Here is a 72,089-nt window from a genome sequence, read left to right on the forward strand (position 1 = left end):
CACTATTTTGCTTAAAGAATTCATGTGGTGCTCCCAGAATTGTCTCCTGTTTCTGGTGACTCAGAAGTCTTACCAGGACAAGTCATGATCGCTGATTGCCAGCTCTCTTGTGTCCAAGGGTCCAGTAAGCCCTTTCAATATGCAATTTTTCTCTGAATTTGTCTTCTCCCAGCACTTGCGGGATCCATGTTTCAAAGAAGTTCACTGGACATCTTCCCTTGATTCTTTCTTTCAGTCCAATAATTCAGACATTATGTTGTCTGCTAAAATTCTCCATGTGGTCGATCTTGTCCAGCAGACCTTGTCTGTCTGACTCTCATTGCTTTGCATCTTTCTCCAAGGCTTTTAGCTTAACTTGCATTTTTACCAAGTCAACTTCTGCTTGAGCCATTCTTTCCATTGTCTTCAACAATTTCTTTAATTCCAGCCATCCTTTCAATCATGTCTCTCATTACATTTTTGACACCAACAAATTGGTTGCTCAATTTTTATATTTTCTCCAGGATAATATATAGTTCTTGTCCCAACTCCCAGCCTCTGTCCTTTTGGACTTTCACTCGATGTTCCATAACTCGTCTAAGTCCTTTGCATGGCCATGCCCCCACTAATGTGCCTTCCTGACAAGTGAAGAAATGTTGTGTGTGTATGATAGGTACCTTGGTAAGTGGCTTCTGAGGAACTTGGTGTTCCCTATTATCTCCACAACCGAGTTATTGATGTGTAGTGGAGGGTGGTTCTTCCTTGTCCTCCTAAAGTCCACAATTATGTCCTTTGTCTCATCCACAGTGAGACTCAATTTGTTAATCTCACATCATTTCACAAGATTTTCCACCTCTTCTCTGTAGTGTGACTTATCGTTGTTCCTGGACTCCTATAGTATTGTTGCTCAGAAGGTAGCCATGCATCCCATTTTTGCCTTATCTCTTTCAAAGTCCATGCATCTACTCCCTGTTATTTCAACAATTCTCTGAAATATTTCTTTCTTCCTTTAAGTTTTTTCCCCAATTCCTTTTTGAAGATTGCAAGTGAATTTACTTTGACGAGCCTTTAAGGACATACTGTCCAAATCCTCATTACTTGTTCTCATTTATCTTAAACCTGTCATTCTAGTTATTGACCATTCAATCAGAGGAAACATCTTTTTAAAACTTTTTTTTGAGCAATGTGAACATCTCTGTTAAATGTCCTCTCCTGCGGAAGTGCTTGATGTGATTAGAATTGGTCCACTGCGGTAGAAGTCCTAAAATCCAGACTGCTCAGGGATTGTGTCTTTCCGGATTTTCTGAATTGTCGGGCAGTACCTTTAAAATTGAAATTTAAGGAGGAATGAAGAAGGGGTGAACAAGTTAATTTTGATAGTTAACTATTTAGCAAATACAGCATGCTTTATTTATCAAAAACAAACAGTTTAAAGAAAAAAATAAAATTTCCGCTGTGCATTTTTGGCCCTTACGCATGCACGTAAGCACACAAAAAATTTGGGTGTTTTTGAGAAGTCCGATTCTCAGGTGATCCAGTTTCTGGTATCTAGATACTTCTACTGTACTTTTTTCTTGGGCTGTCAGTACTGAAAGTGGAAATGCCAGGTCAGCAAGTGTTCTACCAACATGAACGAGGGTAACACATGCTGTGCCCATAGCCTGACTTCTAATTTAAAGAGGCTGGGGATCAACAATTCCATCCATTTGCAGGAAAGCATACTGATGGATATTTGTTGAGCCCTGAAATACTCTACCCATTCACCACAAGGTCTTGAAGCAGATTCTTGAGTCTCTATGGCTGACGTTCGTCTTTCTTCAAAGTTGAAACCATGTTTAATTGCTGATTCTACATGGGTTTAAATGTCTATATATCGAGCTCTGATTTTCAATATGAGTTGGTCACATGCCCAAAGGTAAACTGTAGAGGACTTCCAGAGTCTGGTATCAAATTCCTCCAAAACTTTGTCCATTGTTAATTTTTTTTTGGCTAAGTCAAATGCAATCTTTTATATGATAGAGTCTATTTTAATCGCTGGGCTTCTGATGTTCACACCTCCGCTCTGTTCACCAAGGCCAGGAGAAAAAAAAAGACTCGATGCATGTCTATCATGCTGTCAAACACTTCAAATAAGCAGCCTGAGCTGAAGAATGACAGTTACCCCTTTATACCCAGTAGCCAGCCAGCCTCCTGTTCCACTTTTTGAAATAGAACTGAGTCACAGGACTGACAAAGTAGAAGAGCATCATGACAGCTTCCAACATGTTGTGAATTTATGAACAAGAAGCAGTAGCTATCATTTTAAGTAATCAGCACATTGATGGAATGGAAATCATTCCAATCCATATATAGGGCATTGCATTTGGCTTGCAAAGCTCCATGTGTGTAATCAATGGTCTTGGACTGTTGAAAATTGTTCTGGCCCTCTAAATTATCTGTTAGCGTAAGCATTGCTGAGTTTCAAAAACTGAACTCTACTCAAGAATCACTGATCAATTACTTTTAGAATAGCGCACAGGAAACTGGCTAATTGAATAAATTTCCTCTTGCTTCATTAAAATGAATCTGGTAATTTTGTCTACAATATTGAGAGCCAGGCACTTCAGGAGATTAATACCTCATCCACAGACTAAATGACAATAATGATAATTACTTTATTGTTAGATACATTGTACAACATACATATGCAGCAAAATTTTTACTTGCTGCAGCGGAACAGGTACTTCATGGAATAAATAAGCTACAACAGAATACATTAAATTAAAAATAGACAGTAAATGCAAAGGACAGGTAGCTAATAAATATTTAGTTACCATAGAGCATGCTCATATTCATTGAGCAAAGGTGTGGAGCAACAGGGCAAACAGCTCTTCTGTGATTTCAGAATCTCCCTCATTAGATGAGCAAGGGGAGGTTCAGGAGCCTGATCGCAGTTGGAAGAAAACTGTTGAAGTGAGAGGTGATGTTTTCAGGTTTCTGTACTTTCTACCTGAAGGTACAGCGGTGAGAAAAGGAAGTGACCAGATGATGGGTGAAATACTCTCTTCCAAGTAAGATCCTGTTTTAATAGTTTCCTGGTGCTGGTGAAGAAAATCACAGGGAAAGCTTTTCAAAGCCCATTGTGCTGTCATTGAGTAGTAGCTCTTTAAAATTCATGACATACAATATTGCTGAAGGATAATGTATATTATATTGGAAGGCATCCTAAGCATAATAGTACAAAATATTATCAATACTTAGAATGAACCTTAAGTATTTTCTAAAAGCCTCCATTAAAAAAAAAATCCATTAAGTAGGGTACTGCTAAAGTCACCTCATACCAATGAATATATTTTGAAAACAGTTTTTCCAAAGGCCGGAAGGGAACAGTACTCCAATCTTAGATTAGTCTCATTTTATCATACCATTTTCATTACTTTCACCTGGTTTTTGCTTTGAAGATGGGTAACTGAGCAGAATTTATACATGGTTATTTTCACAGTAGAAATGCCATACAGTGATGCCATCAGAAATCTCTAACTCTGGAAAGATATAATTGTCAAGATGGACCCTTTTTCATCCTGAGACTTTAAGGAGTATAATATAACATGAAGCTGAACTGTAATATAGAAAGTCCCAAGTTAAATTTCTGACCTCACGTTAAATTAGTTGATCTTAGGCAAGTTAAAAATGTTGAAATCTGAAAGTAGTAAAAACATAATGCGGGAGCAACTCATCAGGTTGAACCATGTACTTTATATAGCAAATATACATAACCGACGTTTCGGGCTTGAGCCAGCCTGAAACATTGGTTATGTATCTTTACCTTTGCTATATAAAGTACAGTTTGGCCTATTGAGGTTCTCCAGCATAGTGTTTTTACTTCAACCACAGTGTCTTTCATGTTTTACTTTTGGAATCTGGAAGTAAGTAAGAGTCACTGGATTATGGAGCTGTAAAATTCCAAGAAAGGGTCTCAACCTTCTACCATGTCTTTTTTTAAATTTGATTTCGAATTATGAATGAAAATTTTTGAGTTACTATTTTAACATGGAAATTGAAATTTGGATTCTTTACAGTTAGATGCCAGTCTTTTCCATAAATAGACTAGGATCTAGAGATAAACAGCATTATGAATGGGTGAATCAGATGGAAAATTTAGGAAATGTAGAGATGCCCCTTGCATTTTGAATATCTGTAGTCTTCCATTTATTTCATATCACTTCATCGATTGCTGTGTAAAAACAGCAACTTGCCCTTAGCCTCCCCATTATTTTTAAAAGCATGCTAAATTGAACATTAAGTGCACATAAAAATGTAACTGATGCTTAAGTCTCTATTAATCACTTGATGATGTTTAATGTAATGTCAATTGATTTCTCCAGCAAATTAATGACCCAATTTAAACCACACTGGTCTTGGCATGTCAAAATATTTGCAATGTCAAGTGTGAAATCAAGTTTTCTTTACAGTTCTCATCTTTTTTATTTCCCTAAATATTAACCTAATTCTACATTTTCCTCTTTCCCTGGGCTGTGTATAATTCATCTCTATTCATTCACTCTCTTTCTCTGGCATTGCTCTGTTTCTTAATTTAAATTTTCATAATTCAGGGAGATACACTGTTGGTTTCATTGTTCACTGCATTCCAAGGTGCCGTATCATCTTGCACTTCTAGCAGAGCAAGGTACTTGCTTTTAGCATGTATATTGCTTGATATCCCATTCGACAAGATTCGAGTACATACAATTTGGCTCAAATAAGATAGAAGTTTTCAAAATATTCAAAAAATTTCTTTCTCTGTTCTCCATGTTGCTACAACTTCAATTTGAACAATCTTGAACAACAGTAGTCTAGTAGTTCAGCCACTGTGCATTAATTAATGAAACATCGTTAAATGTGTAAAAAACAAGGTGAAGTCACACTTCTCCATCCATGAGGAGAATGCATTAAAATGTTGTTTTCCCTAATATTGCAACTTAATACTATTTTAAAGTTATATTGATCCAAAGTAATTATGTAATTTTCTTAATCAGTTTAACGATGAACATGATTATTTCAAATAAATATATTTCTGAAGTGATTCGTCTTATGTATAAAACCCTTTCTTTTGCAGAAATAGCTCCCATGCATTGAAACTGAAATTCATTACGTTATTTACTTGCTATCCCAATATTGCAAAAAAAAGCCTTTTTTGTAAATAAAAAACAGAATCCTGTTACTTCAATTGATCATCTTATTTGTATAAATTCCTTGCAACAATGCTTAACATCAAACATGTTGAGATGCAACAATAAGGTGCAGTTTAGACAAAGTTTTATTGACTTTTGCAAAAGTATCAACTAATTGGGTTACTGAGGAGCCAAATGACAACGTTTCGTCCTACAGCTGGAAGCTATAGATAGTCACCTTTATGTATGTATGTGTGTGCATGTATACATAGATACACGAGTGTGTGTGTGTGTTTTCTTAGAACAGTACATTATGTAACTGCTGTGGCTAATTTTAAATCGTACCAAGATTTTAAATGAAACTGCAATATCCAATTCGTCCACTAAGGGAGGATATAAGGCTGTTATGTAGGAGGTGACTCACTGAGAAAGCATCGTTTTGCTCTTTACAGCACAACTGGAGTTGCGAGCAGGCACAGTAAGACTTATAGATAGTAGCAATAACTAATGTTTAACGCCGTGTATCAATAAATGGAGACGTGGCTCGGCTTAGAGCGGATAAAGCGAAATAGGAAATTCAATGTTGTGGAAAAAAAATCAGCATGAAATTGGTTTTCGTAAAAGCATCATCTGAATGATAACACTGCAGTTTTTCGCCGGGATTGGAGGGAATTGATCTAAACCTGTCATCGCTTTAGTGACATGTGAGGTTTACGACGCAGAGAGTATGTTCTATCATTTGTTTTCCAAGATTCTGTGTCCAGAAATACTACTCCCTGCTTCTCTTTACAAAATTCTTACCTTATGATATTTTACTCGGGGCAGAGTAAGAAAAAACTGTTGGGATGCACTTGCTCAAGTGATCTGTGCCGACTAGTCCTTCTCCTGTACGAGGTGGTACAGTAACCCTGGCACAAACCAAGCAGACTGGAGGGAGACTAACAAAATCTATAAGCGCCATGGGGTTCAGGCACAGCTTGAATCTTGATTCTATTTATCAAGGATAAATTGTAAGTATTGTTATACTGGCCGTTGTGATTAAATATATGTTCTATCGGCGTTCATCGAGGTGTTATTTTGCCATTAGAAAGCGCCTGCTATACAATAACTTGCAGCAGAAATATAATTGAGACAGGATATGAATGAGAGTGTTTCTTTTGTGCAAAGGCAACAAATCAATCCCTTTAGGGTATTCAGTTTCACTTTCACCCCCCCCCCCCCCCCCCATAATGTTTGCAACAAGCACTTAAAAATGTTTGATTGATCTGTGTTGCCTACCTGCTGAGTTGTCCGGGGTAAGTTTCTGTTTGCCTCTTCGTTGGCAGCGCTCCAGCGGCGTAAGCACCGGAGCCCCCCTCCCTCCCCTCCCTTTCCCGGCCCTTTAGTTCCCCCCCACCCCCCCCCCCCCCCATACCCACGGCATAAAATTGTCACTCGCTTCGATGCTACATGGAACTGCTTGGACCGAAACGCGAGCAGCATTGCACTTGCGGAGATTGCCGGAGGTGGTGGGCTGTGTGGGGCAATCTATCCCTTCGCACTAACGCTTGGCAGAAGCCCCACTCCTTGATGAGAGGCATTATTGCTCAGTTCGTTCTGTGCATTTTATTTTAATAAACCTGTTGGAATTCAAATGCAACCATCAGAAATACAAATGAACTCTGACGGATGTTATTTCCAAGGGTGCAGTCAATTCATAGATATGTTTCAAGTTGCAAAGAGTCTTTTTGCATATATAGCAGTGCAATGTTTGCAGGTGGCAAAATTGGGTGCTTTTACTTTAATCTGTGCTGATAAGAGGGATGTGTCCCAAATTAACGTTTCGTGGCATCTTTGTGTTTTGCAGAGCCTGCGCTCTTGACATTGCCGGAGCGCTTCCCCGTTTAGCCCAAGGCACAGTGAAGCCGTGCACAGTTTAGGGAGAGGCTGGATCCATTGGAAAAGGAAGATGGAGGCTGCAATGGTGAGCGCGGAAGGCAGTGTGTGCAGCAGCCACCGGCCTTACGGCTACGCCCAGCGCAAGGAGCGCCTGGCCCACTCGCGCGCTGCTGCCAACAGCAACCAGCACGCGGCAGTCGGCGGCGGCCATCAGCAGCAGCAGCAGCGCTCCGGAGATGGGAAGGGAAGGAGGAGGAGGAGCAGCGTCCATCGCCATGGCAACGCCGCCGCTGGCTCGTCCGGAGCTGCGGGGCTCGGCGGTGGGGACTCGTCGCGCGGCGCGCGGCAGCAGCTCGAGCGGGAGGGTCTCCAGGGCAACGGTGGCTCGCGCACTCCCGACGTCGACGACGAGGAGGAGGAGGAGGAAGGGGTGGGTCGGCAGCCGACACGCCGCCCGCACCTCAACATGAGCGGCGACGAAGCGTCATGCCCCGCCGAGCCGTCGCCCCGCCGCGGACCCAGCGAATACGAGCGCTGCGAGAGGGTGGTCATCAACGTGTCGGGCTTGCGCTTCGAGACGCAGACCAAGACCCTGGAGCAGTTCCCCGACACGCTGCTGGGCGACCCGGGCCGCAGGACGTGCTACTTCGACCCGCTGAGGAACGAGTACTTCTTCGACCGCAACCGCCCCAGCTTCGACGCCATCCTCTACTACTACCAGTCGGGCGGCCGCCTCAAGAGGCCGGCCAACGTGCCCCTCGACACCTTCTCGGAGGAGATCAAGTTCTACGAGCTGGGCCACGAGGCCATGCTCAAGTTCCGCGAGGACGAGGGCTTCCTCCTGGAGGAGGAGAAGCCGCTGCCCGAGGACGAGTTTAAGCGCCAGGTCTGGCTCCTCTTCGAGCACCCCGAGAGCTCCAGCCCGGCCAGGGTCATCGCCATCGTGTCGGTGCTGGTCATCCTCATCTCCATCGTGATCTTCTGCGTGGAGACCCTGCCCGAGTTCCACGACGAGCACGAATTCCTGCCGGGCCTTAACCACACGGTGCGGGCCACGCCGGTGGCCCTCACCTTCAGCGACCCGTTCTTCGTCGTGGAGACGGTGTGCATCCTGTGGTTCTCCTTCGAGCTGCTGGTGCGCTTCTTCGCCTGCCCCAGCAAGGCGAGTTTCTTCAAAGACATCATGAACATGATCGACATCGTCGCCATCCTGCCGTACTTCATCACCCTGGGCACCGAGCTGGCGCAGGCGCGGGGCGGCGGGCAGCAGGCCATGTCCTTCGCCATCTTCCGCACCATCCGCCTGGTGCGGGTCTTCCGCATCTTCAAGCTGTCCCGCCACTCGAAGGGCCTGCAGATCCTCGGCCACACGCTGCGGGCCAGCATGAGGGAGCTGGGCCTGCTCATCTTCTTCCTGTTCATCGGCGTGGTCCTCTTCTCCAGCGCCGTGTACTTCGCCGAGGCCGACGAGCCCTTGACTCACTTCACCAGCATCCCCGACGCTTTCTGGTGGGCCGTGGTCACCATGACCACGGTGGGCTACGGGGACATGAAGCCCATCACCGTGGGCGGCAAGATCGTCGGCTCCCTCTGCGCCATCGCTGGGGTATTGACCATCGCGCTGCCCGTGCCCGTCATCGTTTCAAACTTCAACTACTTCTACCACCGGGAGACGGTCAGTGAGGACCAATCCCAGCTGGCCCAGGCCAGCTCCCTCCCTTATCTCCATTCCACTTTCTCCAATAAGTACGACAGTTCTTCTTCTTTGGGCCACAAGTCTGAATACCTGGAAGCGGAGAAGGGCTTGAAAGAGTCTCTGTGCCTGAAGGAGACATCCAAAGGCAACGGCACAGACACTTTCAAACGTAATTCCGTCAATCTTGAACCAGTGGAGACCGATGTCTGAAGCAACAAACTCGTCGGCTTTTTCACCAGGGCCATTTGCATGCCGTGTTCGCTCGTTCGCGGCTTAACCGGCACTTGGAACAGTGATCTAAAAATAACGGCAAAGGTTCGCTCTTCAAAAATAAAGCAAAGCATCAAAGAAGCGAATGGCTGTATTATGCATACAGGAGAGATTATAAAACGGTGGCAGTACTCCTGGCTATAAACTCGTGCACTGTATACACTTTGGAGATAGAGAAAAAAAAACTTTAGGTGTTTCTGGTGAACCATGGATGCCTGCAGCAGCCAGATTCTTGAATTAAAAGACAGCATAGAACAAATCTTAACGTTTTTATGGGAATGCTGCTCATTTTGCACTGCACTTTCCTAGTGATATGTTGGAAAAATATCATTAGTTATTCCCTTTTTAGATACCCAAATCGTTATTACATCATTTTAATCCTGAAAGTATGTTCAATAGTTGATTTTTTTCCCATAATTAACCTATAGTTTACTCCAGTTTACTCCTTTTGGTGTTTCCCCTTAAAATGATCAGAATAGAATGTTCTTTTAAAAGGAGCCAAAGCTGAAATGTATTATGCCAGGTTTATTTCAATATTTTGAATTAACCTGAGCACAGCATTAACATAATGTACTGTAAACTTTACAAGTGAGGTAATAGTAAACACTGGCAGGGAAACCGAATTAACCAGAAATTCATACTTGCTTAGGCATGGGCATGATGGCCATCTTATGGTGCAAATTTCCTTAACTTTATAGCTACCAAAAAAGTGGCATGAACGAATGTGCACGCACTTGTGCGCATACACCGACACACATCCATGATGCTGCCTTTCTGTTTGGAGGACAAAACTGAGAATATATGAAGCTCAGCTTTTGGATAACAGTCAAGAAGATCAGCCAGATTTAGCTTTGTTAAATTTCTTCAAAGCATTCTTGTAGAATGTGCTGAGAAACCCTTACACATGCAACTTTCAAGTGAATCCCAATTTCTTGATAAATTAAAACCAATGTTAAGATTAACCAGCTGTGATTGATAAGAAGAGAACTGTTTAAACAAAGTATCCATATAAGTAAGCTATCTGATGTGGTTAGAGCTTTTAGTGGAAGAACCCTGCATCAAGATCTGACTTTTTTCCTCTGCTATCAAAAGTTGAACTTTTGGAAACTTTTAACTGCAGTTAGTCCACTTTTTAACTACTGTGTGATAATATCAGTGACAAAAATTGCTCGACAATCGTTGGAAATCACTTAATGCCACATTCACCAATGAAATGACAAATGAGTCATCTGAAGAATGGAGGTCGTATAACGAGGTTATAAAATCATCTGAACTGAACTTTCTGAAAACTTGTTTTGCAGCATCAAATATCAACTTAATTTCAGACAGAAGTACAGAGCTTGCTTCTATTAAGTATACACATTGATTCATTATGACATTTTTAAATTTCTTTGAACTAGATAATTTCATTTGCACTTTGAGGATAAATAGTAATTGATGAAGTGAACGTTTATGTTTGCACCCAAACTGAATGAAGGCTTTGAGGCTTTTCTGCTTGAAATGCAAGATATTTAAAACAACATGAGCACCCAAATACAGTCGCCTGAAAAGGTGTTGGTGGGATATGTACTATGAACCTCCTCTAAACTAGATATTCAAAATGATGGAAAGCGAACTAGCATTGAACTTCAAAGGTATGAAAGAGTTTTCTTCTTCACCTTCACAACAGCTTAGTGCGATGAATAGTGGGTTTAATGGGTGATGATCATGGTGTCTGTCAGTCGGTGACTGAATGATTCCTGTATCAGGCATGCGTGCTCAGTAGAAAATCCTGTATGAGTTTGCTTGCATAAAATGGTTTAAGATATTGCTTCCTCACAAACATTTCACATTAAATGTTCATTCTTGGGGGCTGAGAAACTGAAAATAATCCTCTGTGGCTATATTAACCAATCAGCTAATTAGACCAGGGTTGCAGAATGCGGGATCCATACTGAGCGTTTGATAATGGATTGGGGCATGGATAAAGTGAATGCTTACAGTCAATTTACCAGGGTAGATGATTTTAGAACTGCAGAGCATAGGTTTAAGGTGAGAGGGGAGAATATTACGAGGGCCCCAAGGGGTAAATGTTTAATTGAGGTCGTTCGTATTGAGAACAAGATCCCAGTGGAAGCTATAGAAGTGGGTACACTTACAACTTTATACAGCTAGGAAGAGCACAAAAGGATATAGAGCAAAGGAAGGTAAATGACACTAACTCAGAAAGACAGCTTGGTGAGCATGGATTAGTTATGGTGAAGAGCCTCTTTTGTATTTTATGACTCTATCTGAACATGGAACAAAGCTTTTACCCACAGTGGGGAATTAATTTCTGTACATATATCATTCTTGGATGTTTTTGTAACTGGAATATTGATGATAGGTAGTTCAGTATTGGTTGAATACAGTATCAAGAATCTGGAAAACGGCCTGAGTAATCCACTGCTGGGTCCATGAAAATATTAACTCAATCATTTTTTTGATGTTAGAAAACAATACTTTTAATTTATTTCAGACCTACTGAAGGAATATAATTGCCATGTGAAATTTAATTAAAAGAAGACTAGTTATTTTCAAGATTAAATTATTGATCAGCCCCTTTGCAAGCTTTTTGGACACTTGAACATTAACTGTTTCTAAACATTCTGGTAACTCATTTGTTATAGTCTTTGACAAAAAAATGGCACTGTACAGTTATGAAGCAAGTTACCATTTTATGGTCATGTTGCTAAGTGATTTACTAAAGCCCAGAGTGTTTTCCTCGTATTATTCTATTTTTGTTATTATCTCACTGCCAACTATTTGGTGAACTATTGTGGGACATGGATTTCTTCACATCATGCAGTTATCTTGGAAGAATAAAAGTTAGAGTTGTGCCTTTAGAGTTGCTCCCCCACTCAATATGATCACATGGTATCATCCAAATTTTGTATCCAGTTCTCCCTATGACCTTTAATTAGTAGTCCTTGAAAATATTTGGAAAAAAACTAGAAAAACATCTATTATTTGTTGGGCAACCTTCTTGAGTATTTTAGGAGGTACATTTATCAGGCCCTTAGGATTTATCAGTCATCAGTCCCATCCTAATGCAGTTTTCTTTCTAAAGCTGAATTAAATCCCACCTTAACATCATCCCCATGATTCTTAAGATCTCTGGAATGTTATTTGTATTCTCCTTTACAAAGACCACAAAGGCATTATTATTTGTCTGTTATTTTTTATATTACTATATGTGTGTGTGTATAACACACATGCACATACACACACACACAAGTATATATATATATATATATATATATAGTATTACTTTTCATTAATCTTAAGGAGGGCACAATTAGTTTAGTGATTAGCACACTATTACAGTGCCAGCCACCAGGATTCAAATCTGGCTCTGTCTGTAAGAAGTTTATACTTTCTCTGTGTCCTATGTGGGTGTTCCAGTTTCTTCCCACATTTGAAAAACATTTGGAGTTTGTAGGCTAATTAGTCAGATGGGTGTATTTGGGCTGTGTGGGTTTATGGGCCGGAAGGCTGTGTTGTATCTCTAAATTTTAAAAAAAAATGTATCTCTTCAGTTCCAATATCTCATGAATCTGAATCCCACCCTTCTACAACCAGCATTCACCTCCTCTATTTTTCTGTTCCTGTACCACAGGAATTAATCCTGAGATCATCTTTGATGGCCTACTTTTTAATTGAGCTCCTAACTCCTTAAGTTCATATTGCATGATATTAAAATCCACATCCACCAATGTTTTTGTACTGATAGGTGGCACAGATATTGGGTCTTCATTTCTCACTTTGGATTGTCCCATGGCCACTTACAATTGCTTTCCTGATGCAAGCCTCATAGATAAAGACCAGCCTAGAGTCTCAGTTATGACCACAGAATTGCCTGTCTTACCTTCCTTCCAAATGAATCTCCTATCACTACCTCTTCTCATTCCTTCCTTCCCAAAGTTCCAAAAACTTTTATGTTAATTTCCTCTGGGAGGCTAATCCCACAACAGTATTCAAATGATATATCTGTTTTCAAAGGGGATACTGCTACACCACTGTCTCTGGCTAATTCTATGTCTGAATCTGTAAATCTGTACCATCATTTATCTCTATTACGTCCTTGGCATTGAGAATCCTTCTGCAGAATGGATTGATTCAAGATTATTTTATTGTTATGTAATAAAACAGGTACCCCTTACAGCCAGAAAAAGAGAAGCAAAAGAGATTCCCACCAGGATTACTGAATGTCCATGCTTTTGCCTCCATTGCTTTCACAGCCTCTGCAGCCACACAGCCTTCAGTCCGAACTATCAGAAACTCAAGCTCCATATGCACACCTCTTACGTGATTGGGAAGCCTCCACCACCCTCTCGTATCTCGGTTCCTATGCCTGATTCCTCTTTAGTCATTCTTGAGCCAGGCTCCACCAGCCTGCAACCTTGTATGAGTCCTTTGATAGATGGCAGCAGCCCCCTTCCTACGTGGGAACCTCGCCTCGTCACCCACAGCCCGGCTACTGTGTTGCTAAACATTGCTGTCATCAAATACCTGTAGCAGGATATACTTCTTGCACACGTGTCTCAAAGGGACAATGGAAGAGGAACATGCAATGGGAACAAGCTCTTATGCCATGAAATACACATTAAACTTACAGTTTCTCTAATTTTGTCCATTAGTTTCACAGGAGACCTTTTTTCCACTTCCAACTCTAACACTAAAAGCAAGGTAGAATACGCAAACTGTTCCTAATTACCTGCTGATCTTGCAGTGCATTACATTTGAACTGTGATGTTGATCTTGATTTCCCTTGCTGTCTCTTCTAGTTTGAGTACTTGCCACTCCTCGCTTTTAAGCTGTACGCTGATGCATGACCCTCTCGCAGGTCTGCCATTCTGTAAAACCTTTACTGCTAATTGAATTCAACAATAAGCAATTTTGTTAGATCAGGCACCTTATATTCTCACTTCCAGTTTCTTACAAAACAATCATGATCACCAATAAAGATATCAGATGTTAAATTGTGGACAAGATATTTTGGGGAAAGTTAATGGAATTAACAATGCATTTAATTGATAAACAACTAAGCAGTTAGATTTTCAAATGAATCCAAAGGTTTAATATTGCCGATATTTATAATTTGTATATCAAATTAATTGTGGTGACACAGTGTTTGCAAACTTCCGGAGTCCTTTTTATTAAGTTTTGCTGGTGCAAAAAAAAAGTTTTTTTCTTCTTTGTATATTTGTGACACACTCATGAGCTGACCTTCAACGTCAGGCAGGATTTTTGTAAAATTGCGCCTGCATGAAATTCCTTCCAGCCCTCCTAAACCATATCAGATATTGTAGTTGTAAATTTTGTGCACATTAATTCTTTAGGAATTCAGAGATACTGTTTCTTTATATGGCTCACATGTTTAACTTTTATAGTTCATCTTCGTCTTTTTTTAATTTTGATCATAAAATTATCTTTACTTGATAGTAATGTTATCAAATGCTAAGTATTATTTTTTTACTTTGAATATCTCCCCTCAGGAAGATATACTTTCAATAAATCCTTAGTCTGACAAATTGCACTCATGTCAGGAGAGATTACTCGTGTGTGTTTCTTACACTGCCAGGCAAGAAGAAAAGTGTGTGTTATATTGAATTTGACTTGTACCTGGAAAGTCCTGTGCTGGACCTGTTCTTGGTCAAAGGACAAAAAGGAAACATTCCTAGGAAAAGTTCATAGCAACTCCCACCACCTAAATAATCAGCTATACTTTTGCAATGAACACAGATCACGAGAAAGGAGCAATGTGTGTCGAGTAAATCAAGAAATGTGGGGTGGGTCAATTTACTTTTCACATACAGATTGGATAAAATAAAAGTTGTTTGAAGAATGAGTTTTTAGAATGAATTAAAAAGAATTTCTTCAAATAATTCATCATGGAACCAACCAGAAAATTGATTATTTTGGATTTGGTCTTTCATAATGAGATTTGACTATTTATTAATACAATAAGGCATCTTGGCGCCTCACAGTTTGGCGGGCAGCAACCTCCTTTGAAGAAGACCGCAGAGCCCACCTCACTGACAAAAGGCAAAGGAGGAAAAACCCAACACCCAACCCCAACCAACCAATTTTCCCCTGCAGCCGCTGCAACCGTGTCTGCCTGTCCCGCATCGGACTTGTCAGCCACAAACGAGCCTGCAGCTGACGTGGACTTTTACCCCCTCCATAAATCTTCGTCCGTGAAGCCAAGCCAAAGAAAGAAGGAACACTGTAGGAAAGTGCAATTATCAGTGAGTCAGAGAGTGACATATTTAAATCAAAACTAAATTGTTAAACTTAACACAGATGCACAAGTATGAGATTTCAGATAGGAAATTAGATTGTGAAACACAAATGCTGAAAATGCTGGAATCTTGGATGAGCTCAGCAGGTCAGACAGCATCATGGGTAGAAATGGTTTGACCCAAACTACTGACTGCCATTCCACCTATGGATGAATGGTGAGGTGAGATAAAAACTAGAGGACATGGGTTAAGGGTGAAAGGAGAAAAGTTTAAAGGGAATATTTGGAGAAACTTCTTCACAATGTGATGGGAGTGTGGATCAAGCTGCCAGCTGAATTGGTAAATGCAGGCTCAATTTTACATTTATGGAAAAGGGGTCTGGAAGGACATGGTCCAGTTGCACATCAGTGGGATGAGGCAGAAAAATGTTTGATGCAGACTAGCAGGGCTGAATGGCCTATTTCTTTGTTGTAGTGTTCTATGATAGGCTGAGTTCCAGCAGCTCCTTATCAAATAAATTAGATTTATTGCAATGAAATTTAATAGATAAACTGGTAATTGGTCCAAGTAATTTAAAAAAACAACAATCTCATTAAGTATGTACTGTATCCTATTGAGAAATAAATGTTTAACTGTAAGGTGATCATCAAGAAACTATGAAAAGTATTGGATTAAATGAAGAACCACATCATTGGGAGGAATCTGAGGATCAGGTAGTTTTTGAAATCATGACATACCAGTACTTTATGTTCATTAGTTGATGTCACATATTTCAAAACTGAGCAATAAATGTCTAAAAAGTTAGTCAGAGGGAGATATGGAAAATCAGAGTACATGTGCATTGTTTTTCATTAATGATAGCACTGCTGTGTCGAAGCTAGTGCAAACCACTATGCTCCTTGCTGCTGTGCTTTCCTGTGGTGGGAACCTGGTTCAAAATGTACCCTTCTTGTAAACTAATGTGCATGCAACCCGCTGAGAATCCTTGTCTTCCCCATTGTAGTAAGCTGATAATGGTGGGAACCTGGAATGAACTGTTGTCTGCTAGCGCTACCATAGCCATAGATCAGCCACAGTTGATTGTACTGAGACTGAGGTTGAGGGCAGAAGCTTATAGTACTGGGCAAGTGGCCATTCAAGGCTGAGATATGGACTAAGATTTGCAACCTGGTTGGTGAATGTAGATCTTTCCTGTAGGTTGGGAGGGAGGAGTGGACAAGGGAGTCACAGAGGGAGTGGTCCCTGTGGAGGGAAGAGAAGGGAATATTTGTCTTGTGGTGGAGTCATGTAATAGGTGATGGTATGGTAGAGGAGGATGTGTTGGAGGCTGATGGGATGGTAGGTGAGGACAAGTTTTCGTTGCACATGAGGGTTAAGGTGGCCAGGACAGCTATGTGGGTAATGGAGGATATGCGGGCGAGTGCTGACTTGATGGTGGTAGAAGGAAAAGCACATTGTTGAAGAAGGAAGACATCTCTGATACTCTGGCATGGAAGTCCTCATCCTGGATGCAGATGAGAGGAGGAATTGAGAGAATAGAATGGAATCCTTACAAGGTACAGGATGGGAAGAAGTGTAGTTAAGGTGGCTGTGGGAGTTTGTGGGTTTATAGAAGATGTCTGTCGAGAGTTTGTCTCTTGAGATGGAGATAGATCAAGGAAAGAAGGAGTATTGCTAGAGATGGACCAAGTGAAGCACATCTTAGCTGTGCCTGTTGCAATAGCATGGATCTCCCAGTGGCCACCCATTTCAATTCTCCTTACCATTCCCTTATTGAATGTCCATCCATGGTCTCATGCACTGCCAGACTGTCCACAGGACCTTTTTCCAGAATTCTGTAGGCTCTTTTAAATACTTCATGACAAACTGTAATTTGGCCATCTTGTTTCTGTGGCTAACTAGTGGTTTGCATCTTGCAGCGTAGCCTTTGTATTTCTGTTCATGAAGTATTCTGCAGAGAGTAGTCATTGGCACATCCACATCCTGCCTCCTGTGGAATGTTTCTGATCTTTTGGATAGGCATTTGGGACTTTTTCTTTCTTTGAATTTCTGCATTCCATCGAGACATACTCAAATGCATACCTGATTTCCAAGTAACTGCAATATATTTTCTTTCCACTGTTAATGCAATTATATTGACAATTTTAATTTAGGCTTTGTTCCTTCAACATTTCCTAATAAAAATAAATCTGGAATTTGTGGAAATACGACACCTGTAACTTGTTCCAAAAAGTTTGTTGATTCCAACCAAAAAGGTTGGATAACGAAGTTGAATGTAAAAAAATGTTTACATTTCTTCACCACATCTGAAACATTGGTCTGATAAGTCTGATTTCAACTTTTTCAATTTTTTGTGGTGTAAAATATAACTGATTTAGGAAATTATACTGAACTAATTTATATCTTACATTAATAATCTTAGTCATGCAATCTCTACAAAGATCCGCCAATCTTCGCTCATCAAATGTGGCATTTAATTCCAGTTCCCACCTCTGTCTAGATTTATGGACTCCACATTTAGGAGTTCCTGATTGTAATAAAGAATATATTACAGGAGTAAATTTCTTAAAAATTTCTCTTCTGATAAGAATTTCTACTTCACTACAGGCAGGTAGAAACATGATTGGTCTTATCTCTCAGATACACTCTCAGCTAAAAGTAACAAAAGAGAAATTTGGGGTATTCGATATGTACATTTTAGTTGTTCAAATGTCATTAATTTACCTCTTTCATAACAATCTTCAACATTTATAATACGCTTTTGAAACTAAATGTCTAAAAATTGAATAAAATCTAGAATGTGCACTTTAATCTCGTGAATTGTTTGATTACAAATGAAAAACTGTGGACCACAGGGGCAAAGAAAAATACTGGGTGTCCACCCTATCTGAGCCCCTCATAATCTTGTATACCTCTATTAAGTCCTTTGTTGCTCCAAAGAGAAATAAACTCTAGCTCTGATATAGATCCTGTTACAATCTCAGATAATTCAACATTCAAGATTCCATTATTGTCATGTAATAACACAGAAAATGTAATGTTCCACACAATTTTCTTCTGCCTGCCATAAGTTAGACAAAGTCATTAGTCTTGCCTGGCGTCCCTTACAGCTGGAGAGAAAGAGTTGCAAAAGAGAGTACCTTCAGAGACACTCAATGTCTGTGGATTTGTCTCCAGCACTCCTGCAGCCTCACAGAGCCCTGTTTGATCAATTGGCAATGCAAGCTGCAGGTCCATAGCTCCGACACGATCAGGAAGTCTTCAATGTCCTCGGCCCTTGGGAGCTCTTGTTGCCCTTAGCACCCTCATGAATCCCGGTTCTGTGAGAACCTTGACTGCAAGCCTCTTGACAACCTGCAGTCTGTGTGGGTCCTTCAACTGCTGAGCCCGTCGGCGGTCTGCTGCCATGGTTAACATCTTGTTACGTCCTCCAGTCTCTGAGCCCTTGCTAGTCTGCTGCAGTGGACACCATCCTGTAGAGTCATTTCCTCTGCTTTTTCTTCTCAACAGGGTGGGGGAGGTGGTGTTCTCCCTGTTTCTGGTGCCCTGCACTGGTCCGCTGCTCCCTGGAGCCTGCAATCCATTGTGGCATCCACAAATTTATTAACTGTGCCAGTTGCACTCTCATTCAAATTGTTAATATAGAGGGTGAATAAAAGTGGTCCCACCATTGATCCTTGTGGCACACCACTTGTCACAGGCTGACCAATCTGGCAAACAACCCTCTGACTTCTACCACCAAGCCAATTTCATAACCAATTGGCTAGCTCAACCTAGATTCTTTTCAGACTGGGTCACCATATGGGGTCTGACCAAAGGCCTTGCTAAAATCTATCTATATCTACCGTATTTTCTTAATTAATTCTCTTGGTTGCCTATTCATACCAATTCATTTAAATTTATGACATGATTTTCTATGCACAAAATTATGCTAACTATCCTTAACTAGTTCTTGTCTTTCAAAATGCAAACAAACCCTGTCTTTCAGAATTAACTTGCGCTCCTCAGATTTTGGCTCACTGGGCTGTTGTTCCCTGGCCCGTTTTTGCAGCCTTTCTTAAATAAAGGCACAAAATTAGCTTTCCTCTAGTCCTGTCTACCTAACCATGGCTAATGATAACACATACATCTTTGTGACGAGCCCAGCAATTTATTCCCTAATATCCTAGGATAAATTTGGTCAAGCCCTTACCACCTTTATGCGCTTTAATACCCTTATATTACAAAAGAGGATGTGCTATGTAATAAGACATCACTTATTGCCTTCCCTCAATTTTCTCACTTCCATTACATTTTCCTCAGTAAATACAGATGAGAAATATTAATTTCAGTCCTCGCTGATCTCTTGTGACTGTGTGTATATTATCACGTTAATCTTTAGGGGGATCTATTCTCTTTTGCTTTTCATATACTGAACATAGAATCAATTTATGATTCTATATTTCATCTGTCTTTTTGCCCTCCTGGTTTCACTTGCAATCCTCAAGGTATTTGCTTGGTTGCAGCTGCCTATACCCAACATATGCCTCCTTGTTCCTTGTGAATACACTTATCATATTGGATGATGCAAGAAACATTCCTAATGTGCACAGTGGCCTTCTTCATATCTGGATGCCTCTAATGTGTGATTTTCACTTGTTATGAATGGTCCATTGTTTTGACCTGCTGAACTTATCTTGTAGGGTAGGCAGAAAGAGTTCTAAGGCTTAAGTATGTTGATGGTTAGGGCTTGGCATAATGCTGTTGATTGTTATATGTAGAATTTGGTAATTACCTGGGATTTCTCTGGCACAAAATTTATTTGCCATTTACCCAGCTTGCTCCATTCATGAATGGACTGCTTCATTTGCTGAGCCTAACCCTAACACTTTGAACATGGTGCAGTCATCATTATCCATCAACACTTCTAAATTCACAAACAAGGAAGGTCATTGATGATTCAGCTGAAGATTATTAGGCCTGATGCTCTAAGGAACTTGGGAAGTAACTGTTCCTCTTTCCACAAATGTTGCCTGGCAGATGAGTTTTTCTATTTTTCTTTCAGCAGTGATGTTTGGGATTAAAATGATTGATTTCTAACAATGATAAATATCTTTCATTCTGAAAGATGCAATTCCATTTGAGATGGGAAAAGGGATGTCAGAGACATTCATTTTTGTTGAGGGAGGCTGACCATAGGGCACAGAAAACATTGGATATTTGGGCGATGGTGGCATGGTCAAAGGGTGAAGATACAACTTCCATTTATCTGCCAAATTCCGTGCAATCCAGTTAAGATTTCATTGTTTTGGACATGCCCAACAACATGTGATCCCTGGACAAAGTGGTCCAAGTTCCTTTGCAATGCCAGCAGAGCAATCAATGCTTCTATTAGATATAGTTAATTAAAATAGCAACAGTAGTTCTGACTATTAAATCGAAGATCAAAACAAAATACAAAAACGCTCAGAAAGGAAATGTTCTTCATCCAGCAAAACCACTTTTGTACTACCATTTTTGGAATAACTAACTTTTTTTAGTCTGTGCTCATATATGCTAAAACTTGTACAGCTGGTTAAACCTGACAATTATTTTATGCATAATACAATGGAACTTTAACTAAAGCTGAATAGAATTTAAAGAAACAGGTAGCAATTAGAAAGATGATTTACTTTAGGTAGAGGCAAGGGGGTAATAATCTAACATTGAGCAAGTTGATTAAATAAGTTTTATTATGAGTTGATTTCTTTTCTGAAGTATTTCTGCATTAAAAATATTATTTAGATTTTTATTGCATAGAGTTTCCGTTTGATGAAATTATGTAAAGTCTCTTTCTAAATTTTATTTTTTTCTAAAAGCAAGCAAACGAAGTAGGATTACATTTAAGTGAATTTGCTATTCTGAATATAACTATGTGAAACCATTAGGAAATGATGTTTTCTTTATGTTTTTCACCGACTATAACAGGAAAACATTTCTTGGCAGTAATAGTTTTCAAATATTTATGGAAGTGCAAAGTTAGAACTACTTAGGTGTTTGCTATTGCTGTTTGACAACATCTATAAATTTCCTTCAGAAGTTGCATTAGGTTTGTAATTATATTTGACACAAATATAAATAAAAATAAGCTGGTAAATTATTATAAGAGTGGGAATGTATATATTACAAACTCCTTTGGGCAATTTTTATGAAATCAATCTTTGAAATATGTATATTATTTATGTGCTGGTACATCCTGGTCCTATTTAGTGGAAGTAATAACCACAAACATATTGACATCCATATAACCATAACCATATAACCATTTACGGAGCGGAAACAGGCCATGTCGGCCTTTCGAGTCCGCACCGGTTCACTAACATATCTAATGCACTGGCCTCATAATTCTAATCAAATGTATTAATATAGGGTTATCCATCTTTTTTTGTTATAAACTGAATTTCTGTCCACATGTGATTTAAGTAAACTATTGGATTGTTTCCCCCAAATGTGTCAGACCATCCCTTTCCAGTCTGCCTTTATGGCCTGCCTTAATCTTGAGAACAACAATGAAGGTTTCAGAAGGTTTGTTCATGACAATATATTCTAAATCACAAAATTTGATGGTTCGCAGCAGCATCATAGAGCAAACATTCATATTATAACCATCTTACAACAATAAATATAAAAAAAATAAAAATAATGGTGCATGAAAAGTAAGGCAATGTCTTTTGTTCACTGAAATAGTTGAGGCAGAGTCAATTCTTTCATTTAAGAGGAGGCTGGATATATACATGGATAGGAGGGGGTTTGAGGGTTTTGGGTGGAGAATAGGTCGGGGGAATCTAGTGGAGTTGTTTGAGTGAACCGGCATGGACTTGAAAGGCCGAAATGGCCTGTTTCCATGGCATAAAGTGTTATATGGAGATTTGGCGCCACCATACCAGGCAGTGATACAACCAGCCAGAATGCTCTCCATGGTATACCTGTAGAAGTTTACAAAAGTCTTTGGTGGTGTACCGAATCTTCTCAAACACCTCACAACATATAGACACTGGTGAGGCTTCTTTGTGATTGCATCAACGTGGAGGCTCCAGGACAGACCCTTGGAGATGTTGACACCCAGTAATCTGAAAATCTTGACCATCTCCATTACTGAGCTCTCGTTAAGGACAGGGTCACGTTCCTGTGACTTCTTCCTGAAGTCCACAATCATCTCCTTAGTTTTGCTAACATTGAACACAAGGTTGTTGGTGTAACACCACTCAAAGATCTGATCTCTCTCCCTCCTGGACACTTCCTCATGGTTGTTTGTGATTCTGCTGACAACTGTGGTGTCATCAGCAAATTTGTAGATAGCATTGGAATTGTACCTGACCACATAGTCACGGGGTGTATAATGAGTAGAGCAGTGGGCTAAACACGCATCCTTGGGGTACGCCTATGTTGATAATCAGTGAAGAGGAGACGTTTTCAATTCATACTGACTGTAGTCTTCCGATGAGAAAATCAAAGATCCAGTTGCAGAGGTGGGTACGGAGGCCCAGAGTTTATAGCTTCTTGACCAGCACTGAGGAAATAATGTTATTGAAGGCTGAGCTGTAGCCAATGAAGAGCAACCGTATGTATGAATTGCTGTTCTCGAGGTAATCCAAAGCTGATTGGAGAGCCTGCGACATTGGATTTGGTGTGGAGTGATTGTGACAATAGACGAATTGCAGTGGGTCCACATTTAACAAGCTACTAAATCAACATGCAGTTCATGCTTATTTCTGATTCTTTATAACTTGTAATTTACTGGCCACAGGACTTGCTGAGGGAAGGGTGAGAGAATCCAGGGATGGGGAGAGAGGAGAGGATAAAATATTATGAGAATTAGGAAGGAGGCAAGACCTTGCCTACTTGCTTTGCTGGGCAGCGTCTGAGGAAAAAAAGGGTGAATCTGAAGATAAATCTGGATGAAAGAAGAAAGAGGAGGATAATTGGATAGGGAGCAATATGTTTGAGGACTCAGTGAAGGGCTGCTTCCTGAACAGCTGAGCAGCAAGTCTCATTGAAGAATGAGTGAGGAGAAAAACACACACACACACACACACACACACACACACACACACACACACACACACACACACACACACAGGGAAAGTGAAGGGTGAAGGTGGGAACAAGGGGAGGATGGATGAACACATAGATGGAGAGGAGAAAAAAATGATGTGAAATTCTGATTATCTTCACCTCAACAGTTTTTGCTTCTACCTCTGCCTTGTTTATTGCTAAGAATTGTAATGCATGAGGCTTTTGAAAGTATCCATGCATGCTTTTCACAGAGTTAAATAAATTAAACGTGGTAGCATTTATGTAAAGTACAAAGTTCACAGTTTATGTCAGTGGTTTTCAAACTCCACCTCCTGCCCCTCCCCCCCCCCCCCCCACACACTCACATTCCACCTTAAGGAATGCCTATACTATAGATGCTCTGTAAGGGATTGCTAAAGATAGTATGTGAGTTTAGGGGGGCAGTTTGTAAAACCACTGGTTTATGTTTATTGTCAAATGCATACATGTCATCACATACAACTCTGAGATTCTTTTTCCTGCTGGTCAGGCAGAATTTCTTCTTATCAGTAACTAGACACTGTACTCAAGAAAAAGATCCGTATACAAAGGAGAAATATAAACAAAGAAAGACGTAAACAAACTGCAATACAGTTTAAAAAAATCAGTAATAAATAATGTGCAAAATAAAAATCCTTAAATTAGTGTCTGATTGGATTTGTTGTAGGAGCGTTGTGGTGGAGTGGTAGCAACTGTTCTTGAACCTGATGTTACAAGTCTTGTGACACCTATATCTCTTTCCTGATGGCAACAATGAGAACAGAGCATGTCCAGGGTGGTATGTTTTTCTTCACACTTTCCATTGCCTCTGAACCCTTTTAATAATTTAGCAAATAGTATTGTACAAATTTCACAAGTTTAGTCGAACTAAAAGTTGAGCCAAAGTTCTCTATTTTTATTAATTCTGTTACTTCATAAATAAATGAGTGATGGAATGTTGTGGTTGGTGTGTTTGTTCACAAAGATCCCTTTCTTCCTCTTTTCCACTGTAACAAGGTAAAATAAACAGGTTTACGAGGATTTGGATCAATGAGGGAGAAATAACGCATCAAAGGTGTAACAGCATTTTATTAAAGTGAAATAAGTAATATGAAAGATTTACAGAATGATAAGTCCAATATACACTATAACAATCAATAAACAGCCAGCCTCATACCCTTCTGCTCTTCGATTATTCATTAATGATGGGTGGCTTGGAGAGGCTCAGAGTTCCTTGGCACCGGTCGCAATTCTGGTCTGAGGAGAAAAACCAAGAGCTCACTCACTGCTCATACATATAATCAAAGAACCTGTTCTTCTTTCATATTCTACACATACTGGTTGGCTATAACTTGTAAAATTAGCAAATTATTAATTCTTACATTGTTAACCAAATCAATCTCACTTGTCCCCAAAAACAAATTAATCTTATCACGTCACATTCTTTGTCTTGTGGTCTGCAGGTTTCAAGGCATAATGGACCCCATAAATCCGGACGTTGTATTGCTCATCTTTTCATTTAACATGCCTGCTCACTTGAGGACTGTAAGCGGACAACTCAATTTTAAACAAAAAGGTCTGCTTTTAACTCTCATTAATAATAATAATGCACCCTCTGTTTCTCATAGAATGATCTTTATTACATTTATCAGCGTTGAACTTAATTTGCCATTTGAAAATGTCATACTTTTCACAGAGAGATGTAAGCTATTCTCAGAAAAAATTTAAAACAATACTATACCTGGAAGTTTTTTTTAGCATATTGGCTGTTATTTATCAACTTTTCTATAATAAATTATCAGGTCATGACTTGACATGCGTGGGGATATTATTTAATAACTGCAAAATGTTGGAGAGATCACACTTGGCATATTGTGTTGTTCTGGTTGCCCATCTGTAGAACGGATGTCTTATATTAACGATGTGGATGAGAATATTTTTGGTACTAAAATTGATGGTTTTATCTAAGATTACAACACAGAAGTAGGGGCAAGGAATGGCAGGAGGAATTTAACTTTTATAAATGTTGGGTGTACTTTTCGGAAGTTAAACCAAGGGAGAATGTGCACAATACACTGGTTAATATGAAAAAAATAATTATTTTCCATTGGATTTTAATAAAATTTTAAATACCTTGATCCACACTAACCTGCCATTGATACCATGATTAATAAGGCATTAATCGTAAATTTGATCCAAACCCTACGTAATTTAAATGTGTAGATAGTTTACCTCATAACAAGAACCTGAAATGTACAACATATTTTCATTAATGGACAAGTGACACTGCACGCATTTAATCAAGATTAGTGTTGAGCTTTTCGAATTGCATTACAAGGCTTCAGTTGTAGCTTACACTAATTGTCGTTGAACAACATTGTCATTGGATCTCTTCAAAGTTATGTCGATATTGAACTTTAAAAATTTGGATTCAAAATTTGATTAATTGCTGCTCTTTAACATAATAGTGCGGGATAGGAAAGAAAAATGGATAAGAATTTCATTATCGGGGGTTCTGACATAATCAGTAATATATTTGATGGAATAACATATTATTCTAATTTTATTAAGATTATCAGCATTTCCCTCTTATTTATCTGTTATATCACATTTGAAATCCTATTTTCCCACTCTGAACTTCCATCAATTTGCCTATCGCACCAGCAGGTTGAATGAGATGCCATCTCCACAGCACTTCACTCTGTCTGCCCTGACACACTTGGACAGCCCCAACTCTTATGTCAGAATGCTGTTCATTGACTTTAATTTGGCATTCAATACTGTGGTTTCCTCAATGCTGATCGCCAAACTTCACCAGCTTGGTATCAGCTCATCCCATTGTAATTGGACCTTAGAATTTCTGACAAACAGACCCCAATCTGTTAAGTTAGACCATCTCTCCTCATCTGTTCTCACCCTGAGCATTGACGTGCCGCAGGGCTGTGTGCTGAACCCTCTTCTGTACTCCCTTTTCACCTATGACTGTGTTCAAGTTCTAACTCCATGATCAAGTTTGCGGACAACATCACGGTGGTTGTCCTGATCAGAGGGGATGATGAGATGGCCTACAGGGATGAGGTCCAGCACCTGGCCATGTAGTGTGTTGAAAATAACCTGGCCCTTAACACCCAGAAGATCAAAATCATTGTGGACTTCAAGTGTGCTGGGATCCACACTCATGCCCCTATATACATCAGTGGAGCTGAATTGAAACATGTATCAAGCTTCAAATTCTTTGGTGTCCATATTTCCGATGATCTCACCTAGCCCTGACTTCCTCCACCCTGATCAAAAAGGCTCAATAGTACCTTTATTTTTTGCAGAGCATCAAGAAAGCTCACCTCGATCCCAGGATACTGATGGATTTTTACTGCTGTACCATTTAAAGCATACACAGCTACAGCATCACAGTGTAGTATGGCAACTGCCTCGAATCAGACCGTAAATCAATCCAGTAGATGGTGAAAACTGCCCAGTGGATTATTGGCACCCAATTGCTCCATTGAGAACATCTATCAGAAACACTGCCTGGGCAGGGCGAAAAGCATTATCAAGGATGCATTTCACCTTAACTATGGACTTATTACTTTCCTTCCATCTCGTAGATGCTACAGGATCCTCTGCTTCCGAACCAGCAGGCTCAGGAAGAGCTTCTTCCTGAGGCTGTGACCCTGCTGAACCTAACAGTACTGAGCAGTATTGCCCCCATATTGTACTGACAGTACTGTTATACTTGTTTGTTTGCTAGAGCGCTTGCTTTTATGCGCATTTACTTATAAATAGCACTATTCTTTGTACTTCTGGTTAGATCAGTGGTTCCTAAACTTTATCAGGCTACTGCCCTCTTGGCTCCCAGGCCACATCCCTAGTGCCCCTCCACACACATACAGTGTACACATACCTCTTTCTTTGTATTAGGTCTAGCACAAATTTCAAACAACTAATCTAACACTATAGACAAGTGAATGTATTTCACAAATAAAACTTTTTGTAAACCAATTTATTTAGCAATATGAAAGGGTAAATTTACATCTCAACTGTAACTACATTGTCTTCAGGCCCTCGGGAACTCAATGGGTGGGCATCCAGGGTGAGGATCGGCCATCGGGGGCTGGATGGGTGGGCATTCGGGGGAAAGATCACCCGTCAGGAGCTCGATGGGTGGGCGGTTGAGGGGAGGATCCATGATCGGGCCGTCAGGAGCTCAATGGGTGGATGGCTGGGGTGAGGATCTGTGATCAGGCCGATGGGAGCTCGTTGGGCAGGCGGCTGGGGTGAGAATCAACTGTAGGGAGCTCAAAGGGTGAGCGGCTGTGGTGAGGAACTACGATTAGGCCGTCTGGAGCTCGATGGGTGGGCAGATGGATTAAGGATCAACCGTCAGGAGCTTGATGGGCAGTCGCTCTGGACGAGGATCTGTCGTTGGGAGCTCAATGGGTAGGTGGTTGGGGCCAAAAATAAGGGGGTATGTCAGTGTATTTTTACATAATTTAAATGTACATTACAACCTGAAGATAATTTGAAATTCTTACAACCTGCAGCCTTGGCCCTTGCAGATGTGAATGTGGCACGTGTCCTGTCCAGAGCACGTCTTCAAGAAACAAACATCCACCACCCTCTGACTGCCCCCTTGGATCTTTCCACTGTCCCCAGGGGAGGTGGCAAGCCCACTTTGGGAATCATTAGGTTAGATGCTAATTTCATTTAATTGACTTTGTATCTGTATTTGGCACAATAACAAAATTGAATCTAAACCTAATGTTTGAAGAACTAGTGTACCATAATAAAATCTAAATTATGGTACATTAGTTCTTCAAACATTATTTGGGTAGAACATTTTTTTAAAATTCTGCAGAAAATAGAGGATGTAGTTACTTTTTAAATGTTTTTTGTGGAAATGTATGTCTCAGGTGACATCATTGGGCACAACTTCCTATTGGCTCCTTTTCAACCCAGGAGAGGACTCTCCTGTGCTGATGAGCTCTTCATGGAACTCAGATTCTCAGCCGAATCCTCTGCCCTTCACAATAACTGAAGCTATCTGCTCATGATCCAAGGCTCACTAGGACTGTTGGAATAATGTGAGTCCTCCAGCTAATTAAAGCCTGGGAACTGTAACAGGAGGAGCTTAACACCTTGAATTAACTTGGTCAGGGGATGTGGGTATTGTATTTCAGCAAATCAATGAAAGGATTACTAATTTGTCAGTGAAACCCTAGAAATGAGTGTAACCAAAAAGTATGAAAATCACTTAAAGTAGCAAAAGCTACTGATCTTCTATGTTAACTGTTATTCGTGACTAAAATGTGTAAATATGTTAATAATTCCCACTTAGGTGCATATTCAAATAATATAATGTATTTCCATTGGTGCTCAATCCATAATATGTGCCACAGCATGAAATTTTTCACATGCAATTCTTTATCTTAGTGGTAGAACTTTCCTATTTGAATCAGAACGCAATGAGTTTATTGTTTGTACTAGGATATTTTTAAAATTAAAATTGCAAAGGATTATATGAATATCCAGGGATCCAAAGGTGGGAAATGTGTAGGTAATTCCTGGGGTATGCTATTACCTTCAATTTTGTTCTGTACTGTGTTGATCTGTTGGGAGCTGGCTTTTCTCAGAATTATGCACCCAGAGGTTTAATGGTGGGTACAATCTGTTCCAAATGGCTTGTGACTAGTGAACACAAATTAGTCATTGTAAATTCAAAGATGTGTCCCGGTGTTTGACATCAAAAGCTGTAGAAGTGGATAACAACAGTTTTTCCAACATTCATATTTTTTTATTTAGTTGGAAATGATTAATCCTCTGCATTATTTCATTGGAAGAGCTCATGAAAGTTGTATCAGCTCTGATTATTCTGACATTTCTCTCGTTTGGATAATATGAAGGAGATAATTTACTGCATGCCCTATGCTGCTTGGAAGTAGAACTTTCCTCTTCTGTGCCTGACTAGTTTGCTTTATATTATTTTAGATACACGTGCAAATCATTTGAACCATGATGCTGTCTTAATTTTAGTACCTAAAACTTGTGCTGTTCTCAATGCTGACTTTCTGTTTCCCATAGCTACATCTGCTGACATAGTGATTGCTGAAATTAGCACTGCTGTCTTATAGCTCCAGGGTTGAAGTTCAGTTTGGAACTCCAATGCTGTCTGTGGGGAGTTTGCAACTCTTTCCTGTGATGTGTCAGTTTCACTTGGACGCTGATTTCCTCCCGTACACCAAAGATGTGCTTGTAGATTAATTATTCCTTTATGTGGATGAATTGTAAGAGAGTTGATACAGGAAAAAGGAAGAATTGAGTGGCATGTAAGAGAGAGTAGATAGCAGAGAAATAAGTGGGAAATTTGGACCTGATGGGATTTGTTTGAGAACAGGCAGATTTAATGGAGCAAAGGCTTCAAAAGTAAGAAGTGTTCAGTCCAGAAGCTAATGAAAAATGGAATAAATCCTGTAGGGTATAAGAATTGGAATAAGGTTGGATGTTTGAAAAAAAAAGAGCTTAAGAATGAATTGTAATGTTAACAACCCTTAAGAATAATTTATGCAATATCTTGGCACTCTAAAGTAGAAAGTGAAATGAATTAAATATCGTATGACTTTCTTGCTGTTTGCAGAAAAGCTATTGTCTTGTTTGGTGCATGTGATATAGTTGTAAGAAAAATAATGTTTGCAAATAACTTAGAAATATTAGGTTTAATGTTTATTGTTTGTGATTTATTTAATTTTAATCATATATAACGTACAGTTTTTGAGTTATGAGACCATTTATAAATGTTGGACAATGTAATGGTTCACAAAATGCTTAGATGTTTCTTTAAAGTAAGAACGTATAAATGCTATGGTTTCTCAGTATAAAAAGAGAGTAGGGTAGACAATTCAAGGAAAGTGCTATTTAATGTTCGAGTTGACTAGTTTAAGTCTATGCACAAATCACAGGCAGTTCATGTTTAGAATGCCAAGATGTGAACTTTACATAGCAAAGCATTCTTATTTGTGGCTATTATTTAACTCTGCAATTTAAAGCATGCTGTTTTATTTGATTTTTTTATATATTGTATTGAAAATTATTGAGTATAATATAAATTGAATACTATCAAAGCAAATTCAATACTTAAAATGATTAGAAATGTTTAGAAATCATACTAATTTCATATTTTTAGATCAGCATATTACAAATTTATTAAGAATATCCAAATTTATGATAAACCAATATTTAAAGGGTTGGAGGAATACAGAATATTTTCCTCATTTTTTGTAAATATAGTCCAAAGATTGCATGAAAATAGATGGTATGGGTCGGGATATTCCCAGGATTATAAATGTTCATGTTAATTACTAACTAAATTGGAAAATCCATCGTTTGATTCAAATTGTTATCATTTCTTCAGAAGAACCAAAGAAAATTCATAGGTTTTGTGAAATGCTAATATACCAGAGTTGATTTGTTTGAGATGCTTCCCATTATGTTGGCTGAACTGGAGTTTTATTTTGCTATATCATTTGGAAAGGGCTTTCACTTGTAAGAGAATGTGGGTTTTTAATTGGCATAAATATTAATGTTTAAGGATAAATTTGACTTAATAAAGGAAAACCAGCACAGATTTATTGAAAGGCAAATTGTATTTCATTAACTTAATAGAATGTTTTGAAGAAGCATGGATAGAAAATAGTCTTAAGAACAGAAAATCTTCTTCTTCTTCTTTGGCTTGGCTTCGCGGATGAAGATTTATGGAGGGGGTAAAAGTCCACGTCAGCTGCAGGCTCGTTTGTGGCTGACAAGTCCGATGCGGGACAGGCAGACACGGTTGCAGCGGCTGCAGGGGAAAATTGGTGGGTTGGGTGTTGGGTTTTTCCTCCTTTGCCTTTTGTCAGTGAGGTGGGCTCTGCAGTCTTCTTCAAAGGAGGTTGCTGCCCTCCAAACTGTGAGGCGCAAAGATGCACGGTTTGAGGCGATATCAACCCACTGGCGGTGGTCAATGTGGCAGGCACCAAGAGATTTCTTTAGGCAGTTCTTGTACCTTTTCTTTGGTGCACCTCTGTCACAGTGGCCAGTGGAGAGCACGCCATATAACACGATCTTGGGAAGGCGATGGTCCTCCATTCTGGAGACGTGACCCACCCAGCGCAGCTGGATCTTCAGCAGCGTGGACTCGATGCTGTCAACCTCTGCCATCTCGAGTACTTCGACGTTAGGGATGAAAGCGCTCCAATGGATGTTGAGGATGGAGCGGAGACAATGCTGGTGGAAGCGTTCTAGGAGCTGTAGGTGATGCCGGTAGAGGACCCATGATTTGGAGCCGAACAGAAAATAGAGTAGTAATTAATGGCTGTTTATCATTTTTGAGGATGGCAAATAGGGTTGATCACTCAGGGCCACCACATATTTCATAGATATGGACATGTGGGAGTAATTTCCAAATTTGCAAATGATACAAAAACTTTTGTAACTATGGAGGATCCCAAAGCTGCAAGAGATGTGTGGGCTGGCTGAACCAAGAAATGTAAATTGATGGTTTGGAACATTTCAAATGTTGAAAGGTTCTTTTTGCTGTCACATAATAATACATTAAAAATGTAACATTCATGATATACTTTTAATTTTGTCTGCCGGCGTGCCTAACAATAGGAGAAAGAGGCCTGCAGCCTGTGTGGGCCCATTAGCCATTGAGCCCCTCATTGGTCACAGTCCTGTAGGGTTATCTCCTATGCTCATTCTTCTCAGCGGCGTCTCTCTCCTTGTTTGTGGTGCCTGGCACCTGTCTGTTGCTCCCCAGGAGTCGACAACCCCATGTGGTACGCTACCCAGCTTGGGTGCGGCCATCTTGTGCATTGACCTCTGTGGTTGCAGGATTTAAACAAAACACCATTGGCTCCTTTAATAGGCCGATTAAAGCCTGTACAGAGCTGTCTGCATCAGGACCAGGTTGTGGGACTCTGTGGAGGAGCACTGTGTTTCCACTCCCTCCTCTCCTGGGTTCGCATCAGCTGCAGCTCTGGCGCGCCACAATTTTTTTTAATCCCAGGATAGTCACATTGAAAAAAATAATGACAACATTAAATAACTTGCACAATTATTAAGGTTAAACAGGAACTGAGACCTGTGTGTTAATGTGCATAAGTTGTTGAAACATTGAAAGGGTGATTAATAATGCAGATAAAACCTGAAATTTAGATAGTGACGGAGAGTTAAAAGATATGGAAGTTATGTTAGGCATACACAAGTTATTGGTTATGCCACAACTGCACAGTTTATAGTTGCTTCACGCTTTAGGAATGATGTAAAGGGCCTGGATAGGATGCAGAAAATATTTTCTGGGATGATTCCAGGAATGAGGGTTTTCAGCTGTAGGGTTAGAATGAAACAGTGTTGTCCTTGGTGCAAAGAAAAGAAGATTTGATAGAGGCAAGCAATTTAAATGGGTTAAATAGAGGGAAGTAATTAAGTTGCACATTCTATTCCAAAAATTTGATTTTGCAAAAATTGATGTTTTTGTTCCATGAAGACTGGATTAAGGGCTGAACTGGTAGTAGCATGGATTGAAATGAACCAATATCCATGCTTGATTTTTCACAGAATCAAAAGACCCAAAGTTGTTATGTATTTTGTAGCAACTTCTAAATGATTGTAAAGTAATGGATATCCTGAGATTATCTGAAGATTTAATATAGGACCATCAGTTTTAGTCAATGATTGCATTTAGATAATATTGAATGAAACTATGGCTTGGGTTAGATTTCCACTGGTTTATATCAAACCATTAAATTGGGTTGAAAACTAGCACTATTGATAAATCAGGAATAGAAGCTCAGCAGTTACCAGTTTGGTAGGAGAGTAGGATGGGTTGAACACATGGATGGAAGGGGAGGAATAGTAGAAAATGATATGAGTTTAGGATAGGACAGGGAGGAACCTGCCAGTTCTAGCAGGGTAATGGATGTGAACTGGAGAAAAGAATGATTTAACTTTGAATTCCAGAAAATTTTGGGATAGGGACCAGTTTAGTCTGAGAGTATAAAAATCAATAACTATATTGTTCAGTTAGATCAGGTGACAGTTAAGGTACAGTAAGTATTTACCAGAGATATTGAAATTGCATACTTTGTATGTATATCTATCTCATGAAATGGATCAGCATCTGCATAAAAACAAGATAATTTAAGTTTGGACATGTATTTTCGATGTACCACCTTAAATTGTAATAAACAATGCCTTGCACAAAATGAAGAATCATTAATCAAACTAAAAGCAGAGCATCAATATTTATCTGAAAATATTATATTGAGATCATGCTCCCAATCATTTTTAATCCCATTCATTATAAATACATGATATTAATCCACTGTGAACAAACTATAAATTAAAAAAGGTATCAAGAATATTTGAATTTGCGATTTGAGGAAAATCCTGTAATTTTGACTGAACAAAATGCCTAATTTGTAAATTTCTAAATAAATGTCTATTAGAAATATTAAATTTAACTGACAATTGTTAAAAGGAGACAAAGATACCTCAAATAAAAAAGAACTTTATAACTTTTGGTGGTAATCTGTGCATTCCTTAAAGCCTGCGTCTAATACAGAAGGTTGAAAAAGACGATTATAATAGGACTAGCAAGAGAAAAATAGTTATAATCAAAACATTTCCTTAATTGAGCCCATATTCTCAGCCTATTTCTCATTATCGGATTATGTGTTAATTTAGAAAAGGAAAAGAATAAAACAGTACCTAAAATCTGCAACATAGATGATTTTTTAGAAAACTTCTGTTCCATTTCTACCAAAGAAGGGTAATACAATAATTTATCAAAATATAATAATAAAAATAAGTTACATATATTAATGGCCCAATAATAACATTGAAAGTTTGTAAGTGATAATCCCCCATACCTTGTAGTTTTTTGACGATGGGGTTTATTTGTATGTGGTTGTTTTCCCTGCCTTATATATGAGGAAATAACTAAATCTAATGAATTAAAGAAAGATTAGGGAATAAAAAGCCGTAAGGCTTGAAAAAAATACAGAAATTTAAGTAAAATGTTCATTTTACTCAAATTTATACATCCAATCATTGTAATAGATAATGATGACCATCCCAATAATAATAGTTTAAACTGATTAAGTAATACTAAGAAATTTTCATTCAATAATTTTTTTATAACTTTTAGTTATTGTAATACCTAGGTATTGAAATTAGTCTTTCGCTACTCATTCATATATCCAAGCTACCAAGTGTGCTACAAATCAACTGACAAAATAAATGTAATCCCTTTTGAAGCTAGCTTTAATATTACTTATAGTCTGTTCAAGGATCATAATCATTTCACTTGAGGAATTAATTTGCCCCCAAAATTTTCATTTTTTTGCAATTCTCTTAGAAGGCAAAAAGATCACTCCTTAAATAAATTGTAAAACTGCACAGAGTACTTTAAATATGATCTCAACAGCTCACATGGTTGTAATAAGACTTTCCTATTTTTATGTTCCAAGACCCCTTTGCTAAAAAGAACAACATTCTACTTACTTTCCAAATTACTTGATGTACCTGCCCACCTATGTGCTGCATGAAGACATACAAATTTCTCAATATTCTTGAGACTCTTTCAATTTAAACTATACTCCGCTTTTCTTTTGTCATTATGAATAGCTTCACATTTCCCCATTTTATGCTTCATTTTTCAAATTATTTTTAAACATAATTTATTGAGTTTATTGTACAATATGCATATGCACTGAAATTGTTATTTTCTGTAGCCGAATTGGTATTTGGAAAGAAAAAAATGATAATAGTAAAATTAATTGAATTTTAAAAATAAATATATTTGATAGATAATAAATATTCACAGTAATCTTCATGCAAAAAAAAAGTCACTTGCCATATTGCAAACAGTCCTTTTGTGTTGTAGGGGAAGACCATTATTCTTGAACCTAGAGGAGAGGTTCTTGAACCTAGAGGCAGTACTCAAAGGTACTGGAGAAACCCAGCAGGTCATACAGCATCCATAGAAAATAAAAGGCCATTGGAATTTTTGGCCTAAGCTCTTCTTTGATACTGGTTTTCAGGATTCTGCACCCTCTGCCCAAATGTAGCAATGAAAAGAGGCTGTGACCAGGGTAGTGGGGTTCCTTTGTAATTTACCTTTTAAAGCTATGTTATACCTTTTTGAGGCAGTGCTTCACATCAATTTCTGCATTTGATGGGAGGTTCTGCCTATGATGGATCTGGCTGGATATGTTTGCTACCTTCTGAACCTTACATTCTTGGGCACATGAATTTCCAAACCAGGCTATGATGCATTAGTGTCCTTTCTACAGTGCACCTGTAGAAGTTTGATCGAGTATCTAACTACATGGCAAATCTCATCAGACTCTTGAAAAAGTGGAGGTTTTGCTTCAAGTGGGATTGGTTCAATGTCCTGGCTCCAGGAAAGGTTTTCTGAAAAATGAACTCCCAGGAACTTGAAGGTTCTGAACCTTCACGATCAGTACTTCCATGAAATACAGCTCAGTTCCAGGAATACTTTGACATAACTATAAACTATATTTCTGTTCAACAAAGCAGAAGACCAGGAACAGTGCCGTCTAGAATGTTTGGGACAAAGATACTTCTTCCCTTTATTTTCCCCTGTGCTCCTCAGTTTTAAATTTATAATCAAACAGTTCACATGCAATTAAAGTTTGCATTTAATTTTATTCAAGATTATTTGTAGACATTTTGGATTGATCATGTAGAAATTACAGTACTTTTTTTTACATAGTTCCCCATTTCAGGGCACTATAATGTTTGGTACATTTGGCTTCATTTATGTTTAGTTGCTTCATTGGTGCAGGTATAAAAAAGCTAGGCTTGCTTCTAAGCTTTTTATCACCTTTAAACATGAGGACCAAAGTTGTGCTAATGAAGGTCAAAAGAAGCCATTATGAGGCTGAAAAACAAGAATAAAACAGTAAGAGACATCTCTCAAACCTTAAGATTACCAAAATCAACTGTTTGATAACATCATTAAGAAGAAAGTACATGCTAGTGAGCTCAGAAATCGCAAAGGGACTGGTTGGCCAAGGAAGACCTCCACTCTTGATTACAGAATAATTCTCATCATAATAAAAAAAAATCCCAAACACCTGTCCAACAGATCAGAAACACTCTTCAGGAGGCAGGTGTGGACGCGTCAATGACTATTGTCCACCGAAGACTTAATGAACAGAAATAGAGAGGCTACACTGCAAATGGTTAATGAAAGAATGATGTCAGATTAATAATTGCTTCAATATGCATGATAATAGATCTCTGAACTTGAAATGGATATCAATTTTAAAAATGCCTATTGAAAATTAAGCTTTATTTTTCTTGCATTTTTTGTGAACTTAGGGTATTTCACGGTTAATTGGTATTGTATCAAATCTACAATATATACATATATTTATACACATACTGCATCAAAATTGAAAGTGTGACATGGAACATAACAGCTTGAAAAGGGTAGTGAATCTCCATTGTTTTATTTTGAATATTTTATTTAAATTTTTAAAGTCAAACATGCAATCAACAATAAGAGAAAATATTGAAAAGAGAATGAAAATGATAATCTATGATACATGATGGTTGTAATCCCCCACCCCATCCACTCCCTCACCTTCCCATGAAAAGTTAATAAAGAAAGAAAGGAAGTCCCAGAGAAAGAAGAGAAGAAGAAAAGAAAAGGAAAAAAGATAAAGAGAAATCAAGATTGTCGTGAATCCGTTGTCTACCCCACAAATTTCACATTTTCAAAATTTACCTGACTCTCGAGGGGACGCTTGCCTAGTGCCCAATATTTTTAAAATTTGGGAGTTGTAAACCTTCCAGCTCATGTTAATTTCTTGATGGAGTCTCTAGTCATCTTACCGTTCCAAATAAAATTTCTGACATGTTTATTTCATTCCTGAAAAAACCTCTGAGGCAATGGTATGGACAGATATTGTACTCTTGGAAACATTTGTTTTTACACAATTGACTCTACTAACTAGTGTTATTGGGAGAGCTGTCCACCTGTTCAAATCTTCTTTAGCCTTTTTAAGCAAGGGCAAATAGTTTCATTTATATAAATTCTGTAAATTATTATCAGTTTTAATCCCTAAATATTTTATCCCATTTAGTGGCCATATAAATAGTATTTCTTTTACATTAATTATAATCCCCACCTGTAAGTAGCATAATTTTGCTTTTATCCTAATTTATTTTATATCCCAAAACTTTCCAATGCTCTTCCAGATTTGAGTGCAATTTCTGTAATGAAGTTGCTTTTTTTGTCAAATACATCAATACATCATCTTCAAATAAATTATTCTTATATTCCTCCCTAGTTAACCCAAAATCCTTTAATGTCCAGATCTTGCCAAATTGCTTCGGCTAAGAGTTCTATAACCAATATAAAGCGAGTCGGAGACGGTGGACATCCTTGTCTGCTAGATCTAGTCCATAAGTTACAACTTTGACTTTGGGTTCATAATATAGTGCCCTAATCCAGTTAATAAAAGTTTGTCCTAATCCAAATCTTTCCAGCAGTTTAACTAAAACAACGCATTCTAGTCTCCATGCTCACGAGTCTGTTTATTGCTGATTTTAGCAATGGAACCATATCAGATGACCTCAAATAGCGAAAGGTAAATTGGTTGATTTTCTGTTCCAGACTACAATTCAGAGATACCTCATAATGCCGCATTCCTTTGGGGATCAGCTAGCAATGAGAATGCTTGGTTGTAATGTCTTTGGTTGTTTGGATCACTTTTTAGGTCCATACAAAATGTATAGCTGCTTGGACAATGATATTTATGGAATCAACAGGCATTTAATAACAAAAGGAAAATGAGGGAGAACAATTCTAGGAGAAAAAGAGTGAATGATATAAAAATAAATGAATAATATAAAATTGTCAATAAAAGCTGAATTGCATCTACAGTTTAATATAGTTTTAAACTTTGATAATGTAGCTTGTAAGCACCTTTGACTAGAAATATGGGAATAAGAAGGGACTCAAATTGGGAAGAATGATGCTCTTTCCTCAGCAAAGGTGATAATTTATATCAAATGTAACCAAGAGGAAAATACCCAATAGAATTTCAAAGATTAATTTCAGAAGCATAGATTAAATCAAGGCCATGGTTAAGACATTAAAATATCTCTTTAAATAATTTATTTGTGTGAAGCTTGTAATATCTTTCTGAGCATATATTTTTGATTTGAAGAATGACATTACAATTTTAAAGCAAAAATATTTGTTGACAAGAATCTGTTTAAAAAAATAATCGTTGAATATATTCAATCTTTTGCAGGTTATGCTATAATTTTAAGTCTTTGTAATTGTTTTTCCTTTAGGAATCTAATGTACTTCAAAGCAGTAATGCAAATCAACTTGGATTTGGAAAATACAAGTCCACTTTCAACACCTGGATAATGGAGAAATGCAACATCAACTTAATCAACAAACACAAAACAAAAGAGGAATTTGCGCCATACAAACTTGATTTAAAAGACTGATGTGATAAATTGTTTTCATAAGAATGTAGTTGCTGAATAGGTGATGTAACAAAATGCAAAAAGTTACTGAAATTAGAAAATAGATTAGAACTTTGGACACCATTATAAACAGGATGGATGCAATCCCAAAATGCTTTTTACCTCTCTTATTCCACAGTTTCATCTTATATCTTCTGCTTGGCAGCTGGTCTGCCCACTAGCTTCAGGTGGTAAGTCCTTAAATATGCAAGCTGTGAATCTATGGAAAAAAGAAAAACTGCAGATGCTGGAAATTTGAATTAAAATACAGGAAATATTCAGCAAACAAGGCAGCATCTGTAGAAACAGAAGCAGTTAATGTTTTAGGACAACCTTTATGAAACATTTTCTGCATTTATTTATAATTTTGTTATGGAAACGGATCATTAACAGTAATCTATGACCAATATACTGTATATGCACTAGCCAGTTTTATCAAAAAATACAGCAGAAAAGACACCAAAAAATGTTAGTTAGAATTTTAAATTTGTGTAGCCAGAATGAGCAGATGATCTGTCAAAATTCATATAAAAATATATAAATCATTGCTAGAGTAGGTCCTCCCGTACCAGATCCAAATTGAGATTCTGATTGGATTTAATGCTTGCAGCTCACTGGCACCACTTTAATGAGGTCCTAAGTGGAACAGGCCTCCCTTGGACAGGATTAGCTGGGCCATTGGTTAACCATTAAATAATTGAAATCTACCCTGTTATTAATCAAATTAACCCACTGTGTATTACATTATGCATGCATTACAGGACTAAAACAGATTCTGTATATGCAATGATGTGAACATGTTAAATTTGTAGATAATTCACAGTTATGGTTACTAATTGAACAAAGTTGCTCACTTCAGATGTACATATTGTAGTTGTTCTATTTTACAATGACATCTTATTTTATATTTTTATATAATTGTGGAATGCTTCCATTGCTTGTGCAGTCTTTTGAATTATTTTCTGAACTCTGATAGTTGTTAATAATCAGACCAAATTTAAAAATTATGCTAACTAATATTTTTAGTTTTTCAATGGCATTTCAAAAGTAAATGTTTTATAATATTGTCGATCATTTGTAAAGTGGTCAGATTGTAACATAAAAGATGGCAGGAACGATGAATTCAAAGACATTTAAGAAGGTGATAGTATATTTATTGGTTACTTTAATTTTGTTTAGAAATGATGGCAACATTTATCTTCCTATTCCAGTATAATGTGAACATTTCAGTTTTGAAAAGTTTGCTAAATTTGTGTATAGTTGTTTAACACAAATATGAAGAAAGACCAGAAAAGAAAATGAAGCTTAAGATGAGCCATTTACTTAAGGGGACTTTTAATCTCAATTAGTTTGCACAATCAAGAAAAAATTGTTTTGAGAAATACATGTTACAGGTGACAAATGCTATTTATGAGTTCTCCATTAAATAAAAATATGATACATATATTCTTTTGGAAAAATTACTTGTTTTTAAGTAGATTGTCAGATTGTTCCAGAATTTAAGAGTTTGATTATCAGAGGACTTACACAAATAACAAATATTTTATTGTGTTATGTAAACTAAATGCTGAATGGTAATACATTAAGTGAATGTTTTATTCTTATGTTTATTTTGCTTAATGTTAAAAATAGTGCAAAAAAACTGTTTCATATATCTTTCCCCTTTCTCATTAGTTGTTTTTCCACAGTTAATATTTGAGGCTGCAGATGAGTACTCAAATTCATAATTTAAATTGCAAACTAAATCATTGCAGCCTTTGTTGAATGAACTTTGAGTATCAAATATATATTCTGGATTTATATTTCTAAAATCTGAAAGATTAAATGATATAAGTACAGAATTTATAAGACTAGCATGGCTGCAAAAGTGACAACTAACATTTTAGATTTCTACTTTAATTGGTGATGCTAAATACATTATATTAATACTTCATCTGTAGTAGATATTTAAATCAGCTCTCCTGTCATTTATTTCATTAGCTATAAGGAAACCATTATTTATGTTCACCCAGTCAGGGCATTTATTCTGATGGTATTTCTCTAAGGGAATTTTAGTTGCCGATTTCTTCCTTAGAAACACAATTATCCAGTTGTTTAGATTTGTGACAGTTGATCACAGTAGACCATCTACCACCTGAATTATATTGATTGGAAAGGTATGGAACTTGGAATACTGAATTATTACAGTGCTTTCAATGAATGAAATTGCATTCTTGGCATGGACACTATATTTAAGGATCTTTCATTTGGGAAAAGTTGTATAACCCAGCCTTTTATTTCATTGTATCTATTTTTCTTCATTTTCAAAGTATTGTTTTATGCACTTGTCCCTGTAGAACCAAATTTTTCTTAGTAAAGGATTTGAGTGAAGTGCTTTAATTAAGACCTCTAACATACCTGAGATAATACACTTTGCCTAAAATCAATTTACTTTTAATTTTCAGTTCAGATCTACAACTATTTAACTGATATAGAAATAAAATGACAGCACGCAAATCCCATTGGGCCTCAGTTATTGGCAGAAAAGAGAGCTGCAAAGTGTGACTTTATGTTAATCTAAACGCATACAAGTTAAGAAAAAAATTACTAAGGCTTATGGAACAGTGTTTTGTTTTTAACTCTTTGTTTCCTGAACATTTCCTGCTTTATTGTGTACAAATATTTCCAGTTTTATTGATTATAAATTTTTCAGTTTACCTGAATATATTATATGTAAGTTCCATCTTGATAATCATTATTGACACGTCTTTACCTTTACTCAAAGCATTTTTTTTAAATTTTGTTATTTGACTACCCTGTTGTAATATAATTTTGCGCTTCTGCTTTATAGCGAACTGTAAATGCATACTTTCTACAGTGAATCAATTCCATGTTTATCAAATGTTTTATTGTTCCAAAATTAATGTTAGACTGAATGCATCCTGTTTTTTTGAGACTTAATACATTTTGTTTTAAATTGAGTCCATACTTAACTTTCTTTTTTGGAGCCTTTTAACAATGTAACTGAAATTTTGAAAATTATATAAAGACTTTTATTGATCATTGGGCCATTCAAAATTACCTGTTTTTGTAAATATAAATTGCATCCAAATGTACCTGTTTAATAGGCAATTGTACATCTAATTAAATTTAATTCAGTTTTCAATAGATTTAAGAAAAATAAACTATATGCATGAATAATACACATAGTTGTTTAATCTTTAATCCCAATCACAGGACAATAGCATAAATTTAAAACTGCAACTTAATATCTGTATAGACCAGCAATAGGATTTTGTTAAATAGTTGTGAACAGCCCTGATAAGTTTTCAAATAGAAAGAATGTTTATTCTACCTAAATCTTGTTACCTTTTATTCACAACTAAATCTCAACCTCAAATTAACAGTTATGACACTTTTGGTGTTATACAAGAAAACCATGAATTATTTTGCAATGTTATAAAATGTTAAATACTATCAAATATATTTCTAACTCAATCACTAATAGAACAATGAAACCTTTTTAATTGAAACCCAACAAAGTCAGTTGTAATTTGTGTACAGCATTACTGCTAGTTAATGAAAATTTACACAAGGTTTTTAAAAACGCATTGGTGAATAATTCATAGGAATGAGAAAAATAGTCCAATGCTTGATATCGTTCGTGGAGTTGACAAAAACTTTGAATGGAAAATGTTAGCAATCTATTAAATGTATGCATTAATGTAAAATATAAAGCAAACAGCCATTTATTGTTCAATTTGGTATGATTCCTAAATTTGTTGTTGCATTAGTTTGAACATTTCTTTATGTGAATGGTCTTTTCTGCAGTTTAATTTTATTGTTCAAGAATTCAGTAAAATATGATAAAGAGTTTGAAAGAGCGCTTTCTTAATTAGAGCACCGTGCACATGAGAAGCAAATTTAGAGAAAGCATTTTATGTGATGGTTTGACCTTTAAAATGGGAAAATACCAAAGTCACTTTAAAAAAAAATTCTATTAAAAAACTTTATTGTGATATGCAAAATCACATTATGGTATATATGTAAAAATGAATTCAAGTGTAAAATTAATATATTTTTTCACAAATATAGATTGAAACATGATATAGTCATCTTACTGTTGTTACCTAATTTATGGGAGAAATATCAGACAATATTTAGTGGACGGCCTTGTTAAAAAAATTTAAGTAATTGTAGAGTACGTGGGTAAAATTAATGATTTAGATCTTAGAATGGGAACCAGTGGTACCATGATAAAAGTGCAAAAGGTAGCATATAAGAAAGCAAATAATCATTCAGTACATATTTCAGATTTATTGTTAGAGTACATACATGACATCTCATACAACCCTGCAATTCTTTGTTTTGGGGGTGAGGCAGAATTGCCACTTAATGGTCATGCAAAAAAAAACACTACACAGCGTATACATGTAAACAAATAAAGAACTGTAAACAGATAATGAATGTAAACAAACTGACTGCAATGCAGAGAGATTTTTTAAAAAATCAATAAAATGCAAAAGAGTCCTTAAATGAATCCCTAATTGAGTTTATAGTTAAGGAGTCTGATAGTGGTGGGGTAGCAGCTGTTCCTGAACCTGGTAGTGCAAGTCTTGTGGCCCCTATACCTCTTTTGTGACAGCGGCAGCGAGAACAGAGCATGTACTGGGTGGTGTGAATCCTTGATGATTGCTGCCGATGCCAGTATTCCCTGTAGATGTTCTTGATAGTGAGAAGAGTTTTGAGTGTGATGTTCTGGGTTGTGTTCACTATCTTTCTGCTCTGGGGTATTGTCTCCATAGAAGTCCATGATATAGCCAATCAGAACACTTTCCACCACATACCTGTACAATTTTGCCAGGGTTTCTGGTGTCACACCAAACCTCCGCAAACTTCTGAGAAATTAGAGGTGCTGACGTGCTTTCTTCACCATGCCATTAGTGTGTTGGGTCCCAGAAAGATCCTGTAAATATTCATGTATCCTTATTCTCTTTGTGCATTGTCTATTGTATGTTTCATATTAATATTAAAATTCAATAAAAAGATTGAAAAAGAAAGATCTTGTAAATAAATAAATAGAACTTTATTACTATGTATATAAATATATATAAAGTATGTAAATTTAAGACAAAATTAAAATATGTTAGATGATGATTTGGAATATGTTTGATTTGCTAGGAATTTATGACAATTACTGGACCATCAGTATTCATTCTGAATTATGAATGTTCATTTTCCATAAGTATTTAATAAAACATACATCTTCTGTTTCTATTTTTTTAGTTTTACCTCTGTTTTACATTATTCCTATTGCAGTTTGTTTTATATTTACTTGGCTGCATCGATGTTTAGACATCAAATATTTTTGTAATTGAAATACTACTGCACCTGGGCACATAGTATCTTCATATTTTGTAAATTAAAATCTATATGTCAACATGCATTGAAATAAGCAATATCAGAAATGTTAAAGGGAATATGTGCAATGAAAAGAAATAAAATTGTTAAAAAGAATTGTGTGGACAAAAGTATCAAGACCATCTACTATTTGTAAAAAATAGGAGTGTTAGCTTCATATGTACATGACCTTACGAAATGAAAATTGGTTGAGTGTTTGTGGTGAGGAGATTGATGAAACGTGGTTTCACCATTAATAATGGAGATTGGGGAAAGGGAGTACAGAGGCAGATAATAGTCATCTATACATTGGTTGATTCTGAAGTAATGCTTCCAGGCTAAAGCAACAAATATGAAAGTCTTTAGCAGGAAAAAAATAAGTGCAGTGTATACCTAATAACTCCAGACCATCCAATGAACTTTGCTGGTGAGTAATTTTTTGAAATCAATAATGGTGAATAGATTTTACAGTAACATGGAAAAGTGTACATTACTTGGAGAAATTCAACAATTGCAAAAGACACTTGTAGAAAAAATTATCTTAACAGTGATGGGATCAATTATAGAAATGTGATTGGTCTAGAAATGACCTCTGAAACATAGTGTCTCGTAATAGGCTTGGTATTGAGATTGAAGGTCACAAAATTAAAAGGCAACATTGAGGAAAATTGACTGAATAATGAAACAGATCAATAATAGGTTTTTTTTAGGACTGGAGAGAAAAATACAGAGGTTGTATTGTTAATACAAAGGGTAGTGACACCTTTGGCAAATGTATGTTAATGATTTACTTGTGGATCTGCAAAATTATTAAAAAATACATATACTGGAGGCAAGTTGAATGTTAAAGAGAATGATGATACATTTCATAGACAGGCTAATGAAATGGGCATCACATATTGATTGGAAGATTGAAAAGTAGCCATAATAACCAGAGTGCATCACTGTAGAAAGGACGTAAAGACTTTAAAGAGGGTGTCAAAGAGATTTACAAAAATAGGTCCAGGGATGTGAGACCTTGGTTATATTGGTAGACTGGAGAATCTGGAGTAGTTCTTGGAACAAAGGAGGTTACAATGGGATCTGATAGAGCCAATTAAAATCATGAAGTGTAAAGATGGAGAGAAAATGTTGACAAATGAGAACTAAAAGGCACAGTGAACGCAATTGGCAAAAGAACCTAAAGTAATATGTGTGTAAAAAGGCCCTAATAGTACAATGATTATATCGGGTGTGGAATACACTGGCATGGCAGATTCCTTGTATTCAAAAGGGAGGTGGATGAGTATTGCTTTTGATTGACACTGGTATGGATGCAGCAGTCTGATAGCTTTTTTCATGTAAAATTTCTAATATTCTCATTGAAAATTAGATGACATCACATGACAGGAGAAACAAGAAGTGACATTATTGAATGTGGAGCAAAAAAGCTGAGTGCAAAATATGTAGACACAATCAGATATACATACACAGATTAACAATACATATGAAGGACATATGTATTCATGTGTATATATATATAGATATATATATATCTATATATATATATATAGATATATATATATACACACACACAAATAAATATAGTTTTATAAATATGAGAATTTTGGATGGTTAGTGTGAGCAGTTCCTTTGGTCATTCAGCATTCTCACTGCCCATGAGAAGAAGCTGTTCCTCATGCTGGTAGTGTTGGCTCTAATACTTATGTATTTCTTTCCTGACAGGAGTAGCTGAAAGATGATGTACGTGGAGTTGAATGGGTTCTTAATGATTTTGAGTACCCTCTTCAGACAATGATCCCAGTAGATCATGGGGATGGGGGGGGGGGGGGGGGTGGGGGGGAGGGTGGTGAAGGGAGAGTTCAGTGATCCTCTCTACTACTCTTATGGTCTTGTGGATTGACCTCCAACCCATTTCATTTTAGCAACTGTACCACACTGATAAAGCCAGCCAGGATTATCTCCTATAGAAGGCTGGCATAATGGTGGCCTGTAGCCATGCCTGCTTTAGTCTTGTCAGGAAGTGCAGTTTATTGATGCCTGTTGGGATGATGGTAGCTGTCTTGAACCCTACAGGAATGATGGATTGCTGCAGTGAGAATATCCATGAAGACCTCCATCCATTCGTCTGTGCACTCTTTCAGAGCCAATGAGAAATATGACCCACCGCCTTGTGTGGCTTCACCTTGGATAGGGTTCTTTCACCTCAACCACAGCTATGCAGGGGATATTTTCTTTGGGGGGGGGGGGGAACATGGAAATGTTTTTGGTATCGCCATGCAGAGATATTCAGTCTGTCTGGAAGGCATCATTATCTTTAACTCACAAGGTTGGCTCACTAAACTGACTTGGACGCTGATTCTTGTGCTCCTTTTAAACTTAATGAGTTCACCGAGAAATTCTAATACTGTGGAACATATGAAAAAATGTACAAAAATGTGTGAGGTCTTGGTAGAAATACTATCCAGTAGTTCAGAATATCTGCAAGTCTGACACATGTAAAATCCTGAGCATGCCAAATTATTGGAGTTTTACAGTGCAGTAATGATTAGAATCTGATTATAGGAAGTACTATCAGTAAATTTTGAGGATTAGAGAAAAATTATAGTCTTTCTAATGGACATGAGGATGGTTGAGGATAGACTTCTGGTTGGCTGTTCATGGTGTAACAGCAGCAATCTAACACTCCTATTTATTCTTCATTTCTTCGATCTACTCAGCTCTTTATTTTACAACTGAAGTGTTCCATATTACTTGCCTTTCTTTCTTCTACATATACTTGTATCAAAATGGCTACAAGAAGCAAATTTCGGAAGAAAGAAGAGGTGTTAATGAAGCTGATCATAGAATGCTCAATCAGCACAGACAGATGATAACTGATGATGTTAAAGAAGTCAGATTAACAATAAACTTGATTAACAATACACTTGACCAAGTACAAAAAAAAACTAAAGAACACAGTGAACATTTGACAACAGTTGAGGAGGAAATGAGCAACTTAATTCAACCAGTTGATGAAGTGGAAAGTATTTCTTTGGCTTGGCTTCGCGGACGAAGATTTTTGGAGGGGGTAAAAGTCAACGTCAGCTGCAGGCTCGTTTGTGGCTGACAAGTCCGATGCGGGTCAGGCAGACACGGTTGCAGCGGCTGCAGGGGAAAATTGGTTGGTTGGGGTTGGGTGTTGGGTTTTTCCTCCTTTGCCTTTTGTCAGTGAGGTGCCCCATATTAATATATGCCCCATATTAAGTGACAGTAATTTGAAACTAACAAAGCTGTAGATCTGGAAGGTAGGAGAAGAAGAAAAAAAATATGAATCAGGTGCATGCCTGAATCCACAGAAAGTGGGCAACCTACTAATTTTTTTTTAACTGCTTAATGAGGACTTTGGTAAGGAGTTTCTTTCATCTCCCCCAGTGATTATTAGAGCAAATCACTCTTTATTACTTAAGCCTGCTCCTGGGCAGAGACTTCATTATGTTATTCTTCAGCTACATCTTTATCAAATAAAGGATTATTTAATTCATGAAGCCTGTCGAAGAGGGACATTTGAATATCTCAGTCAATGTATAAAATTGTAGAAGATCACTGTCCTGAAGTCATGAAGTAGCAGTGTTGGGCACTATCAGTGGCCTCAATAATTGCAATGACAAAGACTAAGGGGAACAATAGGCTTTATTGCTCAGAAGACTTGACCTGCCCTGGATCTAAACTAGCAAAGTGCCAGGAAGGGAAAGGTGGCTTGACCTTTATGGCCTGGGTCCCAGGGGAGGAGTCCAGGTAAGAGTGTAATCAGGGGACGGGCCAGCCTGAGCCAATTAGCATACACAATCCATACCATTGCACGTAGCAAATACAAAGAAGTAATGTCAGAACTTTATAAAAGTCTTTTAAAGCCTTCCCTATTATATCCTGCATGGCTTTGTATAATACTTTCTAATGGTCAGAGGAAGCTGCTGTGTTCTGCTGACGAGGCTCAGAGCTTTCTAGAAGAATTTACTACTACATCATGCCTGTGGGAACTTCTGCTTGAAGATTGAAGATGATTGACTATTAGTAACTTTAAGGTTTTTCTACATTTATTACATAACATTGGACGGTCACATATTGGCAGGTTCTTTTCGTCAGGGCAATTTTTTTCTTTTATTTGCTTTCTTTTTCTGAGATAATAAACTTACTAGGGTTATATTTATGCAAGTATTTTTTTTCTTTCTCCTTTTGTTTAGTCTTTGAATATATTGTGAACCGCGCAACTCCATTATCAAACCGGCGTCTATAGTTGCGGCCCCCGCAGGATCAGGAGTTTCCGGTGGCCAGAGGCACAAAGAATTCTGGGAGGCATGTGACTAGAGAGGTTGGGTGATTGTGATAGCTCCCCAACTGAAATTATTTTAAACTACTGCAAAGATTCCATTAAAAAGTTCTGTTGGTTCAGCTCACAAACAACTTCCGTTGTGCTTTATTCATTACATCACTTGCTTCAATATATTCATTTCTCTTTCAGAAATATTGGCTTAATATTTCTTTGGTATCTTATCTTTATTAAACATTTAATTATTCATTTCATGGGAAAACACATGATAAATTTGTAAAGCAACCCTTGTTTTTATGTAGTCAAAATAGAATTTTTTTTTATTTGTAATAGTGTATATTTACTTTTGTAGCAATGGAGTTATTTGTCAACAAACCAACTGGAAGATAATTGGGTCTGAAATGGTTTATTTTGGAAAGAATGTTACAAAATATTTACCAACTCTCTAGATTCTGGTAGCTAGGGGGAGTGGATTTTGGGACTCTATCTTTTCTTCAAGGTTGCTTTGACTTTCGGAATGTGTTTAAACTTTGACTGTAGAATGATTTACAATATATCACCAGTTTCTTATTTTTACATCAAGGTTGTCATATATTGGTTGTTCTAATCAATCCACGTTAATAAGGGAAAATTATGGACAATCCTATTAATTTTATTACTGGGCAATCAACATATGTAACTTTATGTTTTGGTTACATTTTCATAATCAACTGGACAGTCCAGCATGGGTAACAATTGAGTTGAATTCTGCAAAAAGCATTTCTATTCCAACACTTCTTGGACCCTCACTTCCCTCCTTTTTAAATAAATCAGTTGATGATCCTATTGTCAGGTATGTTGTTAGAGTTTGCTGCAGTTTAGAAAACATTTTGGACTTTATGGTTTTTCCCTTTCAAGCCCTATTTTATTCAATCATATTTTTCATTCTTTTTTAGAAGATTTAGAAGATTCTGTTTTTCATGATTGGTTTATGATGTTTCAAATATCTTTTACATTGATAATAGTTTTGCACAACTTTAGAAAAAGTTCTACTTATAAAATTCTCATTTTTTTCAGATACTTGCAAATCAGACATTTTCTTAAATCTCATATATTGAATTTTCTTTGGGCACCTGATGCAAATATTATTGATGTGATGTTTGGGCTACAACATTTTCACACAGGTTTAATATCCATTCTCTATGATAAGCTAGTGAGTTTGAGACATGTCCCTTTAGTTAAGATGAAAAATGCTTGGGAGCAGAATTATCAGATGAAGTTTGGGATCAAATGTTTAAGCTGGTTAATATTACATGCCTATGTGCCCATCATTGCTTATTACAATTTAAAGTTGTACATAGGGCTCATATGTGTAAAGTTAAATTATCTCATGTCTATTCAAATGTAAATCCTTTCTGTGATAAGTGTAAGCGAGAAGAGGCTTCTTTAATTTATATGTTTTGGACATGTCCTAGGCTTGAAAAATACTGGAGAGAGGTATCTCAACCTCTATCCTTAATTTTAAATATAAATTGAGAGTCTAATCTTCTGGCTGCTCTTTTTGGTACAACTGAAGAAGATAATATTTCTCTAACTCCAATTAAATGCCCTATTCTGTCTTCTGCATCTCCCTTGGCTAGATGAGCAATATTGTTTAGATGGAAGGATGCTAACCCTCCCACTCATGCTCAATGGCTCTGGGATATTATGTCCTTTTAAATTAATAAAATAAACAATTATTCAATTAATAATTGAAATAAAATGGTTCAAATGTTGTGGGGGCCATCCTTGAATTCCTTTCGTAATGTCTAGATATAATATTATTTTTGAATTTTTATCTTTGCTGTTTTATTCTATGAAAGAAGTACACCTTTCCTTTGGTCATAGACCTTGGCTTAAGGAGTACAGTTTAGAATCATACAATATGTGAAAAATCTTTGTTTTTCTCTTTGATATAACTTTGAATTATGATTTTATATGCTTTATAGCTTGATGAGTTATCAAATTTGTCATTAATATTATGTTTTCCATAAATAAGCATACACATGCATGCTTATTTTTGAAATCAATAAAAATATTTAAAAAGGATAGTTGTAAGGAAAAGAATGATATTGATCTGTTGAAAAAATGGTCAGACATTAGCCGATGTAATTTCATTCAGATAAATGTGGGGAAATGCCCTTTGGGAGGACTAATAAAGTCAAGACATACACAGTAAGTGGAGGGCCCTAACAAGTATTGAGGGATTGAACATAACTACTTCTTTGCCTCTCAGCTTCTTAATGCACAAATACTTATTGTATGTATTTTATATCCACCGAATGATTTTAATAATTTTCATGCATTGACTTACAATTTTTTAGCTTTAATATTTTCTTTTTAATAATGTATTTAATCTCTCGTTTACCTACACTGAATTCCTTTTTCAACAATTTTGTCCATTCATGATATAATCTATGGAGTGACCTGGTGTCATCTACTCTGCTCACTGCTCCTAATGATGTAGTGTTACTTACCAACTTGAATTTACCAATTTTGCTCTGTCTTCCAAATTGATAAATATTGAGAAAACTTGAAGCTATGGAACAGATTTTAAGGGAATACCATGTTCCATTCAGCCAATAGTCAATACAAATAGACACATTTTTATCCTCGATCTCCATTTTCCATCTGCCGATCCATTTTCAACCTACTCTGGTTTTCTATGTTTGAATACAGAAACACTATATTTGATAACGTAATTTAAATCCTCATTTACTTGACACACCAAACAGGAACCTCCAGCAAACACTGCAACAAAAAAAAAATGGTTTGGCACAGACTAGAAGCCCTGAAGAGGCCTGTTTCTGTGCTGTAATGTTCTATGGTCTATGGCCATTCTGGTGGTCTATTGAAATGAGATCCACAGACTTTGTTATTGTTGACCTATTCAAAAATGTATTGAGATTAATCAGTCATGACTTGCATTTAAGACCAGGTAATCTTGTTTAAATCAACATTGTTGTTCAAAGGTGTGGATTATTTTGGATGGCAGGTTCTGAAGATAATATTTACTTTTAATATATTATTTGTATTTATATATTTAGTTAATCAGTATTTTAAATGTTAGAGTTGTACATTACAATTAAAATTAATATTTCATAACCTAGCTATTCAAGACTGAATATAATAATGGACTATGGTGTTGAATTCTTTCATTTGATATTCAGAGTAAATTATCTTAAGGAGTGGAGTCAGATTACAATTACTTACATCATTAACACTTTTGCCTGTCATAATGAATAATTAAGATACAAAAGTAATAGAGAACAGATTTCCTGCTTATTCCCTTTGCAATAACGTGCTTACTTAAATTTGATGGAATCCACACTCAAGGCAGTCTAAATTGTGGAATTGTTTTGTGGTTTGACACAACTTGGCTTTTACTAATTAAATTAATTAACTGTGGACTTTGTAAAAGTTTGTCCTACAAACAATAAAGAATAATATTCAGGCTTGCCAGTTTACATAATTATTGGCCTGTTTGGGAAGCGAGGAGAGGGTATGATGGTGCAAGTGAAGTTGGCACATTTTAAATTCTGGGCTTTTTGGTACACTGCTGTCTCCTCTGAGCCCAATGAGACTGTTCTGTAGATTTCAGGAGTTGTAAGGCACTACAATGCACAAGAGCAAATGGCAAATAAGACAGATAGTGGGGTGCTCTGTGCTTGATGAAGGAAACTCAGGGCAGTGGTGGTCCAAGAGTTTTATGGGCAGCACGGTTAGCATAGCAGTTAACACAACACTATTATAGCACTATTTACCCCCTCCATAAATCTTCGTCCGCGAAGCCAAGCCAAAGAAAAAAAGATTATAGCACTAGTGACCCAGGTTGCATCCAGCACTGTCAATAGGAATTTGTAATGTTCTCCCTGCTTCTGTGTGAGTTTTCCCCAGATGCTCCAGTTTCGTCCCACCATTCAAAACTGTACGGGGTTGTAAGTTAATCCGGTGCGATTGAGCGGCATGAGTTGGAGGGCTGGAAGAGCTTGTTACCATGCTGTCTGACTTATTTTTTTTAATTTAAAGAGTTACTTCAAAATAAATGACAATCCACCTTATTTGGTGACTTCTTGCCATTATCCTTCAGGTAGGAAGTTTTTAATGGTGACTTCATCAGTGTGTTAAAATGTGCCAAGATCTAAATGATGACACCAGGCCATCACATTCTCTTTTTACCTAATGATGCTGGGTGCAATACACACACACATAATTCATGGCATTAAAATGGCAACAGGTGCAAACACAGTGGATAGCTGGGAAAGCTGCTGACTACCTTTTCACGATCTGCCCTCCTGGTTCTCAAGTAGAAGGGAGGACTAAAACTGGGCTTTCGTTCCTTCAGTGAAACTGTTCAATTTTATCACTCTTTCTGTTCCGTTTACTTGTAATTCTGTCAAGTCTTTTCTCAGATATCAAAGTTCTTTAAGGGGAGATTGTTTAAAGCTTCAAGAAGTGTGCTACATTGCTTGCAGATCATACATTCTCAACCCATCTCTGTAATGGATGAAAGCTGACAATATCATTATAACAAAAGAATGTATAAATAATGATGCTGAAACCTGTCACTGATGTTAACCTTTTGCACTGCTTTCTATTTAATCAAATTTTATTTCATTTGTCATTTCTGATTTGCTCTAGATTGCTTTAAAAATTCCCAAAGTAGGTAAATTGATAAACCAGTGGGATAAATATGCTTATTTTGATATTGCGACAAAAACATATTTTGACAAAATCCAACATGTGTGAATAATGTTTTAAATTGTTTCAATCTTGCATTGAGATTGAAAATATTGAATATATTGTTATTAAGAATCAGCCACTTAGAGCATTACTTAAAAACTTTTCATAGAACAGTAAAGAAGGTTTGAAGATTTGTGTGTTATAAATATAGGATTTAAATATTAAAAAAAGAGAAAATATTCAAAAATCTAGATGAAAAGAGGAGATTAACATTTAAGTTGTAACTTTAGGATGTAGGATGAATATAACCTTTTAATTCCAATGCAACCAATACCTGTAAAACATTGCATTGAAATTCAAATAACTGGCAAGGATAATTCTGTAAATCCAGCTAAATCTAGGAGATCTAATTTTTTTCTGATTGAGTAGTTGGGCCCAATCTCAAGCTAAATGCAAAATTTTACTGTCATTTACTGTTCTTACAAAATCCTGGTCATTTCAATTACGGCATCACCCTATCAGCCTCAAAGTATTCAGGATATGATGCCGAAGTTGATAGGAAGGATACCATCTCCACAGGTTGGGCTATCCAGGACAGGAGATCAGAGTCTCATATTCAGAGCTGGGGCTATAAGGAATGAATAAAAAACAACAAAGCTGAACTTAGGCAGCAGTCCAACTTGCTTCAAACAAGGGAGGTCATTCAATTTATTCTGAATAAGAGCAATCAAGGCCACTCAAGTCCTCAGACTTGTTCCATCACCCAAGATGACAATAATTGATTTGACTATAACCTCAACTCTGTTTCAACTTCTGGCAATCTTTAATTCCTTTCATTTATGTACCTCTGCCTGAAAACTTTCAGATACTCTTTCCACTGACTTTGAGGGAAAGTGTTCAATGGACTCACAGGCCTAGGAGAGAGCGAGAGAGAGAGAGAGAGAGAGAGAGAGAGAGAGAGAGAGAGAGAGAGAGAAAGAGAAATATTGACTGTTTAAATTGATTATTCTTTATTTTTGTTCTCCTTGTTTCTTGATTCTCTCAAGAGGAAATATCATCACGTCCAGACTTCCAAAACCCTTCAAAATATTTTTGTTATATGTTAGATTTTTATTCACCAGTGGTTCTTAAAGATGATGCCATGATGGATAAATTAAGTCTGGTCACAGATGAACCATGATCTCATTGTTTTTTACAGAATATGATCCAGAGAATTTACTGTATAACCAATTCCTGTTCTCATGTTCCAAAACTATTCACGAGTATTCTGGGTTAATTTAAAAAGCAATTTCATGAGTGGGCACTGTTAAAATAAATGTGTCACAGTCTGGACCTGCAGCATATCTGAATGGTGGCTTCAATTCAAAAATGGGGGAATGAGAGCCATTTGTAGTGGACCCAATGAAAAAAATTTCTGAAGTTATTCCTGGGTATTCTCATCCAGTGGACAAAAGGAAAATACATCTCTACAATTGATTGCAATCAGCTCATCCATTAATCTTGAAGATTGGCATTCATTTCCTGAGCTATTCCTCATTAATTTCAGTGCCAAATTCCAGTCCTTCCACTTTCCAGCAAGCACAAATAATTTAAAGGTTTGGAGGACATTTTTATAGCTCTAAATCCCATTTATCCTCATATACATCTCAGCTGCTAGATGTCTGGCTGAAAAACAGCCAATCAGATTTTGGCTGCAGAAAATTTGTCTACAGGACAATTACCTATTCTACTCACCAGGTCTGGGGTAGAGAGATAAATCTGGCTTTTGCTGAATTGGCATGCACTTACTTTACCTACTCATGTAAAAGTTGACCCTCTATTTTTGACCAGAAAATCTGGAATTTCCCATACATCTCATGTAAAGTTTAACCTTAGTCTCTTTAAAAGAAATGGCAGTGTTGCTGGAGCTCCTGTAATGGCGGTGCTGGTGTGGACCTATGGAGAGAGGGGAGGGGAGACACAGCGCTCTTACAGGGTCCATCCACCCAGTTGGACAGCCGTAAGATCCATACAAGCTTTGAAGGACTCGTTAAAAGAGCGATGATAGTTTTATTTAAAATCCTGCGATTGTGGCGTCTGGATCCAAGATGGCAGTGCCAATGATCGGCAGCAGCCACGAGTTGAAGTGGAGGACTGGCATACAGCAGCAGAAAATGGGGAGATGACTCCCTCTCTGAGAAGGAGAAGCAAGGGAGATGACCCACAAGATGGTGACCATGGTGACAGACCAGTGAGGGGTTCAGCAGCTAAAGGACCCACACAGGCAGTGGACTGCTAGTGACTTGAGGCTGCTGGATGCTGCGGTCCTGTGACTTGCACCAAGTTGCAGACTGTTGAAGACAGTCGAAACTGGCTGAAGAGGTACCAGATATCGGAACTGGGATGCGAGAGAGTGCTGAAGGCGTTGAAGGGTTCCTAATGTTACTGGAGGTTCGAATCTGGTGCTCAGGTGGCTGATGGCTTGAGCTGGACTTTGTGTGGTTGCGGGGGCTGCGGGGGCACTGAAGGAAAATCCACGGACACTTGGTGACTCAGGTGTGGACTCTCTTCTGCTTCTCTTTGACTGTAAGAAGCGCTTCAGGCGATTTCTGCCAATGGTGAATCTGTCTGCCTTACAGCAGGCAAAAGCAATTTCGTGGAATATGACATTTTTTAATTACATGACAATAAATTGAATCTTGAATCACCTCAGCCCTGGCCACCCACCCATCGGAACTCCCAATGCCACTGACGATGCAGATACTTAGTGCAGTTCTGACCTCTCCCATGAAAACTCTGTGTTATTACTTTAATTCATTGTGCTTTGTTCTTTATTCGTTTAGAGATTATTTTGACTGAAATGGTATTTTGGATTCTAGTGTGAATTTCAGCTCCATGCAATAGTTGACCTCATAATTTTAGCATTAAAAATGGTCTATAAAATTGTACTTTTACATGAGTATACAGAGCCATTGTCATACTCACACTCCTGTTTGGCTCCGAATCATGGGTCCTCTACCAGCATCACCTACGGCTCCTAGAACGCTTCCACCAGCGTTGTCTCCGCTCCATCCTCAACATTCATTGGAGCGACTTCATCCCTAACATCGAAGTACTCGAGATGGCAGAGGCCGACAGCATCGAATCCACGCTGTTGAAGATCCAACTGCGCTGGGTAGGTCACGTCTCCAGAATGGAGGACCATCGTCTTCCCAAGATCGTGTTATATGGCGAGCTCTCCACTGGCCATCGTGTCAGAGGTGCACAAAAGAAGAGGTACAAGGACTGCCTAAAGAAATCTCTTGGTGCCTGCCACATTGACCACCGCCAGTGGGCTGATATCACCTCAAACCGTGCATCTTGGCGCCTCACAGTTCGGCGGGCAGCAACCTCCTTTGAAGAAGACCGCAGAGCCCACCTCACTGACAAAAGACAAAGGAGGAAAAACCCAACACCCAACCCCAACCAACCAATTTTCCCCTGCAACCGCTGCAACCGTGTCTGCCTGTCCCGCATCGGACTTGTCAGCCACAAACGAGCCTGCAGCTGACGTGGACATTTACCCCTCCATAAATCTTCGTCTGCGAAGCCAAGCCAAAGAAGAAGACAGTATATAGTATTTAACATCTTTTTTAGTTGCTAAAATCCGCAAAACACTATACCTTAATGAAATCAAGATAAAATATGAACTCATTCCACAATGTGTAAAATTAGAAGCAATAAGCAAAATATTATGTGAAGAAAGAGTTATTAAGGAATATCATAAAGGAAAGGTGGGGATTCAATAAAGTGGTGGGGGGGGTGCAAAATTTAGGACCTAGTCAGTCAAAGGTACATTCAATAAAAAAAGTGGGAGCACATATGTATCATAGACATATATGGATAGCAGGGAGTCATTCAACCATGGAAACTACACACCTACTAAATTATTATTATTTTTTGTACATGCCTGGAGATCCATCGAGGATTCCATGAAGGGGTCGATGGTCTAAGATGTTTAGGGGCCCCTTCTTTGGATAGTCGAGGCTAAAGCTGAAAAAAGCAGTATATTTCACCGAAAGTTTCCTTGGAATGTTTCTTTGTGACACCCCTGACCTTCATCCTACTCCTCACCATCCTCTTGGATGTGTTGTGGTTTGCCAAGTGGTCAGTACTGTTGATTTGTACCGCAAAAGTCATGGACAAATTGTCAAGCTGATTTTATTGCTGATGGCAGTGTTCCATCCTCCCACTCAGCCCCACTCCCCGACTTTCTCTCCATAACCCTTGATGCCCTGATTAATTAAATATCCATCATCCTCATTTCCACTGACACCTGTGGCAACAAGTTTCACAGACTCAAGGCCCACTGACTAAAACATTTCACTGTTTTAAATTGGTCCCCTTTTGTCCTGAAGTTATGCCTTCTTGTCCTAGGTATGAACCGTTATTTATAAAAGGATGGAGAGGGTAAATAGTAGTCTATCAGTCTAACAACATACCCCTCCATAAATCTTCGTCCGTGAAGCCAAGCCAAAGAGAAGAGTCTATCAACAGTAGCAAGGCAAATGATGGGATCTGTCATGAAGAATGAATATCTGAAGAACTAAAAATTAATACCAGTATTGAACTGAATCATCATGGATTTATCAAAAAAATTTATCTGTTGAAACTCTTCGAGTATGTGACAAATGGACTAGATAAAGAGGAGCCAGTGGATGTGGTATAGAGGATTCAGAGAAGATTTGCGAGAATGATACCTGGAATTGAAGGGTTAATATATGAGGAGCATATGAAGAACGATTGTTGGCTCTTGTCTGTATTCATTGGAGTACAGAAGGATGATGAGGGAGGTCATAGAGGGATGTCAAATGCTGAAAGACCTGGACAGAATAGATGTGGCAAAGATGCATCCCATGGTAGGGGATTCTAGGACAAGAAGGCATAACTTCAGGACAAAAGGGCATCAATTTAAAACAGTGACATGTTTTAGTCAGTGGGCCTTGAGTCTGTGAAACTTGTTGCCACAGGTGTCTGTGGAAATGATGTTTTTGGGTGTATTTAAGGCAGAGATTGACGGATATTTAATTAGTCAAGGCAGGGACTGGGGCTGAGTGGGAGGTTAGATCAGCTCATGATTATAATGGCAGAGCACATTCGATGGGTCTTCTTCTGCTCCTATACGTTATACGATTTTGTGTATGTATTGATCATCAGAGGGTTTTCAATGAGAAGGTCCACATACCTGGAATTGGAGGTAATCAACTTTGGTGCACAAAACAGCAGAGCATATAATTTTCCACAATAGTGAGGTGATTCTCAAACCAACTTGATTGATGTGTTTGTTCACAAGTCACTGAAAGATCATGCAAGTGCTTAGGAAGGGAAATAATATATTATGGCCTTTATTATTAGAATTTTTGAATAGACTTACTGAAATTATATAGGGTGAAAACACACCTGGAGAAAGGTGATCACCTTACTCCAAAAAGGATATAGATTGATTTCCAGCATGCCGTTTCTGTTCTATAAAGAGAGTTTAAGAAGGCTGGAGCTCCGTTCTCTGGAATTCAGAGGAATTGGCGGTGGTCTCATTGAACCTTACAAAATTCTTACAAGGCTCAATAAAATGGTTGCCAAGGGGAATGTTTCCTTTGGCTGAGGAGACTACTAGAAGGTCACAGTTCTTGATTTGGGGATCAGCCACTTGGATGAAAATCACAAGAAATTTCTTCATGCAGTGTTCAATCTTTGGAATTCGCTGCACTGGAGAACGGTGGAGGCTCACTCGTTGAGTTAATTCACAACAAAGAGTTCTAGTTATTAAGGGAATCAAGGGATGTGGAGATAACAATAGGAAAAGATGCTGAAGCAAAGTATCAGCCATAATTTTGATGAATGGCTGAGTTGGCACAAAGGCCCATTGGGCCTAATCCTGCTCTGTACTCCTTGGGCTTCAGCCTTCCCTGTGTCTACCACAGATGCCGTAGGCCATGTGTGCAGCTAACCCGTAACCATCAGGTCTGGATTGAGTAAATGCAGACAGAAGACGAAGAATAAATTAAACAAATCTTGAATCAAAATCAACTCAGCAGGAAGCTAATGTGATGAGTTGGGAGCATAATGAGTGTGGGGGGTGACCATATCCCTTGCATCCTGGAGAAATTTGCAGAGGATAAAGTCAAGATCATTCTTATCCCACTTTTTTCCATTAAGTATTAATGGAGAGGTATTTCCCAGCTACTTGGCCCAAGTATTTGTTTTATTCATTTTTGTTTGTCTCCTTCAGAGGTTGCGTCGGTGTGTACGGTGAGTGAGCAAACACGGTATCTTACCAGGAGAGCACTGGCTTAGTGAATCACAAGATCTTTCCTTGCCCTCTATTTGGCTGTGCTTATGCTATGATAAATTCTTGGCTACGATGGATTGTGCAAATTGTACATCTTGAGAAATCATTATTAAATCGTGTAACTTTCTAACTCTGATTTATCCAAATAAAGGATGATTTTGTCTATTTAAACACGGATGTTTTCTACTCCTTTTAGTGCAATGCTTTGTAAAACTACAAAGTTTGGGAATGTGAATTAATTCAGGAAAGGAAAACTAATCTATTACTTTATTATTTTTCAAAATTCTCCTTGAAGTCTGTGACCCTGCACCTTATCATTTGGTTGTTTAAACAAAGCAACAGCAGGAAATTTTCCTCAATCTTTTGCAGCTTAAAATAGCTGCCAGAATGCAAAAATCACGATTTTTTAAAAATTAAAGGTGTTTCTCAATTGAAACTTTCAATTTCCCCAGTTCACTTAAAGTTTGGAGTCAGATTTTGTAAAATTAATAAATTTCTATTGTCTTACAATATTAACAAATTTTATCCAATATTTAGACTTGGTAGAAGTGCACTAAGGCAAAGAAAATGATTAATTCAGTAGTAATCACAACTTGAAAGATATTTAAATTATTGGGTACATGCTTCATATGCAATTCATGTGGTGAGCTTTAAATATCAAGCAAAAAGATTTCAGACATTCCTGATTTTAAGCCAACTTGCTGAGCTAAAGTCAAATTTTTGGAAAGAAGTTTTTCCATGTCGTTGCAAGGGGACTGTTGTTTGTATTGGACCTGAAAAGAGATGCTTCTACAGAGAAGAATCCTGAACTGGGATTCTGTGCTCAGCAAAGGGCAGTCAGTCAGGTCTGGAGTCTGGTGAATAGCTACCTGTTTTAGGTTCCAGCTGCCGACACTGGATATGGGGGAAAAAAAAGATCTTTTGATTATGAGGCTTGAGACCACCTCACCAGGAAGCTGCAAATTCAGGACAAGGGAATTGGAGGAAAATCTGGTTGCATCACTGTCTGGTCTGAAGGTACCAATGGACACGACAAAAATAGGCAACAGGGAGTTGTTAACTTGGCCAGTGTCATCATGGGTATGAGTCTTCACTCCATGAAGGACATCTACAAGAGGCAGTGTCTTAAGAAAGCACCCTCTATCCTCAAGGATCCTCCCCACCCAGGGCACGGTCTCATCACATCAGGAAGGAAGTACAAGAATCTGACTTCTTCTCCTCTTCCATCAGATTTCTGAATGGACAATGAACCACAGACGAGGGCTCACTTTATTCTCTTTAGCACTCATTTATTTATTTTAAACCCTAATGTAATTTATAGCAATAGTTGCATCTGTAATACTGCCACAACACAACAAATTGCATGCCAAGTTAATGTCAATAACTTCTGATTCTGATCTGCTACCTGCCTGTGATGCTTCCTCCAGCAGGCTACCAAGTGTGGTTGAATGCTGGGAGCCAGACTAAATGGGTGACCTCTGTGTAAGCAGCCACTAGCACTCACACAGTGTCTTCGACAACTGATGAGGCCTTGCCCTATGACTCATGCTATCAAGACTATTACTGTTATTGGATGTCTGCGAGTAATCTTTGACTTTCGCAAATTCCCTCAGAACCTAAAGTAATAAGTAAAAGTTAAAACACTCAAAATCAAACACAGAACATTTAAAAAAATTAAAGTATCATAGTAAATCCAATATGAACTCTTTTTAACTTTCCCAGTAGCCAATTCACTTTATTCATTTCAGCATCTGGTGCTCCTGATATCGGAGAGACCGGTTGCAGACTGGGAGATATCATTGTTGAGCTCCTTTACTTTGTCTGCCACAGTTGCATGGAGCTCCCAGTGGCAAAACATTTCAATTCCCTGCACCATTCCCTTGCCAACATTTCTGACCATGGTTTCATGCACGGCCAAACTGAGACCACCGGCAAATTGGAGGAACAACACCTCATCTTCCATCTCAGCACCCTCCAATCCAATGGCATTCACATTGACTTCTCTAGTTTCCATGAGAACCCCCCCCCCCATCTTCTTCCCCTTTTTTTCTAGCTCACTCTCTCTCTTTTTCTCTTTTCCTTTTTCCTTCTATCTGCTTTCACTGAACCAAAATCAATTCTCACCTTCCCTTATCATATCCAATTGACACCTTTTGTCTGTTGGTCTCTACTCCTCCCCCTCCCATTCTTCCCCCTTTTTATCCAAGCCTTTTAATTCAGATGCCTGTCTCTTTTTTCACTCATGAAGAAGAGCTCAGGCCAAAAATGTTAATGATGTATGTACCTTTACCTCCAATGGATGCTACTAGACCTGCTGAGAATCTCCAACATTTCTATGCTTTGACTACAATCACAGCATCTGTTTATGTTTCACTCAGGGTTTAACATGATACAATCTCAGTGGGAAGGTTCCACAGCCTGGGAACAGGAGAGTCTCTGGAAAAATGTAGGCTCTTCTGGTACCACTCTAGGCATTAGTGCAGACAACAGGGCAATAGATGTCCACTGCAATGCTTGGATAAGCCCAGATGTGAACCAATATCGGACAGAAGAAAAACTGGAGGGTTATGGGCTATGAAGGAGAGGTTAGATCATTACAGAGCCAGTTTACATAGGTTGGCACAACATTGTGGGCTGAAGAGCCAATTACTCTTCTGTTACATATAAGACCTGCTCCACAATTTTTACATTGGTCTCAGTAACCTGGAAGAGGGGCATTTTGGACAGAGAAAATGTTAATATTTTGCCATATGTAATTTTTATAATCAACTCTCCTAGTATTGAGGATGGGCTTGTTTCTAGTCTGATTCCGTAGATTATGGGGTGACTGAGGAGTTAAGTGTGAGAATTGCAGACTTTTTCATAGACAGGGCAGGAAGTGCCTGAGAAAATTAGAAGGAGATTAGTTTGTAGAGGGGGTTATTGCTTCAGGTTTCTTTGTGCTCACATTGCTCAGTATAATCTGCAAAATATTTAGTTACCTGGCATACTGTTGCATCATTAAAAGGAAAGGAGAAAGTGGTGTCTCATGGAAACCAAATCAGGGCAGTGAAGACAGGAGCATAGCCCTAGGGAGGACATTGAGAGCAAAATTCCAGAGTTTAGAGTTGGGCCTCCTCTGTGGAATGTTGGAAACCAACTCTATATTTGTATATTTTACGAGTCAAGATAAAGATGTGACTCTTGAATACTTTGGGCCAACATTTAGAGTTTTGGCCTATTTTAACTTCTCATGAAGTTGGAGGTCATTCAAAAGGCAACATGATGGGCTTTGGCAGATAGAGGAAGTTGTCTCATTAAATGCCCACTTCACAAGCAGGTGGTGGAAAGCTCTTGCGGGTTGCTCCGACTCCTGTAGAGATTTTAAATTCCAGATGTATTGTTTACCATTTATTTGTAGTGCAAAAAAAAATACTATACACAATGAAGAAATGCAATCAACTGATTTCAATACAGAGAGGAAAAAAAAACATGAATAAAGTGTAAGCGTAAGAGGAAAATAAAGAAAATGTTTCTATGTATCCTTCCTCATCTTCCCTCCTTGGTGCCTTCACGCTCACACAGTTTCTTCTCCTGAGGCCCCTGTTAAAATTTGAAACTTCACCTGGTATGAAGGACAAACAACTTGGTTTTTCAGTCCTTCCCACTAGCTCAACTAGCCAGGTCAAATTGTGAATCCTTTGGTCACTTTCCAGCAGGTAAGTAAAACATTTGATGGAATACCTGCCTGGTATTCTATCAAATGACTAGGGTTAAAATCCTCCTCCGTACTATTCTAAATACCATTGAGTTCATTTCCACTGCATTAAACAGAATTTGGGAAATCCATCGTGTATGAGTACGAGCAATTCTATATATGATTGGTTGAGTTGCTCCCATTTATGCCAGGATATCTTTTGAATAATGTCCTGGTTTGTGCACTTTATGGCAGTGAACTTGAAGCCAAAATATCCGCTCACCGTTGTTAATGTGAGAAAAGTAGCAATCACAGCTGTTTTCCATTATCTTTGAAGCTGAGGATTTTGGAGTGGTTTAGATCCAGCCGAGCTGAATCTTTGACCAAGGTCAGTGTGTTAAGGCTCAAACTGAAGTATTTTTCTTAAATGCAGTTCAAGACTTCAATGCCATATAATAAGTGTAAGTTTACTTAATTTTTTTGCATAACCTTTCATGGAGTGGGGAGACAGAGGCAGATAGGTGCTTGGTGTAGGCAAGTAAAGGGAAGAAAAATCAGCAGATAGATCTATCTGGGGGAAGGGGAAGATGATGCTGGGGATAGCTGGGAGGGTGCTAAGTGGGAACTCAAAGGACAGATAGAACTTGATAAGGTGCAGATATGGTGGATGAAATGTATTGGTAGGAAGTGAAATGAACACGAATGGGGAGGAGGATTAAATGGGTGATCAGGGTGCTGCATGGTGGTATGGAAAGTGAGCAAAAATGGGGGGACAAGAGGTGGATCAGAAGAGAGAGAGAGAGAGAGAGAGAGAGAAAGAGAAAGAGAAAGCAATGGAGGAGATGAGTGATACCTCACATTGGAAAATGCAATATTCATACCTTAGGGTTGTAGACCACCTGGTCAGAAAATGATGCGGTGTTGTTCTAAACAGATTGGCAGCAGGAAATGCAGTGGACAGGGTTGGAGGATGTGCTTGTGAATCTTTGCTTCACCTGGAGGGACTGCTGAGGTCCCTGGATGGAGATGATGGAGGAAGTGCAGGAACAAGTGTTGCACCTCCTACTGTTGCAGGAGATGAAAAGGGAGGAGATGATCAGGGAATCACAGAGCAAGTGGTCCCTGTAGAAGCTGGAAAGAGGTGAGGAGGAAGTAAAGATGTGTTCAGTGGTGAGACGTTGTGGAAAATAAAGGATGATGTGTTAACTGCGAGGTTTTGAGGGGGGGTGAAAGTGGGCTAGGCTGACCCCATCCCTGCATTGTTTTGTGGGAAGAGGGTTGACAGCATGTGAGAGCTCCATCAACTAAATTAAAAGGGAACACATATAAAAGGAAGACATATCAGATTTGCTGCAATGGTAGGACTTGGCTTGGGAGCAAATGCACCAGAGAAATTGGGGGAAAGTAATGGGATCCTTGCAAGAAACAGGGTGTTGTATTGGGAAGGGTTGTGGCTGTCATGTGAAAGCACTGTCCCCTTCCTAGTCAGAGGGCACATCAGCTGCCAATCAAGGTTTGGTTCCACCCCCACCTTGCTTGTAAATTACCTGGACTACACTCTCCAGCCTGCCTGTAGTTAGCCTTGGGCAATTGACTGTTGTAATTGGATTAATTAGCACCGAGCCATTGGTCCCTGTTAACGAGCTGGGCTGGAACCTCTAGCACTATAAAGGTGCCATGTGTTTTTTTTCTTTTTACAGCTTGGGACCACCCTGCTTCACTCCAGGCTTAGAAGCATGGAAGCTTGCCGGAGACACTGTTGGTAAAGTGTGAACAATTAAAAGAGTTGGGAGCATTTAATTAGTGACCCTTGTAGCATAAGTCATGCCTGAACTGAGTCAAGGGGAGGTGGGGCATCATACTGATTTTTCCTTGATCATTGTATGTACCAGTTCATTGTGTGTATTTTGTTTCCACTCTGTTTTCCCCACATTCATTATTAATTGTCCATTATTTCTTTCCCAGCACTGTTATAAACTGTGTGTGTGTGTATGCTGCATCAGTTACCATTTCCCACACTTTCCTTCTGTAAATAAAATCCTTCCCTATCAAAACTATGTTCAGAATCCCTGCCTTTGAGATCTACCAAACCTATTTCCTCACAACAGGTGGAAAGGAGAGGATTCTAGGTAGTTGTGGGATTTAATGGGTTTAAAATAAATGTCAGTTTGTTTCCTCACATGGAGGCAAATTTAGAAGATGGAGACAATTGTCAGAAATGGTCTGTTTGTTTGATAAGTAGCCAAGGTGATAAAATTACATGTTCTGCAAGAGTGCAGAAGGTTCTACCAATGCATTTGATGATTGTATGGAAAGTGGTGCGAGAGAAGGTTTGAAACAAGGACTGTTCCACGTAGACATGAAAAGAAAGGCAAAGCTAGGACCCATGTAAACCCCACTGAGAGGAGTCAAAAAGGAAGCTCTAAGAGCGAGTTCTACCAGATGGACTATTATTTGTGGAGGGAAACTATTTAGATTTTTATTGGAGAGTTTTAAGGCCTTCTTGATGGGGAATCAAAGTGTATAAATTCAGAGCATCTACAGTGATGAAGACACAGTTGAGGCCAAGGAATTGGAAGTTGTCAAAACATGTTAGGTGTGCTGAATATAGATGGGGTAGGGTGGGGTGGGGTGGGACGGGAGGTGGGGTGTGTTCAGGATAGAGTCGAGGTGATTAATTCAGTGAGATTGTTGCAGATTCCAGCATCTGCAGTGCCAGCAGAATTTAAAGGCCCAGTGGAAATTATTTCATGTGTTAAATAAACACCACAGGAATCCAGTTGGCAGCATGTTTACCTTTTTACATCAGATGCTCTGACATTAATTAAATAATGTTATTTATAGCATTGTAAACTGAAAGGAAATGGTTAATTTATTTTTGAAGAAAAGTTTGTGCTTTATTTTCACCACATGACATGGTTTAAGCCAACAGAGGTGTATATTTTAATATCAGGGACCATATTTAACCGGTTAGTGTGGAATTGCAAATTGAGCAATTGAGGTATGTAAGAGATGAGCTTCTTGAATAATTTAACATCTAGTCCTGTTTCCACCCTAACAGAGGAAGAGAAAAACCAGAAGATCTTTTTTGGATAAGAGGAAAGAGATTCATAGGGGATATGATGGGGATCTTCTTTGTCCAGAGAGAGGTAAGTACCAATCATGTGCAGTCTAAGTGGAATTTGGATGGCTGACAGATTTTAGGAAGTGTCTGGGTAACTTCCTTTGACATAGAAGGCAATGGTCCATGTGATGAGGTTAATATGAAAAGTTGCCAACTGGTCAGCACGAATGAATTGGATCAAATAGTCTGTTTTAATGTTGAATGATTCTATTTGAACAACACCACAATCTCAGCAAAGAGAAGGAATATGGGCTCAAAGGGTTCAAAGAAAGCACTTAAAATATATTCTCAAAGCAAGCATTAAGAATAGATTATACAGCAAGAAACTGGGAGATATGAAGGCAAGACTGCTCTCTGATACATTGGGTTGCTGAACCCATTCCATGGTGAATGTAATCATCTTGCCTTTAATGTGGGGAAATTATAGAAGGGAAAGGATACAATACTGGGGTGCCCTAGTCTGACCCTCCTGGTGTCTGTTCTGTCAGCCAGAGTCTTCAGTCATCGACATTTATGCCCACAACATTCCACCTCGATGATTCCTAATATTTTTGAATAAAAGTCCCACTGTTCCTACTTGGCAAACTTGCAAACTATTCATAAACCACCACCCCCCACCCCATTGATGTTGTGAACCATCTTTTAAGGGGATTGGGCTGATCTGAGATTTTCCAAGGACTTGCAGTGAGTAGCCCAGCATCTGAGGCAGATTGAGTCAAAAGTGCATTTTGAGAAGCACAGGACTAAACAAAATGTTTAAATTATGATTGACAGTTAAAATTATGTAAATATTAACTCCTGTTCCACCATTTGGTTATGAGATTCTGGTTCTGTTTTGATTTTGATATCTGAACTAGGCTGAGAGAATGAAAAATGTATGCATGTAAATATTCAAAGTGCGGTACAACTCCCATTCTCCACAATGGTCAGGACCGGGCCTTTGTCTGATAAGCATTTTTTTTCATAGAACTGGTCATTTTTTTTATCAACAGCAAATCACTTGTAACAGAGTTTAAACAACAGCAAGCAGCAAGGGAGGCCTTTTTAAGCATTAAAATAATGCTTAATTTTCACAAAAAAATGCTGGGTGCTGACAATCACCGACACCTCCCCACTGTGGCCCCATTCATGCCAGGAGCCCAAGGTTCCCGGTCGTGCCCGGCAGCCCAACGTCCCCGTTGCTGCCAACAGCCTGGCATCCTCGGTCAGTTCAGCTCTGAAAAAATTTCAGATAAATGAGGAATTCTGATTTGTTTTTGATATCCTCAATTATTGAAAATATTTTTTAAAAATTGAATAAATGAGAATTTTGGACAATCTGATTTTGGATAATCAGAGTTGTACTGTATTTCTTGCTGTTTTGTCCGTGAACTACTCTTTGCAGATGATGCCGCTTTAGTTGCCCATTCAGAGCCAGCTCTTCAGCGCTTGACGTCCTGCTTTGCGGAAACTGCCAAAATGTTTGGCCTGGAAGTCAGCCTGAAGAAAACTGAGGTCCTCCATCAGCCAGCTCCCCACCATGACTACCAGCCCCCCCACATCTCCATCGGGCACACAAAACTCAAAACGGTCAACCAGTTTACCTATCTCGGCTGCACCATTTCATCAGATGCAAGGATCGACAATGAGATAGACAACAGACTCGCCAAGGCAAATAGCGCCTTTGGAAGACTACACAAAAGAGTCTGGAAAAACAACCAACTGAAAAACCTCACAAAGATAAGCGTATACAGAGCCGTTGTCCTACCCACACTCCTGTTCGGCTCCGAATCATGGGTCCTCTACCGGCACCACCTACGGCTCCTAGAACGCTTCCACCAGCGTTGTCTCCGCTCCATCCTCAACATCCATTGGAGCGCTCACACCCCTAACGTCGAGGTACTCGAGATGGCAGAGGTCGACAGCATCGAGTCCACGCTGCTGAAGATCCAGCTGCGCTGGATGGGTCACGTCTCCAGAATGGAGGACCATCGCCTTCCCAAGATCGTATTATATGGCGAGCTCTCCACTGGCCACCGTGACAGAGGTGCACCAAAGAAAAGGTACAAGGACTGCCTAAAGAAATCTCTTGGTGCCTGCCACATTGACCACCGCCAGTGGGCTGATAACGCCTCAAACCGTGCATCTTGGCGCCTCAGAGTTTGGCGGGCAGCAGCCTCCTTTGAAGAAGACCGCAGAGCCCACCTCACTGACAAAAGGCAAAGGAGGAAAAACCCAACACCCAACCCCAACCAACCAATTTTCCCTTGCAACCGCTGCAATCGTGTCTGCCTGTCCCGCATCGGACTGGTCAGCCACAAACGAGCCTGCAGCTGACGTGGACTTTTTACCCCCTCCATAAATCTTCGTCCGCGAAGCCAAGCCAAAGAAAAAAAAAGGATTCATGTTGTAATATTCAGTTATCCATATGCAGTGCATATAATACTGTTGTCACATCAACCACAGCTCAGTAAAATCAACCAGATCCCACAGACAAATAATAATCAATCACATATAAAGCAATATTATTAGAAACTATTTCCTGTTTACAACTTCTTTAGGCAGTACAGACACCATTTTCCATCTACAGTACTATTTCCTCTGTTAAACCCATAGTATTTATTGGTGTGGTTGTGATAGTACAGATCTATCACCAATGTATATAGTGTATATAGTTACAGAATCTAGACTGTGCTTACAGCGATTGGCTGAGAGCTTAGCCATGCCTACTGTCTGGGCCTTAAAGGGTTGTGTCCCTAGCCAGGTTGGATCATTCCGGACTGGTCGGCCACCTGTGAAGAGCTCCTGTCTTTTGCTAATAAAACCCTTGGTTTGGATCAACAAGTCTTTGATTCTTTCGACGAGCTCTACAGTGGTTGAAGCAAAAATAAACTTTTTTAGGTCTTAAATGCACACATTTCTCTCTTCATCACACAAAAAAGCCTTTATTATATGATATTAATAATAAAACATCACACATAGTAGACTACAGACAGTTAGTGTGGTAGCATTTCTGGCCAGTACTGCAACCACTGATCATTTCCGTACTTCTGGAACCCCTTTGCATCTCATCAGCAGGGAAGAAGTTTAGTGAAAGGATCCCTTTCATGAGAGGCATATTCATGGAATTTTTTTCATAATTTTTTTTCTTCTAAGACTAATTTTACAGATATGTGTAATGTTTATCCTGATTTCTTCCTGTGCCATTTTAGTAAACAGCCTCTGAGAGTGTTAACTGAAAGGGGTGATGAATGGCTGGAAAAATCTGCTCGGCACTTGGTCTCAGACAGTACTTCTTTCGTGAGTGAAGGTTGAAAGGACTCACCAGGCCACCCAGTGAGTGAACACCAGCACATTCCTCCCCCCACTGTACTACCTTGTCCCTCCTGCAGCTCTTTCACTCTTCAGCTTTAGCTCATCAGTAAAACTGATGGCTTGTTCAATTCTTGCCTGGATATTTCCCACCCACCCCCTAACTTAAAGTTAGTTGTTCTACTTTACAAAAATCTCCTGCTTGCCGATTAGGGAATTCAGAATTATCTCCAACATTGGGATTTGGGTAGTGGTAAACATGATTGGAAAAATGACTCCTGCCAATGGAAGGAAATGTATCCAGTTGTCATGGCCTCTGTGGTGGACATAGTTTGTTGAATAGTTTATTTTAATATGTGGACAATTATTTTTTAAAAGTATCCAAGTACTAGAGATTAATTTTTTTCACACTGGAAATTTATTGAAAATACAATACATTTTCAGTTATCTTGGCAGCAATGCCTTCAAGTAACCTGAATGCCTGTATTTTTAAATGACTAAACATGTTCAAATTTCTTCTTTCTAATGTGGTCACCAGGACTTGCCCCTTTGACTAACCTTCTGAGATCCACACAATATCTTCTCTTGTGTTTTCTTGTCCAAAATTTGTAATTTTGTCAAGAGGCATTCATGGTAAGGATGTTGAACAAAGGAAAATGTGTTGTTTGAGGTCCCAATTCATAACCTGATAAAGTAAGGCAAAGCAAATCCTTTTCACCAACATTGGACCACTGATTTAATAGCTGGGTGAGGATCTCAGTTCCACCAGCAATCAAATACAAATTTAATTGCACACACAAATGAGTAATTGTGGAGATGGGGGGGGGGAGGGGGGGGGAAACTATTTCATATATATCTAGTCTAAAGTATAGCAGAGAGTCTGGGTCTTGAACAGAAGGCAACTGCACTTAAGGCCAAAATGCTTAAAATTAAATCAGCCACAAATAAGATATAATTTTAGCATGAAGATTGTACATGAATAGCTATAATTTAGTTTAACTGTGGAGATGGACAGATGTATAAACTCAGGAGCAAAAGGCACATACTGTCTGTCTATTTATTTATGTATTTGAATAGATGAAATACTTGTCCTAGATATGTATTCTTTATCTGTATGTGTATTATGACTAGTTGTCTGTCTGCATGTGTTGCTGCACTGAGGACCGGAGAACAATGTTTTGTTGAGTTGTATCAATCAATGACAATAAACTTGACTTGAGTCAAATTGTAATCCCACAAGCAAAATAATGCAGATATTGAAAATGTGAGGTTTGTGGAAAGAGAAACTTAATATTTCAGTTTGATGACTTGAAAATATCTGAGGAAGAATGGCATTATCATCGGGCAGTAGTCGACCTGTAGTTAGACTTCTATTTTATTCAATCCTTCACAGGATGTTAATGACTCTGACAAAGCTGCCATTTCTTGTACACCCTTAATTACCCCTGAAGTCTGGAGCAAGGGAAGATTCAACTTCAGTTGTGAGTGTCTCTGCACGGATGCTGTCCAAACTGCAGCAGATACCCAACATTTATTTGTTTATATGCACCCTGTTTCACATTCATTGATGGCCATGAATTTTTACTTTGCGCATTTCCACAAAGCCCCGCCGTCTGCTTCAAATGGCTAAGTACAAATGCGTGTCACCGAATTCAACTGCACATTGGTCCATCTGCTGAATGAACCTGCACCAGCTTGATATGATACAAATGGAGAAGAATAATGCAAGGGAGTAAGGTAAGGATTTATTTTCTTCTTGATTAAGTTCAGCAAAATTCTTAAGTGTTCTTATGTCTTCTCGTTCCTTTTTTTTTACATTTTACTCATTTAAATTTAGTTCTTTGATTTTTTTTCTTTCATAGCTGTTGAAATAGCATGTTCATAAAAAGCAATCCACAAAAATTAGTTTGATCTTTTCTCAATGGGCAGTTGATTGCTACTGGGATATTCTATATTTGTGGTTACCTTACATCTCTGTGTGGCTGCAGAACATAGTAATTTTAGTGCATCTGTACATTGAACTCCTTTATATAACAATAATCTTTCAAACATTTGCTAGAAAATTTAATCACTGGATCCATAAAATATAATGTAAAATATCATACTAATAGGTAGCCAAGAAATGATTCTGTAGGCATGACTGACACCCTATCATCTCTACAGTGCAATGGCAAGAGACATAATCAGTAATATTAACATTACTTTGAAATGCACTAAGTGTATTTCTTTTGAGAACTAAACCCAGGTGCCAAAGCAATGAAGGCAAAATAATATGGAGCCAAAATGAAGTCATATCCAGGACTGTCAGGGTTAATAACCAATATGCGGATTACTTGAATGGAATCCAAACTGCCAGCAAGAATAAAATGATAAACTAAATCTGGAGAAGATATTACTATTTAAAACTTTGGTAAATCATTTATTATAAAACATTTGCCTGTGGTAACTCTTTAGATAGCTGTTTC

The 72,089-nt window shown here is 38.3% G+C and overlaps 1 protein-coding gene across 3 annotated transcripts; it reads left to right on the forward strand.

Annotated features, from left to right (window-relative positions):
• Nucleotides 1-7,250: 7,250 nt before the first annotated feature.
• LOC138746749 (potassium voltage-gated channel subfamily A member 4-like) lies at nt 7,251-40,401 on the forward strand. 3 transcript variants are annotated; one of them, XM_069905126.1, is made up of 5 exons: nt 7,251-10,607; nt 23,977-24,087; nt 24,752-24,864; nt 27,830-27,974; nt 38,658-40,401. In XM_069905126.1, the coding sequence occupies exon 1, from the start codon at nt 7,474-7,476 to the stop codon at nt 8,911-8,913; it is 1,440 nt and encodes a 479-aa protein (XP_069761227.1). In that variant the 5' UTR covers nt 7,251-7,473; the 3' UTR covers nt 8,914-10,607; nt 23,977-24,087; nt 24,752-24,864; nt 27,830-27,974; nt 38,658-40,401. The 3 variants fall into 3 exon arrangements, with proteins under 3 accessions (XP_069761227.1, XP_069761220.1, XP_069761234.1); XM_069905119.1 differs by lacking the exon at nt 27,830-27,974 and having other exon boundaries at nt 38,658-40,400; XM_069905133.1 differs by lacking the exons at nt 23,977-24,087; nt 27,830-27,974 and having other exon boundaries at nt 38,658-40,400.
• The last annotated feature ends 31,688 nt before the right edge of the window (nt 40,402-72,089 follow it).

Source organism: Narcine bancroftii, chromosome 1 (assembly GCF_036971445.1).
Source record: "Narcine bancroftii isolate sNarBan1 chromosome 1, sNarBan1.hap1, whole genome shotgun sequence".
Lineage (NCBI taxonomy): Eukaryota > Metazoa > Chordata > Chondrichthyes > Torpediniformes > Narcinidae > Narcine > Narcine bancroftii.

Bases quoted from the DNA above. Each gene is read 5' to 3' on its own strand.
- LOC138746749 (XM_069905126.1), top strand. From the start codon at position 7,474: ATGAGCGGCGACGAAGCGTCATGCCCCGCCGAGCCGTCGCCCCGCCGC.